The 72,089-nt window shown below is 41.7% G+C and overlaps 2 protein-coding genes across 8 annotated transcripts in view; both read left to right on the top strand.

The window, feature by feature from the left end:
- slc4a1a (solute carrier family 4 member 1a (Diego blood group)) overlaps positions 1-27,315 on the top strand; it is a 29,427-nt gene extending 2,112 nt beyond the window's left edge. The window contains exons 3-21 of the mRNA XM_062985097.1: positions 158-252; positions 1,602-1,648; positions 1,743-1,908; positions 3,908-4,043; positions 7,099-7,165; positions 8,379-8,421; positions 8,522-8,706; positions 8,805-9,012; positions 11,015-11,017; positions 16,435-16,629; positions 16,732-16,880; positions 18,893-19,087; positions 19,188-19,382; positions 19,533-19,622; positions 21,821-21,987; positions 22,082-22,323; positions 23,750-23,919; positions 25,396-25,569; positions 27,093-27,315. Coding sequence (XP_062841167.1) covers positions 158-252; positions 1,602-1,648; positions 1,743-1,908; positions 3,908-4,043; positions 7,099-7,165; positions 8,379-8,421; positions 8,522-8,706; positions 8,805-9,012; positions 11,015-11,017; positions 16,435-16,629; positions 16,732-16,880; positions 18,893-19,087; positions 19,188-19,382; positions 19,533-19,622; positions 21,821-21,987; positions 22,082-22,323; positions 23,750-23,919; positions 25,396-25,569; positions 27,093-27,170 — 2,605 coding nt within the window. The 3' untranslated portion in view covers positions 27,171-27,315. The remainder of the gene's footprint in view (positions 1-157; positions 253-1,601; positions 1,649-1,742; positions 1,909-3,907; positions 4,044-7,098; positions 7,166-8,378; positions 8,422-8,521; positions 8,707-8,804; positions 9,013-11,014; positions 11,018-16,434; positions 16,630-16,731; positions 16,881-18,892; positions 19,088-19,187; positions 19,383-19,532; positions 19,623-21,820; positions 21,988-22,081; positions 22,324-23,749; positions 23,920-25,395; positions 25,570-27,092) is intronic.
- Positions 27,316-33,872: 6,557 nt separating this feature from the next.
- ubtf (upstream binding transcription factor) lies at positions 33,873-71,082 on the top strand. 7 transcript variants are annotated; one of them, XM_062985046.1, is made up of 22 exons: positions 34,604-34,730; positions 35,026-35,128; positions 41,649-41,700; positions 41,809-41,981; positions 46,953-47,036; positions 48,124-48,279; positions 49,212-49,276; positions 50,338-50,464; positions 50,576-50,686; positions 51,657-51,790; positions 51,956-52,097; positions 53,022-53,063; positions 54,217-54,318; positions 57,105-57,260; positions 58,209-58,355; positions 60,032-60,142; positions 61,694-61,782; positions 63,595-63,784; positions 66,263-66,310; positions 66,411-66,476; positions 66,575-66,694; positions 68,363-71,082. In XM_062985046.1, exons 3-22 carry the CDS (start codon positions 41,664-41,666, stop codon positions 68,465-68,467), a joined length of 2,205 nt encoding a protein of 734 aa, XP_062841116.1. In that variant the 5' UTR covers positions 34,604-34,730; positions 35,026-35,128; positions 41,649-41,663; the 3' UTR covers positions 68,468-71,082. The 7 variants fall into 7 exon arrangements, with proteins under 7 accessions (XP_062841115.1, XP_062841112.1, XP_062841116.1 ...); XM_062985040.1 differs by having other exon boundaries at positions 41,806-41,981; XM_062985045.1 differs by lacking the exons at positions 34,604-34,730; positions 35,026-35,128 and adding an exon at positions 33,873-34,053 and having other exon boundaries at positions 41,806-41,981.
- Positions 71,083-72,089: the final 1,007 nt, after the last annotated feature.

The following is a 72,089-nucleotide window of genomic DNA, read 5'->3' as shown; positions in this document are numbered from 1 at the left end:
ATATTGTTCATGTTTTAGGGTGAAAATAATTGGACAGACCGCTGCCTGGCCTATCGTGCGTAAGCTCTGGTGAGATCCTGAGTGTGGTGAAGTGGGTCGCGAACATCTACAATCAAGAGTGTAATTTTCAGTCTTGACTTTCTGTCACCCCCTGTAGGACTCCGCCAGGACATTCGGGTAGCTATGACCTACAGCAGAGGAGACAAGAGGAGCAACCGGCGGAGAGCTACGTCAACCACGCACACATGGATGGTACACAAAATACACAGACACACACACAGAGTAATGATACATTATAGGAATAGTAGTCTGTCAAGGGGGCGGCACGGTGGCTTGGTGGGTAGCAGTGTTGCCTTACTTCTGACCTGGGTTTGATTCCCACATGAAGCTGTCCGGGTCCTTTATGTATTTCTTTTGGGTGCTCCGGTTTCCTCCCCCAGTCCAAAGACATGCAGTCAGGTTAATTTGATTGTGTTTGTGTGTGTGTGTGTGTGTGTGTGTGTTTGTGTGTTTGCCCTGTGATGGACTGGCAACCTGTCCAGGGTGTTTCCTACCTTTTGCATGGTGAATTGTACCCACCGTGACCCTGAATTAGATCAAATAGAGGCTAAACAGACAGTGAATGAAGGGATAGAACGTCAAGGTGACTGAACCTGCCACTTACCCAAAATAATTTACCATCAAACTGCCAATACAAGTGACTAGTTAAAGGAACAACAAAATAATAAATTTGCAGAAATATATACTGAGTGCAGATGCTTCCAGATGCAGGGGGTGGGTGTGGGGTCAAAAAAATGAGTATAATTGTCTTATGTGTGGAGGAAAAATCACACATTGTGTTTGCAAATCACAGAAACAAGTGGCTATATAGAGTATTTACATTATTAATGAACCTAGAACTGAACCTTGTGGGACACCGCATTGCATTTGTCTGTAAAAAAATGTCCAATTTTTAGGCCGCTCTGGTGGCGCACGCTAAAACACGCTAGTACACCAGAGCTGGGTTTTCGAATACATCATATTGAAACCTAGCTCTGGCATCCGGCTGGGCTGGGTGGCTACATGAACAACGATTGGCTGTTGTTCATAGTGTTAGGGGCAAGCCGGATCATGGGTCCTCATGACTGGTGCAATTCCGACAGCTGCTGGCTGATTGATGGCGCCTGCACAAAGCTGAGGAATAATGCTGATCAGGGTGTGGCTCTCCATGCACAGGGCTGATCAATATATATGAACTCAACTCGTGCAGGTGAAAAATGCAGTCTGTACTGAGCATGTGTCGGAGGGGCTGTGTGTCAGTTGAGAAGCGTCCAGTCAGCGGTGGAGGGTTGAGTCAGTGGAGGATGCAATCGGGGTAATTGGACACGACTAGATTAGGGGAGAAAATTGGGGGGAAAAGGTTTTATGCACTTTGCTATGCACATGTGTACATCATACTTACATACACTACATGACCATAGGTATACAAACTCCTGACTACAGTCTTGTTGGACGTTCAGTTCCAAATCCATCGTGTGAACTATATTAGTATCAATATTTAAGAGAGGTGTCTACATCTTTAAGCCAGCTGCCCCTCGCTCACTCTGTGCTTTGTGTTTCAGCCGCCTGGAACACCAACACCAATGCCACAACCAGAGGAGATGCACAGGTGAGCACACACACACATTTAAACCCTATCATAACACAACCACACATGGCTTATCTTAAACTGAACATTATGTGCATGTCTTTGTGTACGTCAGTCATATGTGGAGCTGAACGAGCTGGTTGACACAAAATGGCTGGAAACTGGTCGCTGGGTAGGCTACGAGGAGACTTTAATCCAAACCACTGGGAAATGGGGATCCTCACACGTATCCTGCCTCACTTTCAGAAGCCTTATTCAGCTCCGAAAGGTCATGAGCACAGGTAAGACATCAGAACAGTTACAGACATAGACAATAATACTAATTTACAAGAAGTGTCAACACATTTTGATTGGGCAAAACTTAAATAAAGATAATACAATAATAATAATAATAATAATAATACAATTATAAGAGCAAAATTGGAGCTTTTTAAGAGTATCTGAGTTTTACTTCTGTTACCGGATCACAAGTGGGCGGCACGGTGGCTAAGTGGGTAGCACTGTTGCCTCACAGCAAGAAGGTCCTGGGTTCGATCCCCAGGTGGGACGGTCCGGGTCCTTTCTGTGCGGAGTTTGCATGTTTTCCCCATGTCTGCGTGGGTTTCCTCCGGGTGCTCCGGTTTCCTCCCACAGTCCAAAAACCTGCAGCCAGGCTAATTGTGGACACACTGAATTGTCCTATAGGTACTTAGCTGCCAGGATGCATAAACCAGTGCATTGTAGTGCCAGTCCCAAGCCCGGATAAATAGGGAGGGTTGTGTCAGGAAGGGCATCCGGCATAAAAACTGTGCCAAGTCAATAATGCGGATCACGATCCGCCGGCGACCCCTAACAGGAGCAGCTGAGGAAATAGGGGAAATAGACTGGATCACAAGTGGTGCCTTAAAAACAAGACTTGTAATTAAACACACGATCAGTTTAGAGAGCAAAATTCCATATGATGATAAAAGTAAACAATAAAAAGGCGGCACTGTTGGTAGAACTGTTGCCTCACGATAAGAAGGTCCTGGGTCCAATTTCCAGGTGGAGCGGTCTGGGTCCTTTGTTATTCCCGTGTCTGGGTTTCCTTTGGGAGCTTCAGTTTCCTCCCACAGTCCAAAGACATTCAGGCAGGTTAATTGGAGATACTGAAGTTGCCTGTGTGTGTTTGCCCTGTGATGGACTGGTCAAGTGAAGTCAAATTTATTTGTATAGCGCCTTTTACAATGGACATTGTCTCAAAGCAACTTTACAGAATCCAGGACCGACAGACCAAAAACTCCTACAGTAACTCCTACTGGTAACCTGTCCAGGGTGTTTCCTGCATATCGCCCAGTGTCACTTTATTGTCATTTTATTGTGAATTGACAACTTTACCTACAAGCTTTAGTGAAAATCTGACATTGTGATCACAAGATAAGGACGTATCGATGCACCACAAGACAGTCAATAACCGATTAAAAAATTCCACGATTCAAATTGATTTGACATGTATAATGGATTGATATTCACTTTAAACAGCAGAGGGCACTGGCACCATACACCTCGCCTGGTTGACGTCACTGGCGCTATACGCCTGGTTGCCAAAATTGTTTTGCATAGTTTGTACCTACCTCAGAAATAAAATGGCATTTATTATTTAGATTAATAAAAGATAATACCAATTTTCAATATACTCCTCAATTTTCCTCCCAATCAAGCATTACACTTCCTCTCCTTACTGATGCTGATCTCCACCCTGACTGAGAAGAGCCGTGACTAACACACGCCCCCTCCGACACCTGCACGTGGCGGGTTTATATGTAAATCAAATTCGTGCACAGAGAGTTACGCGTTGATGCCATTATCCCTCGTCTCTGTGCATGCGCCATCGTGCAGCCAACAGAGGTCCTACTTGCCCCTACGAACAAACCAATCAAGCTCAGCTGTGAACTCTTTGAGAAGCCAGCTCTGGTGTCCTAGTGTGTTTTACTGCTGCGCCACATGAGCGCTTCGACATTGTAATTTCGAGATATGTATTAATTAGTCTGCATTTTATAAGCATGTAGCAAATAAATGGTGGATCTGGTACAAATACTATAAGCAGCATAGTTAGCTTGATGTACTGATGCTATGTACAACTCTTCGTAGAAGAGCAAAAAAGCTCTACATGGGCAAAAGTAGATAGTTTAAACTAGTTTAAACCTTATAAAAAGAGATAGCGACATACCTGTATTATCAAATGTTAGGTGTTCTGTATGTAATACAAACCAATGAACAACTTGGTTTGCTTATTGTGTGTCTCGTGTTGGATATGTGCAGCGGCTGTGCTGCTGGACGCAGAAGATAGTTCTCTGTCAGGAATCTTTGAGAAGATAGTGGATGAACTTCTGAGGAAGAATGAAATTCGGCCATCAGACCGTGAGACCTTGCTGAAGGCACTGTTGGAGAAGCGCAGGTAAGATAGCATACTCACATGCATGCATGCCTGGGCAGTATTTAAGTGTTAGACCAACAAATGGTATTGGGACACCAACTCAGCCACAACAATAGCAACCATTTAGGGACGGCTCAGTTCTGTTCCAGCTTGATTATGCTTTTTGGCACAAAGCAAGGTCAGAGACCAGACCTCAACCCTACTGAACAGCTTTAGAATGAACTGGAACATCATTTGGCTTTCTTGACCAACATCAGTGCTTAGCCATGCAAGTCAAGTCAAGTCAAGTCAACTTTATTTATATAGTGCTTTTTACAATAGACATTGTCTCAAAGCAACTTTACAAAATCCAGGACCAACAGATACAAAAACCCCTGTTGAGCAAGCCGAGGGCGACTGTGGCAAGGAAAAACTCCCTGAAAATTACAGGAAGAAACCTTGAGAGGAACCAGACTCAGCAGGGCCCATCCTTCTTGGGTGGCCTGGAGGATACTTTAAATAAATACACGATTTGTTTTTTTGTGCTTTGACAAGTGCTTTTTTGACTGATTTGGCACAAATTCCAACACACGTAAAATCTTGTGAGAAACCTCAGAAGAGTGGCTGGTGTTATAGCTGAGAAGATTATTATTATTATTACTCTCACTTTCTTGGGGTGCTGGAGCCTATCCCAGCTCTCAATGGGCGCAAGGTTTACAGAAACACCCTGGACAGGGTGCCAGTCCATCACACGGCAATTATTATTATTATTGTTAATGATATTGTGGCTTGGGTGCCAAGTAAAGTGGAATTATTTAGGTAATTATTCAGGTGTTCTGACCATAAACCCTTTGGCAACCACTAATCTACCTGCTTTTTAACAGTAGGGTAACTAGCTTATGGGACAGACATGAGAGTTTGTTTTACTAAAGCTATTCTTTTGTAGGGATGAAAAACCATCAAATGAACCATAATGTATCATAAAGCTGCTGGTAATATAGAATATACATGGTCAAGTTATATGGACATTTGACCATGAGCTTATTGGACAACCATTATCCAGAATTGCAGTTCCCTGTCCTTTCAGCAGCTATAACTTCATCTCTTTAAAAACTGTATAGTTAAAAGACGACTTTTGCCGCTCTGGTGGTGCAGCGTTAAAACACACGAGCACACCAGAGCTGGGATTCGGAATACATCGTATCAAATCTCAGCTCTGCCATCAGGCTGGGCTGGGCGGCTATATGAACAACCTTTGGCTGTTGTTCATACAGGGTTAGGGAGCCAAAAAGGGACCTCATAACTGATGCAATTACGACCTCTGCTGGCTGGTTGATGGCGTCTTCACAGAGTAGAGGAATAATGCTGATCAGGGTGTGGCTCTCCGTGCACAGGGCTGATTCGCATATGAACTTGGCTGATGCAGGTGAAAAAATGCTCGCGTATCGGAGGGGACGTGTGTCAGTTCGCTCTCCTCAATCAGGGGCGGGGGTCAGCACCAGTAGAGAGGAAGCATAATGCAATTGGGTAAAAACTGGACGCACTAAAAAAACATCGGGAGAAAAAGGGAGAAAATGAAAAAAAAAAAGCGAAATTATTTTGTATATCTTATGGTATAAGCCACATAGCACTATAATTTCTTTTTAAGAAGACTGATATCCCACCTAAATTAACAAAAGAGAATTAATTCATCTGCTGAATCTAGCTTATATAGCAAATACAGCAATATAATCTAGCAAATATACAAAACAATAGCTTTGTTAAAACAACTCTCATGTCTGTCCCATGTGCCAGTTTCTCCTATTGTTAAAAAGCAGCTACATTAGTGGTTACCAAAGTTTGTATGGTTACAAAACCCCATTAAATAATTTCACTTTCTTTGGCAACCCAAAATAGTTTCTCCTATTGTTAAAAAGCAGCTAGATTAGTGGTTAGCAAAGTGTTTATGGTCACAACACCCCTGTAAATAATTCCACTTATCTTGACAAGCCAAAATAGGGACAGTAGGAAAACAATAGCGAATTAAGAACAGGTAAAATTCCCAACCCAGAGCACATTTTCCGGTTAACAATGGATAAAAAGTCGTTTGATCCCCAGGTGGAGCGGTCTGGGTTCTTTCTGTGTGGAGTTTGCATGTTCTCCCCATGTCTGTGTGGGTTTACTCCGGGTGCTCCGGTTTTCTTCCCACAGTCCAAAGACATGCAAGTGAGGTAAACTGGAGATGCTAAATTGTCCATGACTGTGTTTGATATAACCTTGTGAAGTGATGAACCTTGTGTAATGGGTGGCTACCGTTTCTGTCATGAATGTAACCAAAATCCTAATAAACAAATAAACATTAAATCAGTGGGTTCAGTGGGTAGCACTGTCGCCTCACAACAAGAAGGTCCAGGTTTGCATGTTCTCCCCGTGTCTACATGGTTTCCTCCCACAATCCAAAGACATGCAAGTGAGCTGACTTGGAGATACAAAATTGTCCATGACTGTGTTAGACACTGATGACTTGAGCTGATGAATCTTGTGTAACCAGTAACTACCTGTCCTGTCATGAATGTAACCAAAGTGTGTTAAACATGATGTTAAAATCCTAATAAATAATTAAATAGTAGCACCTACAGGTGCTTGTTGTGAATTATAGGTTGCTAGATTTGATGATCCAAGGAGGTGATCCAAGCAGATTATTCACAGTTTAGGTTGCTTAAAGCTACTTATCACCATCTATAATATATTAAATATAATTATCCATGTTATTAAATGTCTTGGGAAATTGGGTTTCTCTGTCACCTCTAAGCCCTGCGATGGACTGGCGCCCCGTCCAGGGTGTTACTGTGTGCCTTGCGCCCATTGAAAAGCTGGGATAGGCTCCAGCACCCCCCCCCCCCTTCCCGCGACCCTAATTTGAGTGAGTCAGTGTCACCTCTAATGAAACCTATGGAAAATATGCATGCAAACATACTTCAGTTCTATTTCATTCATTATCATTTGTGATGGTGCCAAAAATCACTTGGTCGACACGGTTTTGTTAAACATACTTTTTTCTCAAGGGTGCTAATAAATCTGCAGCTAAATGTATTAGCTATGTTTTTTTTATTCACAGTCAAAGTGAGGAGACTTCGTCTGACCAGGCAGGAATCGCGATGCAGACCTTCTCTGTTACCAAACAGGTACCAGTTCTTCATTAACTAATCATTTAACAGTGGATGTTTTTGCATCTTGGGAGGTAGCCTAGTGGGTAGTGCTTCGGGCTATCATCCAAAGATTAAGAGTTTGAATCCCTGCTCGAGGGGGTGCCGTACAATGGCTAAATCCTGCTATTTAACCCCATTACACCTCAACTTCAGCTCATGACCAGATGTTCTTACATTTTCCTGAATAACAGCAAGTCGTCCAGTTCCTGAAGCAGCAAAGAGCTGATCTCAGTAAAACTGCTACCGTATGTTCAACTCTCGATATGACGTTCCAGCCATGAAAGGCTATATTTGCTTTATTACAAGACAGTGCTATCCTTGTCTAAAATGTTAATTTTTATATTCATCTCTCTATAAGAAACTATTCCAAAAAGTCCAAGAATCTTTCAGGTCCTTTCTTGCTTGCTGTAGAGTCACGAACACTGGTCTTAGCTGAGCGTAGAGGCGTCTGCCGTATTTAGACGCTGCTGGAGTTTTTAAATACCGTGTCCACTCACTGTCCACTCTATCAGACACACCTACCTAGTTGGTCCACCTTGTAGATGTAAAGTCAGAGACGATCGCTCATCTATTGCTGCTGTTTCAGTTGGTCATCTTCTAGACCTTCATCAGTGGTCACAGGATGCTGCCCTCGGGGCGATGTTGGCTGGATATTGTAGGTTGGTGGACTATTCTCAGTCCAGCAGTGACAGTGAGATGTTTAAAAACTCCATCAGCACTGCTGTGTCTGATCCACTCATACCAGCACAACACACACTAACACACCACCACAATGTCAGTGTCACTGCAGTGCTGAGAATGATCCACCACCCAAATAATACCTACTCTGTAGTGGTCCTGGGAGAGTCCTGACCATTAAAGAACAGCATGAAAGAAGGCTAACAAAGCATGTAGAGAAACAGATGGACTACAGTTAGTAATTGTAGAACTACAAAGTGCTTCTATATGGTAAGTGAAGCTGAAAAAATGGACAGTGAGTGTAGAAACAAGGAGGTGGAAAACTAAGAGGTAATAAGAAAACAACCAAGCAACCAAGGGTAAAATGTAATTATGTTGAGAATGAGCAATTACTATTACACTACTGTACATATCCATCTATCCGTTTATGATAACGTATTTTAATTCCCACCATTCCTTTCTACACATAATAAACTTTTGCTGATCTTAACCGCCCTCTTTTCTCAAACAGAGAGACTCAGATGATAGCGTGGAGGCATCCATTGTGCTGTCAGGTAAGATGGACTACAAGTATATTACCATTTTTTATCAGTAAAAGCACCTTACAAAAAGTCTTTGCACCTAAAACCCCCCTCTTTCTGTGACGGAGTTTAGGTGCTGTAGACTCCCTGCAGAAGCCAGTTGTGGCGTTTGTACGACTGCAGGATTCTGCAGTGATGGAGGGGATCCTGGAGGTTCCTCTGCCTGTGCGTTTCGTGTTCGTCCTCGTGGGTCCCACCGAAAGCGGCATAGACTTCCACGAGAGTGGCCGAGCCATGGGAACCCTGATGGCTGACTGGGTGAGCGAGAAAAAGCTTGTTTTATTTATATAACTATAAACATAGTACATTTTAAACAGCTGGCAAATTAAATTTTTCTGTCTGTGCATGGCTCATAGGTCTTCAGTTTGGAGGCTTACCTGGCTGAGAGTGAAACAGAGCTGACCAATGCAATTGCTGACTTCATGGACTGCAGCGTTGTAATTCCACCCACTGAGGTCCAAACTGAAGCCATGCTTCAACCTGTCATTCGCTTCCAGAAGAAGATGCTGCGCGAAAGACTCCGCCCTACTGACACCCGTATCATCTTAGGAGCAAAGCCTAAAGGTATTTAACGTATTTAACATATCAAAGCCCTTTGTTGGAGGGAGAGTGAGTGTCCTTGACCACTTCCCAACACCTCCACATCTCCTCGGTTTCCACTTACAAATATGTGATATTAGAACAGTATATTAGTTATCAGCTATTAATATGTACATAACAATACCAATATTACTCTACTGTACTATTAGTTGCCCCTTTCATAACCCTAAACTAGAATAAAGATGGGACACTATGGAAAATGCAAATAAATTGTGGTGTTTCTTACATTTAATTTGACTTTTATTTCATTGTAGACAGGATGAACCTGAGATAATTCATGTTTTATCTGCTCAACTTAATTTCATTTATTAATAAACATCCATTCCTGCATTTCAGGCCTGCAACACATTCTAAAAAAGTTGGGACAGTAACGCATTTACCACTTTGTAATGTTGCCATTCCTTTTTGCCACACTTAAAAGACGTTTTGGCACCGAGGATACCAAGTGATTTAATGTTTCAGCTTTTATTTTGTCCCATTCTTCCTGCAAACACGTCTTAAGATGTGCAACAGTATGGGGTCGTCGTTGTCAAATTTTTCCTTTCAAAATTGGTTTTGCATTGTCTTGTTGAAAAATGCTGGACGACCCTGGAAAAGATGACGTCTTGAAGGCAGCACATGTTGCTCTAAGATCTCAATGTACTTTTCTACATTAATGCTGCCATCACAGAAGTGTAAATGACCTTTGCCAAGGACACTGACACAGCCTCATACCATGACAGACCCTGGCTTTTGGGCATGCCTGGATGGTCCTTTTTGTCTTTGGTCTGACCACAATACACATTCCACTGTGTGATGGTCCATCCTAGACGCCCCCGAGCCCAGAGAACATAATGCTGTTTCTGGATCACTTAACATAAGGCTTCTATTTTGCACAGTAAAGTTTTAAGTGGCATTTGTGCATGTAACTTTGTATTGTAGCGCTTCACAAAGGTTTGCCAAAGTAATCCCTCACCCATGTGGTTATATCAGCTATTGTTGAGTGGCGGTTCTTGATGCAATGCTGTCTGAGGGATCAAAGATCACGGGCGTTCAGCTTAAGCTTGCGCTCTTGCCCTTTACGCACTGAAATTCTTCTAGATTCATTAAATGGTTTAATGATATTATGCACTGTAGAGAGAGAAATATGCAAATCCCTTCCAATTTTTCTTTGAGGTACATTAACTGAAGATCTTCTGTCCATCTTTGCTACTTAAGACCCAGCCAGACTCATTTGGATGCTATATATATATATATATATACGGGGTCAAAAAGTATTTAGTCAGCCACTGATTGTGCAAGTTCTCCTACTTAGAAAGATGAGAGAGGTCTGTAATTTTCATCATAGGTACACTTCAACTATGAGAGACAAAATGAGAAAAAAAAAATCCAGGAAATCACATTGTAGGATTTTTAAAGAATTTATTCGTAAATTATGGTGGAAAATAAGTATTTGGTCAATAACAAACAAGCAAGATTTCTGGCTCTCACAGACCTGTAACTTCTTCTTTAAGAAGCTCTTCTGTCCTCCACTCGTTACCTGTATTAATGGCACCTGTTTGACCTCGATATCTGTATAAAAGACACCTGTCCACAGCCTCAAACAGTCAGACTCCAAACTCAACCATGGCCAAGACCAAAGAGCTGTCGAAGGACACCAGGAAGAAAATTGTAGACCTGCACCAGGCTGGGAAGAGTGAATCTACAATAGGCAAGCAGGTTGGTGTGAATAAATCAACTGTGGGAGCAATTGTAAGAAAATGGAAGACATACAAGACCATTGATAATCTCCCTTGGGGTCAAGATCTCATCCCGTGGGGTCAAAATGATCATGAGAACGGTGAGCAAAAATCCCAGAACTACACAGAGGGACCTGATGAATGACCTGCAGAGAGCTGGGACCAAAGTAACAAAGGCTACCATCAGTAACACACTACGCCGAGAGGGACTCAAATCCTGCAGTGCCAGGCGTGTCCCCCTGCTTAAGCCAGTACATGTCCAGGCCCGTCTGAAGTTTGCCAGAGAGCATATGGATGATCCAGAAGAGGATTGGGAGAATATCATGTGGTCAGATGAAACCAAAATGGAACTTTTTGGTAAAAACTCAACTCGTCGTGTTTGGAGGTAGAAGAAAACCCCAAGAACACCATACCTACTGTGAAGCATGGGGGTGGAAACATCATGCTTTGGGGCTGTTTTTCTGCAAAGGGGACAGGACGACTGATCCGTGTTAAGAGAAGAATGAACGGGGCCATGTATCGTGAGATTTTCAGCCAAAACCTCCTTCCATCAGTGAGAGCATTGAAGATGGAACGTGGCTGGGTCTTCCAGCATGACAATGATCCCAAACACACCGCTCGGGCAACGAAGGAGTGGCTCCGTAAAAAGCATTTCAAGGTCCTGGAGTGGCCTAGCCAGTCTCCAGACCTCAACCCCATAGAAAATTTGTGGAGTCCGTGTTGCCCAGCGACAGCCCCAAAACATCACTGCTCTAGAGGAGATCTGCATGGAGGAATGGGCCAAAATACCAGCTACAGTGTGTGCAAACCTGGTGAAGACTTACAGGAAACGTTTGACCTCTGTCATTGTCAACAAAGGTTATGTTACAAAGTATTGAGTTGAACTTTTGTTATTGACCAAATACTTATTTTCCACCATAATTTACAAATAATTTCTTTAAAAATCCTACAATGTGATTTCCTGAATTTTTTTTTCTCATTTTGTCTCTCATAGTTGAAGTGTACCTATGATGAAAATTACAAACCTCTCTCATCTTTCTAAGTAGGAGAACCTGCACAATCAGTGGCTGACTAAATACTTTTTGGCCCCACTGTATATATATATATATATATACAGCGCCCTCCACAATTATTGGCACCCCTGGTTAAGATGTGTTGAAAGCCTTAAAATAAATTCAATATTTATTGCAGAAGCATAATCTCACACGGAAAATTGTAGAAAAATGTAACCCTTAACTCAAGTGAATTAAAAAAAAAAAAAAATCCCTGACTAAGAAATTATTATTTTTCATAAAATCACCTGTTCCACAATTATTGGCATCCCTAACAATTCCTAGAAAATAAATGTAATTAAAGCATTTCTGTCATTTCTACTGTAGTTCATAAAGTTGATAACAGTTTCTAGGAACCTTTAATTAGTAATTCATCACTTCCTGTTTCACTGGGGTATAAATATGACGTGACACAGAGGCCTATTTCTCTTATCCACTCTTCAACATGGGAAAGACAAGAGAACACACCATTCAAGTAAGGCAGATGTGTGTCGACCTTCATAAGTCAGGCAATGGCTACAAGAAAATAGCCACTCGCCTACACCTGCCCATATCTACAGTCAGAGGAATCATCAAGAAGTTTAAAACAACTGGAACAGTGGCAAACAAGCCTGGACAAGGACACAAGTTTATCTTGCCACCACGCACAGTGAGGAGGATGGTAAGAGAAGTAAAAAGTTCTCCAAAGCTCACTGTTAGAGAATTGCATCAAAGAGTAGCATCTTGGGGTCACAAAGTCTCTATAACAACAATCAGGCGCTATCTACATGCCAACAAGCTGTTCGGGAGGCATGCACGGAAAAAGCCTTTTCTCACTTACAAGCATCAACGTAAACATCTGGAGTTTGCTAAGCGGTACTGGGACTTTAACTGGGACCGTGTGCTTTGGTCAGATGAGACCAAGATAAAGCTTTTTGGCAACAAACACTCTAAGTGGGTCTGGCGTAACACAAAAGATGAGTATGCGGAAAAGCACCTCATGCCCACTGTGAAGTATGGGGGAGGATCGGTGATGCTGTGGGTCTGTTTCTCTTCCAAAGGCCCCGGGAACCTTGTTAGGGTGCATGGCAGCATGAACTCTTTGAAATACCAGGACATTTTAAATCAAAATCTGGTGGCCTCTGCCCGAAAGCTGAAGATGGGTCGTCACTGGGTCTTTCAGCAAGATAATGACCAGAAACATGTGGCCAAATCTACACAAAAATGGTTCACCAGGAGAGTGCATAGGAGAGGACCCAGGACTCTTGTGCAAAGAGCAAAGAGGAATGGTCGAAGATCCCTCTCTCTGTATTCTCCCATCTTGTGAAATGTTATAGGAGAAGATTAAGTGCTGTCTTGTTGGCAAAAGGGGGTTGTAAAAAGTATTAACATCAGGGGTGCCAATAATTGTGGAGGGTGCTGTATATGGGTGAAAGACGAATAGGGTGTTCCAAGTACCAAAAAAATTAAATGGTTAAATTGTATAATTTTTTCATTTAATATTGTGCACAAATGTGTCACCTATGTAAATATGTATTTTTTTCTCAGCATTTTGCTTATTTGATAATTTTAGTGTTGTTGACACACAACAAGGGCACAAAAATGTCATTCAGTGCAACAACTAATTTATGAAAAAATACACACACAAGGAACAATCTTAGCCATTTCAAATGTATAAGTTTAGTATATCTCTTACAAAAGATTTAAAACCTCAGAAGAAACTGTACTTACTCTGTTTTGAATTTTCTGTGCATTGTTTGTACTCTAATGCGTCTTGGGATTTTGTTTATTTGTATACAAGATGTTTTTGCTACACATTCTATTCTATTTGAAACCCAATCAAACTCCGTTTTCTATGAAGCAGGCCTGGATTCTCTTGCATTCACATGAAAAAAATATATAATAATTACTTATTACAGTTATTTTAAGCAAATGTTTTTGTTGCACTGTATGATGATTTTATGCTGCACTGAATGACATACTCCAAATTATCCTGTTACATCAGAATATTCATGACTTAATTTGTTTTTAAGTTCTTTATTGATTAAAGTAGCAGTAGTAGAATGAAATTATGCCACACCAGTGGCAAGTATGTGTTATAATATTACTACATCATGAGTTTGCATGTTCTCCCCGTGTCTGCATGGGTTTACTCCGGGAGCTCCGGTTTCCTCCCACAGTCCAAAAATATGCAAGTGAGGTGAATTGGACACACTAAATTGTCCATGACTGTGTTTGATAAAGCTAATGAACCTTGTGTGAAGATAAAGTACCGTTTCCTGTCATGAATGTAACCGAAAGTGTAAAACATGACGTTAAAATCCTAATAAACAAACAAACAAACTACATCATGAAAAAAGTAAGGCAATCAAAAACTTAAACTTTATTCTGAAATAAAACAAGAAACTTGCATAAAAGTGATGTAACATAAGATCATTTGAAGTCCTGTCATAGCATGAAAAAATGGTTGCTGTTAAAGCATTTCAATATACAGTCGAATCCGGTTAATTGGACCACCGGTTAATCGGACCAGCCGCTTATTCGGACCGAATCCTAAAGTACCGAAACAAATCCTATTATGTACGTGTAATGTTATTCGCTTATTTGGACCAAAATTCCGTTTAATCGGACCAAAGAACGTGAGAGCGAATAAGAAAAAGAAGCCACAAGTCGCCACTTAGAGCGGATGCAAAGCGGGTCAGCGAGATATGGGAGGATTCCTGGGCTCCCCGGGAGAATTTATGCTTTTATCAAAGGTCAGGAAATCCGAAAAGTTGTGTTGACAAGAGCAAAACCAGCGGGAGGTGAACACGCCCACCACTTTCTTTCCCACAACGAAGCACCCAGTAGCCAGCAGCGTGGTTATTGGATCCATCTGCATCTCCGCTTTTCGGCGAAATGAAGTCAAGCGTAAACAAGAGTGTCCGGCAACACGTGCAAGGAATTCCCTCCTGTCAATCACGATTAAAGTCTACACGAGAAAGCTATCATTCCACTATCATTCCTTGTAACATAGGGCATGTTCGTGTAATCGGACCAGCCGGTTATTAGGACCAAAACTATCGCGTCCCGATGTGGTCCGATTAACCGGATTCGACTGTATTCATAAAGCATTTTAATATTAAAACATAGCTAAATGAAGCCATCATAACAACTTGTAAGGCACCAGAACAGTGTGGAAGTGTGGAATTTGTGTCATAACACGTGAAAAAGTTGCTGCAGTAAATCTAAATTCATTCATTCAAATGAAAACCATTTGAAGTCACATTTTATCTTTTGTTGTTAACCTTGAGGTTCTTGCTGTACATGGCTTTAGTTCTGCGATTATGATTTTGACATCAGACTTAAGGTAGTAAATTTCATCAGGTGGATTTGGCCACACAAAGGAATTTCTGTTTCAATTTTGCTTTAAAAAATAAATTTAAAACATTAAAAAGTCAGTATAACAATGTCATTGTCAATTTAGTGCAACAGCGAAATTCTGTTGCGCTGAATGACTGTTGTTGTACTGAATGACAGAAATTTTACTTTAGCACATTTTACAGTTATCTCAGTGGTTAGCCAAAGCTAACATTGACCTTAACTCAAAGAAATTTCTACACATATTCACATTTAAATGTTAATAACCTTGTTTGTTTACAAGATTAACCGTAATATTAGGTTTTCTGTGTTGTACTGAATGACACTCAGTTTTGTTCTTTAATGTACTATGTCAGTAAAAAGACATTTTTATCAAATAATGTTAAAATGCATTGACCTTTGTGTGTGCTGAAGGGTCCCCAGGAGTCTTCTTTTGTTGTTATAATTGGTCACATGACTGCAGTAACTTTATCAAATATTAAAATAAGGCTTTTTATTAACGTTGTACTGAATGACAACTGAAGATTGGGAAAATGGGGACTGAAAGTGTCCTGAATATTATTAATATTAAAAAACACATCTGATTGAATATTATTGAATATGTCACACATGACATTTGTACAATTATGTCAAAGCAGTAAATTTTAAGTTTTACTTAAGATTAATTAGTTTTTTCTTAATGTTTTATTACTTAAAGAGGTAGGGGGACCGTTGCACTGAGTGACATTTTGGGGGTTTCAAGGGTAATTTTTTCAAAAATTACTTTAAGTTTCAGTAAACATGTACAAATGGAGTAGATTGAAGGTATATCCACTTATATTAATATAATTGTATATTATTTATCAAGTGGGGACACTAAAAAGTTATGTCTCGTCTTATCGGCATTGCCAATTTTACGCTGCTAATGTACAACATGTCAATACCTCATGAACCATTGTACCATCTATTCACCATCATGTACTAACACTTGTCTTTAGTCCTGTCTTCTAATTACTTGTTTAGATTAGGGATAATTAGGAATATCTTTTGTAGTTATTTATTATAGGATTTTTTGTATTTATTGTTGTATTTACAGTGTTGTCTTGCACTTTTTGTACCGTGTTACACCGTGATCCTAGAGGAACGCTGTTTCGTTTCAATATGTACTTGTATGTAGCTGAAATGACAATAAAACCTCTCTGACTCTGACTCTGACTGACTCTCTGACCCATATGTACCGTATATTAGCCCTTAATACCTACTCATATTGTTTCTTTGTGATTGTTTTGCACGACCAGGACCCGAGCCGCCACAGGATGACCCCTTAACCCGAACTGGATACCCATTCGGTGGAATGGTCAAGGACATCAAACGCCGTTATCGCCATTACCTCAGTGACTTCATCGATGGCTTCAACCTTCAGGTCTTTTCTGCTGTGATTTTCATCTATTTTGCCGCCCTCTCTCCTGCCATTACATTTGGAGGACTGCTGGGTAAGTACAGTTGCCCCTGGTAAGGAAAGAATAAAGAAAGCTTGCGTCATAACTCTTGGCCTTCGCTCACTGACTCTTAATTCCACCATATGTGTTCATTAGCTCACAAGACAGGAAACATGATGGGAGTGTCGGAGCTGCTGATCTCCACTTGCGTGCAGGGAGTCGTCTTCTGCCTGTTTGCTGCCCAGCCTGTGCTGGTCATCGGCTTCAGCGGGCCACTCCTGGTGTTTGAAGAGGCTTTCTATGGAGTAAGGCTACTCAGAATTGATCTGGTTACTGGTGCACTGTTTTCTTTCTCATAAATGGAAGCTCTAATACACAGCACAGCCCGGGCGCTCAGGTGGTGCAATGGTAAAACACGCTAGCACACCAGAGCTGACATTTCAAACTCAGCTCCGCCATCCCGCAGGCTGGGCGCCTACATGAACAACGATTGGCTGTTGTTGAAGGAGGGTGCCGGAGGGGACCTCATAACTGATGCAATTATGACCTCTGCTGGCTGATTGATGGCGCCTGCACAGAGATGAGGGATAATGTGATCAGGGTGTGTCTCTCCGTACACAAAGCTGATCCACATATGAACTCACTTCATGCAGGTGAAAAGATGCAGTCGGCAACTGCACACATGTAAGTCACGGCTCTCCTCAGTCAGAGTGGAGGTCAACATCAGTAGAGAGGAAGCATAATACACAAAACAATACACAGACAGCACAGACAAACCTAGAACATCCAGCGATGGTGTGAGGCTCTGTATCAAATACGAAAATTCTCGACCGTGTTTTGACACACGCCCCTCGCGTCCACAGAATTGGTTGGGAGTTGTCCAAACATAGCATAGTCTCATGATTTTTACCTGTTTACCTGACTACTGTTTTTAGCTGCTTTAGACTGATTGCTAACTGAATTGCCATAGGATTGCTAGTACCACCTCATAGTGCACAATCCAATCAGGTTCGGGGGGGGGTGTTGGAGCCTATCCCAGCTTTTTAATGGGCGAATGGCACACAGTAACACCCTGGACCGGGCGCCAGTCCATCGCAGGGCAGACACACACACACTCATTCAAACACCCATTCACAAATAGGGCAATTCAGTGTTTCCAATTAACCTGACTGCATGTTTTTGGACTGTGGGAGGAAACCCGGAGCTCCCGGAGGAAACCCACGCAGACATGGGAAGAACATGCAAACTCCACACAGAAAGGACCCGGAAAGAGCCCCACCTGGGGATCGAACCCAGGACCTTCTTGATTTAATATACAGGGTGAGTCAAAAGTCACAGGACACTCTTTTATTTCAGAAACGAAAGGGAAAATTACATATCTGAATACCCCAGCAAGTAATGGGTGAGGGGGTCTATCTTTTAGGCTATGTCCGGAATATGGCCGCCATCTTGAAAGCCGCCATATTGGATCAAGGGCAAGTTTTTCCAATGGGAAGATGGTCATGTAGCAAAGCATGAAGACCAGAATTCTCTCAGAAATCGATTGCCGCAATCAGATTTGCAATATCTCTTGTGGTTCAAAAGTTATCAACACAGAAATTTGCACCAACAACCGGGAACGTTCCCTGTGATGCACAGGATCCGCACAGGATCCGCACAGGAGCTGGATCCAATCGTTACGAACCCACCGGAGAATCTCTGGAGAAATTATGTCACAAGCCTCCACGATGCGGTGCTGAAGGTGGTGTTTGTTGCGGATTTTCTCAGCATACACAATTTGTTTGAGATAACCCCAGAAATAAAAGTCGAGTGGTGTGAGGTCGAGTGATCTGGGCGACAAATAACAGAAGAAACTGCCATCTTCAGTCAGAATGGATGGGAACACTGTTTCCTGTAGCGTTGTCAGGTAGCGCTGAGCATTTAGGGTTAGGTCGTGGCTTGTTGTCCACAGTCCCAGTTTCTTGGATTTTGGCTATAAGGGATGCAACAGTGCTGTGTGAAATTGGTGGTGGCAATCGATTTCTGAGAAAATTCTGGTCTTCTTTGATATGCTACTTGACCACCTTCCCATTGGAAAAACCTGCCCTTGATCCAATATGGTGGCTTTTAAGATGGTGGCCATGTTCTGGGCATAGCCTAAAAGATAGACCCCCTCACCCATTACTTGCTGGGGTATTCAGATATGTCATTTCCCCTTTCGTTTCTGAAATAAAATAGCGTCCTGTGACTTTTGACTCACCCTGTAGTACTGTGCTTGATAGTAACAATTAGAACTGCTGCTTTAACCTCATATGCTGTGCTTTTTGTGTCCTGCCAGTTCTGCCAGTCCAGTGGCTATGAATACATCGTGGGTCGAGTATGGGTTGGAATGTGGTTGATCCTCATAGTGCTGATCGTGGTGGCGGCTGAAGCTAGCTTCCTAGTGCGCTTCATCTCCCGTTTCACCCAGGAGATCTTTTCCATCCTCATCTCCCTCATTTTCATCTACGAGACCTTCTTCAAACTTTACAATGTATATTACAACCTATTTATTGTTTATGTTGTTTAATTTTCTTGCCGTTAGCAACTGTTTTTAATTCTCCTCTTCTGTCTACTTCCTTTTTCTCATATAGATTTTCAAAGATCACCCATTAATTCTGAACTACCAGCGTTTGCCTGAAGCTGTGGACAACACCACTGAAAGAATCTTAACACACCAAGGAGCCCATCCAAACACCGCCCTGCTCTCTATGTGCCTGATGTTGGGGTGCTTCTTCATCGCCTACTTTTTCCGTCAGTTCAAGAACAGCATCTTCCTCCCTGGTCCAGTATGTACTCCGAGTATCCCATCTATCATTCACACACAGGATTCTGGCCTCTATTCTTTCTGTTTCTCAGTGCATCCTACACAGTGTGGCACTGTACGATGTTATTTTTTTATCAGATCATTTCATTGTTGTTGTGTAATCTCTTTTCAGGTTCGTCGTATGATTGGAGATTTTGGTGTGCCCATCGCTCTGTTTCTCATGATTGCTGTTGATATTGGTGTTAAGGATGTTTACACACAGGTCAGGAAATCTATAGTGTTTAAAAACAACCTCAATTCCAAAGGGGTTCTAATGATGGGTCAAGGTTCCGCTTTTTGCAAAGCGAATGAATAGACCATTTCTTAATACACTGACCAGACATAACATTATGACCACCATCCTAATATTGTCTTGGTCCCCCTTTTGCTGCCAAAACAGCCCTGCAACTCTAATGCACTGTGTATTCTGACACCTTTCTATCAGAACCAGCATTACCTTCTTCAGCAATTTGAGCTACAGTAGCTTGTCTGTTGGATCGGACCACACGGGCCAGCCTTTGCTCCCCACGTGCATCAATGAGCCTTGGCAGCCCATGACCCTGTCGCCGGTTTAGCACTGTTCTTTCCTTGGACCACTTTTGATAGATACTGACCACTGCAGACCGGGAACACCCAACAAGAGGTGCAGTTTTGGAGATGCTCTGACCCAGTCATCTAGCCATCACGATTTGGCCCTTGTCCATTTTTCCTGCTTTTAACACATCATCACCCACTAACAGGTGCTGTGATGAAGAGATAATCAGTGTTATTCACTTCACCTGTCAGTGGTCATAATGTTATGCCTAGTCAGTGTACATGACTGTAATAAATATTGGAATTTTACCATCTACAATACATAACATTATTGAATGTTTCAGATAATCCAGAGAACTATAAGTACATAAGGGGCAAAGCAAGTTGAATGGCCATTAGATTTTATCAAGTCAAGTCCAATTTATTTGTATAGCACTTTTTATAATAGACATTGTCTCAAAGCAACCGACAGACCAAAAACCTCTGTTGAGCAAGCCAAGTGTGACAATGGCAAGGAAAAGCTTTCTCAAAACTACAGGAAGAAACCCTGAGAGGAACCAGACTCAGCAGGGACCCCCATCCTCCTTGAGTGGCCTAGAGAATAAGCATTAAAAATATACTTGTTTGCCGCTCAGGTGGCGCAGCGGTAAAATACGCTAGCACACCAGAGCTGGGTTTTCGAATACATCGTATCAAAACTCAGCTCATAGGGTTAAGGGCAAGCCGGATCATGGGTCCTCATAACTGGTGCCATTACGACCCCTGCTGGCTGATTGATGAGGAATAATGCTGATCAGGATGTGGCTCTCCGTGCACAGTGCTGATCGATATATATAAACTCGACTCGTGCAGGTGAAAAATGCAGTTTGTACTGAGCACGTCTTGGAGGGGGCGTGTGTCAGTTGAGAAGCATCCTCAGTCAGCGGTGCAGGGTTGAATCAGTGGAGGATGCAATCAGGGTAATTGGACATGACTATATTAGGGGAAAAAAGGTTGGAAGGAATTTCTTCAGAAAACCCTTGTTAGTAAACACAGTTTGTCGCTGCATCAAAAAATGCAATTTAAGACTCCAATATACAAAGCAGAAACCATATATCACCATTATTTAATTTTTTTTTAAATTATTTAAAATTATTAAATGCTGCCAACCTCTGTGGGCTCATCTGTGATGGACTGGTGCAAAGTGATTATATGTGGTCAGCTAAGTCCACCTTTTACATTGTGTTTGAGAATAATAGATAAAATAAAAATGATCATTTGGCATCATGGTATGGGGGTGTTAGTTCCATTAGCATGGGTGACCCACACATCTGTGAAGCCACCAATAATGCTAAGGGTTTAAGTGCATTTTGAAGCAAGATATGATATGTCCCAATAATGCTTGTTTTAGCGAGACGATGCCATGCCACATTCTGCATGCATTACAACAGCATGGTTCTGTAGCAAGAGAGTGCAGGTGCTAAACTGGCCTGCCAGTTAAAATGTTAAATGTAAAATCTATAAAGTTGTATAATGTATAAATAGTTAAAACACTAAATAATGGGGGGCTTAGGTGGCGCAGCGTGATAAGTCGCTAGCACACCCAGGTTCGAGTCTCGGCTCTGCTACTGGTCGGCTGGGCGCCCACTAGCAGGCATAATTGGCTAATGCCTGCAGCAGACAAATTGACCTCCAGTCTGCAAGGGTGGGAAATGACTGGATTTAACAGAGGTGTGGAGCTGTGAAAGGAACCTGGTTGTCCAGGGCGCCTGCACAGCAGTAAAGGAGCGCAGAGGTCGGGCGTGGCTCTCCGTGTGCATTTTCATCAATGTTAAAACATAAAAAATAGTCAATTATATAATATGGTCAGCTCTTATATTTACTTCTATTTCTTCCACATGCCATTAGAAACTGGACGTTCCAAAGGGTCTGAGTGTGTCTAACTCTACTGCCAGAGGCTGGTTTATCAACCCCATGGGAATGAACAGCGAATTCCCAATCTGGCTTATGTTTGGCTCTGCCATCCCAGCTTTACTGGTCTTTATTCTCATCTTCCTGGAGTCTCAGATCACCACGTGAGTAGCATCATGGAAAAAAAAACATGTATTATTGTGTGTAAAAAAGCCTGCAACATGATGCAACAAATGTATGTTTGTCTCTGCCATGCAGGCTGATTGTTAGTAAGCCAGAGAGGAAGATGATAAAAGGCTCTGGCTTCCATTTGGATCTGCTCCTCATTGTGGCCATGGGTGGAGTCGCTTCTATTTTTGGTGTCCCCTGGCTTAGTGCTGCAACGGTGCGATCTGTCACCCATGCCAACGCCCTCACTGTCATGTCCAAAGGCCCCAAACCAGAGATCAGCAAGGTGCTGGAGCAGAGGATTAGTGGAATTCTTGTGGCTGTTTTAGTTGGTAAGTATTATATCATAGTGCTACATAGTGAGTTTGGAGTTTCAGTTAAACAACCTTTAGAACCTTTAGAGTGATAGGATGTGGGGGGATTAAAAACCTGGCAACACTGGAGACTACAATACAAATGCTATGTTGCAATATGATTTCCTGACCTCCTTCCAAAGGTTTGAGTAACTGCTGTTATAGCAGCAAGGGGTGATGGGTTGGGGGCCACTCCATATCAATGCCTGTAGGTTTGGAATGGGATGTTTAAGAACCTCAGTCAGGTGTCCACATAATTCTTTCCACATAAAAAGTAGTTTGGGGCGAAACTGCAAACCTGGCAACCCTGGAGACTACAATACAGATGCTATGTTGCCATTTGATTTCCTTACCTCCTCCCAAATGTTTGAGTAAGTGGAAGCCTTTTTTAGAGGAGTGAAGACTGTTATAGCGAGTATAAGGAGTGATGGGTAGGGGGGGCACTCCATATTAATGCCTGTAGGTTTGGAATGGGATGTTTAAGAACCTCAGTCAGGTGTCCACATAATTCTTTACACATTATGTGACACAAAATGAAAAAAGTAGTTTGGATTAAAAACTGCAAACCTGGCAACATTGGAGACAATACAAATGATATGTTGCTATATGATTACCTGACCTCCTCCCAAATGTTTGAGTAACTGGAAGCCTTTTCAGAGGAGTAAAGACTGTTATAGCTGCAAGACGTGATAGGTTGGGGGCCACTCCATATAAATGCCTGTAGGTTTGGAATGGGATGTTTAAAAACCTCAGTCAGGTGTCCACATAATTCTTTCCACATAAAAAGTAGTTTGGGGCAAACCTGGCAACCCTGGAGACTACAATACAGATGCTATGTTGCCATTTGATTTCCTTACCCCCTCCCAAATGTTTGAGTAACTGGAAGCCTTTTTCAGAGGAGTGAAGACTGTTATAGCGAGTATAAGGAATGATGGGTAGGGGGGGCACTTAAATGCTATGATTTTCTGACCTCCTTTAAAAATGAGTAACTGGAAGCATTTTTTAGAGGAGTATGTGGAAACCACTATGTGGAAACCTCAGTCAGGTGTCCACATAGTTCTTTCCACATAATGTATGTGACATAAAATGCAAAAAAAAAAGTAGTTTGGCGGGAAACTGCAAACCTGGCAACACTGAAGACAATACAAATGCTATGTTGCTATATGATTACCTGTTCTCCTTCCAAATGTTTGAGTAACTGGAGGCCTTTTCAGAGGAGTAATGTCACTGAAATGTCACTGACCTAGTCATTGACCCTGTCATTGACCTCCTGTAGGTAGCACTGACTACTGGTGACCAGATCACTTGGGACCAATCTTTGAACCCAGCGTCTTAAACAGGGCTGTTTACATTTTACCCTTATACACTATAAGGTAATTAATCTATTTTTCTTTCTTTACCTCAGGTGTATCAATTCTGATGGAGCCCATCCTGAAGATGATTCCCATGCCAGCTCTGTTTGGCATCTTTCTCTACATGGGTATTACCTCTCTTAGTGGCATTCAGCTGTGGGATCGCATAAAGCTCTTGATCGTGCCCAAAAAGTACCACCCGTCTGACGCCTACGCCACTAGAGTATGATAATATTCTTATTTAATATGTTAAATCTTGTATTGCTCTAACCTATAGATTTCTAATGTTATTTTGTTGGCTGAACCCCTTTCGATCTAACATACCCCCACCCCCACCCTTTTTTTTATTATTGAAGTGTGGTACTGAATCAGTCTAAAGAACCCTCTGTAATGCCAAATTGAACCACTGGCTGGAAACCCTGCTTTGCTAAAGTTGCAGAAGTTACTGTGTAGCCTTTTATTCTCACAAGCTGTTAAGGTACTGGACTAGTAATCAAAAGGTCACTGGTTCAAGCCCCACCACTGCCAGGTTGACATTGGTTAGCCCTTGAGCAAGGCTATTAACCCTCAATTTCTTAGAGAGTACACTGTCACAGTAATGTATGTTGCTTTGGATAAAAGCGTCTGCTAAATGCAGAATATGTAAATGTAATGACTTCTTGATCTAGGAGTTTTTATCCACTGTAGAATCAGTAGTGACTGGTCCATAATGCACCAAGAATAGATGGATAGATGGATAGATAGATAGATAGATAGATAGATAGATAGATAGATAGATAGATAGATAGATAGATAGATAGATAGATAGATAGATAGATAGATAGATAGATAGATAGATAGATAGATAGATAGATAGATAGATAGATAGATAGATAGATAGATAGATAGATAGATAATGTATGTATGTATGTATGTATGGATGTATGTATGTATGGATGGATGGATGGATGGATGGATGGATGGATGGATGGATGGATGGATGGATGGATGGATGGATGGATGGATGGATGGATGGATAGATAATGGATGGATGGATGGATGGATGGATAGCCTGAGGTGGTACCTGCAGCCCATTCAGGTTGCACAGGTAGTCCAGCTCCTCCAGGATGGTTTGCTGTGTCTCAACAGCATGGAGAAGATACCAGGACTTGGGCCATTACTCAAGGAGAGCTGGACGAAGCTGTAAAAGTGCATAAACCCAGCAGCAGAACCAGTATCTTCTCTCACTGCCAGAGCCTTACAAATTACCTCCAGTGGGCTACTGATGTGCATGTTTATGTCCAAACTCCATGTCCAAAATATCAGAAACAGACTCCATGAGGGTGGCATTAGGGCCTATATCCTGTAATCAGACCTAGGCTTACAGATGAGCACCATTCACCTTAATCCAAGTTAGTATTGGCCAAATATCCAGTGTCCATTGGGAGAGACGTTACTGCTGGCTGGTCAAAGCTGCCTGCTCATAGGTGGTGAATAATGGAGAGCAGTGCGTGAGTCTGTAATGTACAGGGAAAGCCGTCCTAGAACAAGGTAGGGGTCTGCAGCAGTGGAAGAAAGATATAGCTGTGTAACTGGATATTGGGAGAAAAGGGGGGATTTAATAAATATTATATAAATACAATAGAATATTAAAAATTGTAATTGTTATATGAATGATGACATGAATGAATACATATATTTGTTATTTCTGTTTCCTTAGGTGAAGACTTGGAGAATGCACATCTTCACCTTGATCCAAATGGTGTGTCTGGGTATTCTGTGGGCAGTAAAATCTACCCAGGCCTCTTTGGCTCTGCCATTTGTCCTCATTCTCACTGTCCCTCTGCGTGTCCTCTTGACCGGACGTGTCTTCAGTGCCACGGAGATGAAATGCGTAAGTGGCCTGTTGATCTTTAGGCACAGTTTTATATCATTATAATTACATTGAATATTTAATTCACCAGAGATATACATCATATGGCCAATATAAGTGTCTCTTTGGAAATTTGGGACCATTCAGTCAAAAGAGCATTTGTAAGGTCAGGTGCTGGTATTAAAGGAGTAGACCTGGCTCACAATCAACATTCCAGTTCATTCCAGAGGCATGCACATGTGTTAAGGCCAGAGCTTTGGACTCAGGCCACAGAAGTCCCCCCATACCAACTATTCAAACCATGTCATTATTGACCTTACTTTGTGCACAGGAGCAGAGTTATGCTGGTAAAACAGGGTGATTTAGGGATTTTATCCACCTGTAAACAATGGGTATGGCTGAATAATTAGAAAAGGTGACCATAGACTTTTGGCCATATACTGTTTACCATTGACCCTTCTCACATCACTCTGCTTTAAACAACCACATACGAGTCAACAACATTTTCTTTCTTTGCTTGAAGTTTGTCAGTGTAAGTTTTAATAGTGTACTGTCTATTTACACTGACGAGGCATAACATTATGACCACTGACAGGTGAAGTGAATAACACAGATTATCTCTTCATCACGGCACCTGTTAGTGGGTGGGATATATTAGGCAGCAAGTGAACATTTTATCCTCAAAGTTAATGTGTTAGAAGCAGGAAAAATGGACAAGCATAAGGATTGAGCGAGTTTGACAAGGGCCAAATTGTTATGGCTGGACGACTGGGTCAGAGCATCTCCAAAACTGCAGTGGTCAGTATCTATCAAAAGAGGTCCAAGGAGGCCGTACAGGTGGCGCCGCGGTAAAAACACACGCTGGAACCAGAGCTGGGATCTGGAATACATCGTATCGAATCTCAGCTCTGCCTGCCGGCTAAGGCTGAGCGGCCACATGAACAGCGATTGGCCTGGGACTTGGGCGGGACTAAGCCGGATGGGGTCTCTCTCTCATGACTGGTGCAATTATGACCTCTGCTGGCTGATTGATGGCGCCTGCACAGAGATGAGAAAAGAGTGCTCTCAGGGTGTGTCTCTCCGTACACAGTGCTGAGCTGCACTGCACTCGTCAAAGTGCGGGTGATAAGATGCATACGACATGCTGGGCGAGAGTTAGCTTCGTTCTCCTCAATCAGAGCAGGGATCAGCATTGGTGGAGAGGAAGCATGACGCAATCGGACAATTGGACACGCTAAAAAGGAGAAAAAGGGGAGAAAATGCATAAATAATATATACCGGCGACAGGGTAAACCGGCGACAGGGTCATGGGCGGCCAAGGCTCAGTGATGCACATGGGACAAATGCAGGTCCGTGTGGTCCGATCCAACAGCCGATTGGATCCTGGATCGTGATGAAGAGATAATCAGTGTTATTCATTTCATCTGTCAGTGGTCATTATGTTATGCCTTGGTCAGTGTATGCTGACACCTGCACCAAGAAAAATTCCTCGTACACTGTACAAAAGCATGCTGATATTTGTGTTTTGGTGATATATCTTGCAGCTGGATTCAGATGATGCCAAGGTGACATTTGAGGAGGAGCAGGGGGTGGACGTGTACGACGAGTGCCCTTTCCCTTAACCGACCTCTTTACCTTTACTGAACCCGTGAACTTAGAGATCATGCCTTCATTCTGACCGGTGCCTTTTCCGAAAATATCAAAGCTATTAGAACATGCATCAAACTATCAGCTGATTTTAAAATAGCTGTATATTCTTATATATCTTTATTACTCACTTTTTTTATATTGAACCTATTGTGCCTAGATCAAAATTCACAATTTCTTTCATATTTTGTAACTTTTACATGTTATACACAAGATTGCTTATGTTTGCTTATGTTTGTATGTACTTGAAATGAATTAACGCTCTGGTGCTCAGTCTAATCCACACAGGGCTGCAGATTTTCATACTATCCAGATGCAAGCTATACGGATGGTCATGTGAAAAAGTTAGGACACCCCATGAGAACCTTTGTCTTTTTGAACATATTTAAACATATGCACATCTGAGCTTCATTTGAACAGTATTGAGAGATGGAGCTTATATACTGTAACTTAAGTTGTAAAATTTAATGAACAAAAATGGAAATACCCTATTTCTTCAGCTGTGTGAGGTTTGAGGGGTTTCTTGCATGCACGGCCTGTTTCAAATCACCCCACAGCATCTCAATAGGATTAAGACCCGTGCTTTCTTTTCAGCCATTCCTTGGTGGATTTACTGGAATGTTTTGGGTCGTTGTCATGTTATATGGCCCACCTTCGCTTCAGCTTCAATTTTTGGACAAATGGTCTTACATCTACCTCAAGCACCCTCTGATACAGTGAAGAATTCATCATGGATTCTATAATGGAGAGCTTGCCAGGCCCTGCTGCTGCAAAGCAGTTCCAAACCATGACATTTCCACCTCCATGCTTCACAGTTGGTATGAGGTTCTTGTGCTCAAATGCTGTGTTTGGTTTGCGCCAAACATGTCTTCTGTTACTGTTCCCATTCATCTGTCCAAAGCACATTGTTCCACAAGTCCTGGTCTTTGTCTAGGTGTTCTCTGGCAAACTTTAGTCTTGCCCTGATGTTTTTTTGACAGCAAGGGTTTCCTCCTTCCACACCTCCCATGAAAATGAAACGTGTGCAGTCTCTTTCTGATGGTAGATGCATGTACCTTGACATCAGCTGTGGCAAGAGCTACCTGTAGGTCCCTTGACGACATTGTAGGATTATTGGAGACTTCTTTACGCATCTTGCGGTCTGCTCTTGGGCTGAACTTGCTAGGACGGCCTGACCTGACCACGTTGGCAGTTGTTTTAAATGTTCTCCACTCGTACAGTGCGATGGCTGATTTCTAATTGTTTTGAGATCTTTTTAAACCCCTTCCCAGACTCATATGCATCTACAACCTTCTTTCTAAAGGCCTCAGAGAGCTCTTTAGATCTTACCATGGTAATAACACTCACTTCAGCAATCAAGAGGAAACCAAACTGATGTCTGAGGTTTCAATAAAACTCTATGTCCTCTAACGATGGTGTAATCATTGCAGCTGATGTGGTGCACCTGATTCTAATTTCAGACATTTTAAGTAGTAATAAATGTGGGGTGTCCTAACTTTTTCCTCACAATAAATTTCATTTATGTTCATTACATTTTACAATTTTTTTTGTTTAGTTATATAATTCAAGTGAAGCTCAAATGTTCATAAGTATAAATACGTTCAAAAAGACAAAGATTTTCATGGTGTGTCCTAACTTTTTCACATGACTGAACATGTCGACTTGTTTGATCAGTTAACTGATGGCCTGTTAATACCTAAGTAAAGTTACGGCTTGGTAAGAATGAAAACCTGCGGTCATACAAGCATTTTCTGGACATGACAAAGTACTAGAAATTAATAATGTTTATTTTTAACTATTATTTTGTGTGGCCCAATGCTACAGCTTCCTCCTATGCAACCAGTTAGTGTGTGTGTGTGTGTGTGTGTGTGTGTGTGTGTGTGTGTGTGTGTGTGTGTGTGTGTGTGGTTGAATATAGAACATAATATTAATCCCAATAATGTGATGCTTGTTATTTTTCTTATGTTTGATTGCAGCCTTATGGAAGTATTATGTTTTTATTATTATTATTTTTATCTCTGTATATTTTAAGCCAGGCCAGTTTCTAAATATATGTTACTACAGTATAGAAAGTTCATATATACTTGAGAATGAGTTTTAATAGTGATGTAAGTACTTCCTTCTTTTATTACAATGTAGATGTTAAAGTTAACTATTAAAATGATACCAAAATCATTTAAATGTCACTAAAGTTTTTTTTTTAATAAATATATAAATACAGTGTAATCATGGCTGGCAACACTGTGTAAACTCTTGGCAACATCCTAGTTTCTACACTCACTGTCCATTTTATCAGCTCCACTTACCATATACTGTAGAAGCACTTTGTTGTTCTACAATTACTGACTGTAGTCCATCTGTTTCTCTGCATGCTTTGTTAGCCTGCTTTCATGCTGTTCTTCAATGGTCAGGACCCCCACAGGACCATCATTACAAAGCAGGTATTGTTTAGGTGTTGGATGATTCTCAGCACTGCAGTGACACTGACATGGTGGTGGTGTGTTAGTGTGTGTTGTGCTGGTATGAGTGGATCAGACACAGCAGCACTGATGGAGCTTTTAAATACCGTGTCCACTCACTGTCCACTCTATTAGACACTCCTACCTAGCTGGTTCACCTTGTAGATGTAAAGTCAGAGAATATCGTTCATTTATTGCTGCTGTTTGAGTTGGTCATCTTTGAGATCTTCATCAGTGGTCACAGGATGCTGTTGTCTGGATATTTTTGGTTGTCCAGCAGTGACAGTGAGGTGTTTAAAAACTCCATCAGCGCTGCTGTGTCTTATCCACTCATACCAGCACAACACACACTAACACACCACCACCATGTCAGTGTCACTGCAGTGCTGAGAATGATCCACCACCTAAATAATACCTGCTCTGTAGTGATCCTGTAGGGGTCCTGACCATTGAAGAACAGCATGAAAGGGGGCTAACAAAGCATGCAGAGAAACAGATGGACTACAGTCAGTAATTGTAGAACTACAAAGTGGAGCTGATAAAATGGACAGTGAGTGTAGAAACAAGAAGGTGGTTTTACTGTTATGGCTGATCGGTGTATATTGTCAAGACTTTATCCTGGAAAAAAATACGTGCACACAGGACACCAGTCCATTAAGCACTTTGAGTAGCCAGTTGACCAACTGGTATATCTTTGGAAGGTAAGTGAATAACCTAAAGAAATTCCATGTAGACAAAGAAAAAAAAACATCCAAAGCTCCATATCAAACCTTGGCTACCAGCTAGACCACTGAGCAGATAAATCCTTGATTGTGGTTGCATGGAAACATCATTTGAAGGTAAAAATTTAATAATAATAATAATAATAGATGTTTTTACACTGCTTTATCCTGGTCAGGGTCACAGTGGGTCTAGCTTCCCCGGAATCATTGGGCGCATTGCGTAAAACAGAAATATTAATACACTATTATTGTTATTATTATTATTAAAACAATTACAAAAAAATTTATAATAGTGACTTTGTGGCATGGTTGTTGGTGCCAGTTGGGCTGGATTAAGTATACACAAAAAATGCTGATCGACTAGGATTAACATGTTAAACAGTCTTTAGAATTTACATAGAAAGGTGGGAAGGCAAAAACAAGGGCGAGGCCAGTTTGTTTATTAGGATTTTAACGTCATGTTTTACACTTTGGTTACATTCAAAGTGTCATCTTAATGCAATCTTAACCACATCTTAATGCAATAAACCAACTTTGGGATGTGGTGATTTTAAAACATTGTGTAATCCATGCCACAAAGAACTGAAGCTGTTCTACCCAGTGTAAGTAAGGTTGTTCTAATAAAGAAATATGTTTCATTTTTCTATGTAGCTTAAAATGCATAGTTTACAATACATAGTGTGTGGTGGGTAGAGTACATTCCGAGGTCCCATGTTGAATGGCTGAAGAATTAGGAATTACAATTCAATTAAATGACACAGAGGGGAGTCAAATTATTGTTATTTTTAGCCATTTAAACAGACGACCTCTGAATTGGCATATAATGGAACAATTTGTTCCTAAAGTACCAAAGAACCCTCTATTTCCTTGGCTGCTCCTGTTAGGGGTCGCCGGCGGATCGTGATCCGCATTATTGATTTGGCAGTTTTATTGCCAGATGCTCTTCCCGACACAACCCTCCATATTTATCCGGGCTTGGGACCGGCACTACAATGCAGTACAATTCAGTGTCTATAGTTAGCCTGGAGAACATGCAAACTCCGCACAGAAAGGTTCCGGACCGCCCCACCTGGGGATCAAACCCAGAACCTTCTTGCTGTGAGGCAACAGTGCTACCCACTTAGCCACCGTGCCGCCCAAAGTACCAAAAAACCCTCATCTTGCTTTAATCCCTATTCACAAGTTGTTGTTTTTTTCCTTTTAAACAAAGTTAAGGTCAAAAGTTAACATACACCAGTAAGTAACATACATGACATGAAGGTCTTGGGATTGTATTTTATTTCTGCAGCTTGTAATTAAATAATATAACACAATTACACAATACAAAGATTAATAAAAAGGAACGTAAAACCTAATGACATTATATAAAATAAAATTCAATATATAAATATAGCAGTCAAAGGTTTACATACACTTATAAAAATCCTGGGATTAACATTTACATTAGATCACAAACACAGCAGCCTAATTCCTAATTTGGTGGTGTTTAACTTGTAGCATGGTCTCCTAATTACTTATTTATGATTATGACTGGCTACTGATGTTCATTTCTAGATGCCAATATAAATAGGGTTGACTTCACGGACAGTAGTATCTTAGTGGGTAGAGCTTTGGGCCCTTTGAGTAGCCAGTTGACCAAATGGCTTATCTTTGGGAGGTAAGCAAATAACCTGAAGAAATTCCATTTAGACAATATTCATTTTAGGTTTGTTTTTCTGTGGGTGAGTGATTAAAGCACATACGTCTTCCAAATCTTTCACAAATATTTTAGGTCACAAACACACACGACAGCCTAATTACTAATTTGGTGGTGTTTAACTTGTAGCATGTTATCCTAATTCCTTATTTATGATTAGCTACAGATGTTTGTTCTAGATGTCAATATAAATAAGGCATGGATGACTTCACAGACAGTAGTATCCTAGTGGGTGCACTTCGCAGTTCTAAAATTACTGACTGTAGTCCATCTGTTTCTCTGCAAGCTTTGTTTGCCCTCTTTCATGCTGTTCTTCAATGGTCAGGACTCTCCCAAGACCACTACAGAGCAGGTATTATTTGGGTGGTGGATCATTCTCAGCACTGCAGTGACACTGACATGGTGGTAGTGTGTTAGTGTGTGTTGTGCTGGTATGAGTGGATAAGACACAGCAATGCTGATGGAGTTTTTAAACACCCCACTGTAGCACTGTCGCCTCACAGCAAGAAGGTCCTGGGTTCGATCCCCAGTCCTTTCTGTGTGGAGTTTGAACGTTCTCCCCGTGTCTGCGTGGGTTTCCTCCGGGTGCTCCGGTTTCCTCCCACAGTCCAAAGACACGCAAATAAGGTGAACTGGAGACACTAAATTGCCCATGACTGTGTTTGATATAACCTTGTGTAAACTGATGAATTTTGTGTAATGAGTGGCTACCGTTCCTGTCATGAATGTAGCCAAAGTGTAAAACATGACGTTAAAATCCTAATAAACAAACAAACACCCCACTGTCACTGCTGGACTGAGAATAGTCCAACCAAAAATATCCAGCCAACAGCTCCCCGTAGGCTCAAACAGCATCAATAGTTGAGCGGTCGTCTCTGACTTTACATCTACAAGGTGGACCAACTAGGTAAAAGTGTCTAATAGAGTGGACAGTGAGTGGACACGGTATTTAAAAACTCATACACACACACACTAACACACCACCACCATGTCAGTGTCACTGCAGTGCTGAGAATGATCCACCACCTAAATAATACCTGCTCTGTAGTGGTCCTGACCATTGAAGAACAGAGTAAAAGGAGGTTGAAAAAGTATGTAGAGAAACAGATGGACTACAGTCAGTAATTGTAGAACTACATAGTGGAGCTGATAAAATGGACAGTGAGTGTAGAAACAGACTGTTAAGTCGGGCTGAGTTAAAATGTGTCTGCATAGCAGCGCATGTGTCTTGCAGTGTTATTTCACCGATGCTCGAACGAGCCTGCGCGCTGATTCGTGAATCGTTTGTTTACACTGAATCTGAGCGATTTAATTGGACGGTGGTGGGTAACGCCCACAAACAGTCGAGGCGGAGTTGAGACCTTGAGAGATATTACAGGCCGGGAGAAAGATGTAGGTGTCAAGCTGTTCGATATGTAGAAAGATATACAGTATTAAAGAGCTTTATAAAAGTCAATTCCCTGTGTTTTGTCTGTACTTTCGGACTCGGTCACACTGCGGTCGGATTGCTTGAATGTTCTTTGCCTAAGGTTTATCCAAATATTCCAATCACGCATGATGCTTGTTTGTAAACGACATATTAATTCGGGTAGAAATCGACACATGAACCGCGGAGTGTAAATGGAACGGCGTGAGCGTTTCATAACGGAGGGGAGGGATGAGCCAGACAGATCTAAAAAATGCGAGACAGTCGCTTTCGGGAAAGAGAAATGGTCCCGAGCTGGAAGAAGAGAAAGAGGGGGGAGAGAGTGCGAGAGAAAGAGAGATGGAGGAGGCGGGGGGAGACGAGTCTTGCGGCTCTGCTGTGCGGGGACTGGACGGAGCCTCATGCGCTGGACCGGCAGCGCCAACAGGCAGCGCCGGCTGGCCAACGTTCAACCCTCCTCCCCTCGTTTCATACATACAAGCCAGTGTCCTACAACGCCAGGCTGCGACAGATCACTCACCGGATCGTCTCTGCGTCCATCAGCCACCAATATAGGTGCGATCGAGACAGGTAAACTATCTTAAAGCACGGTTTGTTTGGATACATTTGTCTATGTAGACTAGACAAGTGCGTGGTGGGTAGAGTACATTCCGAGGTCGCCTTGTTGAATGGCTTAAGATTAAGAAATTAGTGAGTCAAATTTCTTTTATATTTAACTATTTAAAAACACGACCTCGTGTGTTATCCAATATATAGCGCACTTCTTAATCCATATTCTATTCCCTTGCACAAAAGCGTATAAAATTCCAATTCTAATGCTTTGTTTCTAAAGTAGATCTGTCTCGCATGCTTGGGTGAATTCAGTCGCCTGCTTGGTCCTAGGGTTGGGTTAAGAACATATTTCCGTGGTCGGATCCCCCTCACCAAAACAGCCAATTCGCTTTAATTTAAAATCTAGTGTTATTTGTTTATAATACGAGTCCAATCCAAGCGCAAAAAGTCAATCTGATCGCGCAAAGTCGATCCGATCGCTTCACTTCCAGTCCTCATGCGGATGTGTCTGTGTTGGAGCAAAACCGGCCGCCTCCGGTTAGCCATCAGGGAGCTCCGGTTAAACACCTCCCAGCACGCGCTTCGTCCTTTCGCTTAACTCGACACATCCGAGCCGCCGATCGCAGCAGAATTTCGAATCCCACGTCCCACATCAGACCGATGTCCTTGGATTAAATCGGGTAAGTTTACAAAGCGATTTGAATACGAGTTTAAATAATTCTTTAGCTTGCTGAGGCGAGCACGGAGGAGTGAAAGCATGGCGGCTCTCTAACAGTCGTCACGCCTGCGAGCACCACCGACGGCATTTTCTCGCTTGTTCGTGTTTCCTTTCATTAAATCCCGCTTCTAAACTTGTTAACGTGTTAATATTTTTAACCCGTATACAATTTAAATAAACACGACATAGCGTTCAGATAGTTTACTTTCCCCCTTAATATGTGTTCATCTTCCTCCACCACATTGCATTGTATACAGCCAGCTTCCAGTCCTAGCAGCCGCCATACGGCAACCATTACCTCGCCTTCACCCCTGTATTACTGACGCCGGTTTACTCACGGATTAACACACGAAATTCACGGTAAGACCTGTTATGTAATAGGTTTAAAAACTTAAAACAGTACGTTGGCGCTATATTAACCGTATTTTGGGTTGTTTTGGGCGAATTTGTGCTTATTTTACCGTCAACGGTAGGCACCCAAGCTAGCTTTCTTTAAAAGCCTTGCTACTAGTGTAGGTCAGCCATAGGACGCTTAGCACTCTGTGAATGCTTGAAAGGTCAATTGTTATTTAAAAAAGACAAACACTACATTTACACAACTATGTTAGTTTAACACATTCTGTTTACGTGTTAAATCTATATTCATATTTATTCTAGTTAAAGGGCAAAACGAGTATTTTAGTTTAGTTACAATGAGCTGTATGATATTTAAGTTCATCCACCTTTGTCGGTTTACTTGAGGCTTTTTTATATTCAAATTCAAATTATTTCATACTTTTTCCCCTTTTTTGCACAAACTAGCCTCAATTGGTGATATAAAGTGCGTTTTAAGTCTTTTTTGTTGTATTAAAACTATTTTAGGATATTAAAAAGACAAATATATACACAAAACGACGGGCTGTATGGAACACTGGTAGTGAGTCAGTACCAATACAGTGCCACAACCTGTATTCTTCATACAAGTGTACATTTTATCCTCATACTTTATACTCTTTATTTCATGGGTAAATGTGTGGGTTTTTTTTTTTTGTTAAAAATGCAGAATTATATTTGTTTTGTTGACCCACATACTGTGTAAAGCTGAACTTTACTGGTCAGTGTTCTGGTCAGTAAAACCAAATTTAACGTGCACTTTTATCCTGTTCTGTATTAGTAAACTAAGAGTCCATGCATTTACTATATCTATATATACAGTACAAACAGCAGCAGAGGACCTGACAAAGGAATGATCATGCTGTAGACAGCCTACAGGCACTGTACGGATTGCTGTTAGGGCTACCATTGTTCAATACAATGCGTCAGCCAGTGGATGTTTGACTTAGTCGAAATATAAGAAATTAGAGCTAAAAATGCAATTAAGACCCAAATCAATGGATTTGGACTTAGCATCCAGATACTGTATCGATAAAAACGGCCTTGTTTTAGTTCTGGAGGTAAGGGGGACCTGAAGCTAGCCTGTTTTAACCGTGTGTTATGTGTAAGTCAGCCATAGCCGTAATATATGTATATATGATTATAAGTCAATTTTGTGTCCTTATAAGGTAAGATAACGCATGATGGTATTTTGCTCGACTAGTCCCAACCTAGCTTAACACGACGTTTAGTCACCGACGCCTGTTCTTTTACGAAATTGCACTATATTAGAATCTGGTTTCCCCCAATTTAGTTTAAATGTGGTATATATTATATGTTTAGCATTTTAGTAAGTATTAACACGATATTTAGGCATTTTTACTGTCAGATATATGTGTTCATCCGCCGCCATTATGAGCACAGCTTCAGTCAGGTAATGGCTGCGCCTCGAATGGGAAAACTGTCGAGTCATTTTGTGCCCAACTAAACCCGTTCCATACGCTACAATAACCAACAAACAAACATGTTATGTCTCAAAACACGACGTGCGTTCGAAAATGCCCGAATGTTTCGGGTGCTCGGTAGGTTTTTTTCCGCTCGGTCAGACCCAAAAGGGGCGAGCCGAGCAAGCCCCAGAATGGCGGAAGCGACGCCCGGCGCCCCGTTAGCATTGAGGCGGACTCGGGTTGGTGCAGGCTGTAGTTAGTCATGTCTCCCACTTGTCGCCTCGACCGAGAGAGAAAGCAAAGCGGATCCATTCCGTGATCAGCTGGTCGCCTGCAGCTGCCCCGTCCTCCCTCCTTTCCTTTCCTTTCCTTCCACACAGTCCATCCCAGCATCCGATCCGTCTTTCAGATCCGCCATTCCGCAGCCGCCGCGAGACGAGAAACAAAATGGGCGCATGCAAAAAAAAAAAAAAAAAAAAAAAAAATGCCTCCGCGCGCGCGTTGTCTTCTCAAAGTCTTGGAGCTGGAGAACAAAATGGAAGATGGACGCTTTTTGTAGCTCTGTTTCTTGTCGTGAGGGGAGTTATTTGAGATTTGAAGCAGTCACAGGAATGATGTGTGTGTCTCCCGATGCAGCGTAAACGGTTAGGGGCGGCGTAATGAACAACTATTATGTACAGGGCTGGGTTTTAATTCCACTATACAGTAAAGCACCCATTCCCTCAGGTTTTCATGAGCAGTTTCAAAAATCCGAATCTATTTTGATCTAAATTCCAGTTTACACTAACAAGAGTCGATTCATTTTAGTAATCATTAATGTATGTGTCAGTCATGACGTATTTTATGTCAAATTCTCTTATGTAAGTCAGTGGTTTCTCCTAAGACTCCCATTCCCTCAGGTTTTCACGACCAGTTTCAAAAATTCGAATTTATTTTGATCAAATTCCAGTTCACACTAACAAGAGTCGATTCATTTTAGTAATCATTAATGTATGTGTCAGTCATGGCGTATTTTATGTCAAATTCTCTTATGTAAGTCAGTGGTTTCTCCTAAGACTCCCATTCCCTCAGGTTTTCATGAGCAGTTTTAAAAATCCGAATCTATTTTGATCGAAATGCCAGTTCACACTATAACAGAAGTCCACTTATTTTAGTAATAATTAATGTATGTGTCAGTCATGACGTATTTTGTGTAAAATTCTTCTATGTAAGTCGGTGGTTTCTCTTGACACCCATTCTCTCAGGTTTTCATGGCCACTTTCAAAAATCGAATCTATTTTGATCGAAATTGCATTCATTTTAGTAATTGTTATGTATGTGTCAATTATGATGTGTTTTGTGTCGAATTCTTTTATATAAATCAGTGGTTCCTCTTAAGACAATGATTCTCAAAATTTTTGCAGCCAAGGACCCCTCAACCACCCAATATTTAGTTCATGAAAACAATTACTAATATATTAGACACATGAAGCAAGCCGTTCCCTCAGGTCCCTCAGGCCAGTTAAAAAAATTTGAATCTATTTTGATCAAAATTCCAGTTCACACTAACAAGAGTCGACTCATTTTTAGTAATCATTAATGTATGTGCCAGTCATGACGTATTTTGTGTCAAATTCTTTTATGTAAGTCAGTGGTTTCTCCTAAGACACCAATTCCCTCAGGTTTTCATGGTTAGTTTCAAAAATTTGAATCTATTTTGATCAAATTCCATTTCACACTTTCAGTAGTTCCTCTTTAGACGATGATTCTTAATGTTTTTGAAGCCAAGTACCCCTCAATAACCCAATATTTAATTTATGAAAACAATTACTTATATATTAGACACATGAAGCAACCCATTCCTCAGGTTTTCATGGCCAGTTTCAAACATTAGAATCTATTTTGATCGAAATTCCAGTTCACACTGTAACAAGAGTTGACTCATTTTAGTATTCATTAATGTATGGGTCAGTCATGACGTATTTTGTGTCAAATTCTTTTATTTAAGTCAGTAGTTCCTCTTAAGGCGATGGTTCTAAACCCCTCAACCACCCAATATTTCGTTTATGAAAACAATTACTTACATATTAGGCACACAAGACAAACATGCTTAATTATTTATGTATTTTATTTAAAATTTTCAAAATCAAGTGCATAAACAGTCGGGTCCAAAAGTCGGAGTCTTAAACAGAAGTGCTTCTATTTTCTGCATTTGTCTTTAATTTAGTGCAAATCTTAAACTTTGGCACTTTGCAACTATTATAAAAGCTCAAGAACTTAAACCTCTTGGCATTTCTGGAGCATTTGAAAATAAAGAAGCCCAAACATACTGGAAAATAACACAATGCTGTTTGGAATATTGTTGGACTCATGATAGAGGAATGTGATTATCAGATTATCAGATTTTGAGTCCATGCCAGTTTAAGTGCATGCAATAGAGGGATATACTAAACCTTAAAATGTTTTGTTGTGCACACTCATGTTATGAATCTTTTTTGTTTGTTTTAACCACATTGTAAAGAACGCTTTATTAGATTAAGATCTGGTTACTAAAAAGGCCAATAAAATAAACCAAACTTCATGTTCATGGAACGAGTTTGACATTTATTAGTGCTTTGTGATGTGGCATATTATAATGAACCCATCATTAAGGGTTGCAAATGGTTCATAAATTCAATGCTCAGTTAGTATAAGGGAGCCCAGTGTGTACCAAGAAAATTATCCACACACCATTACACCACCAACAACATGAATATTGGTGCAGGGTACGTTGGGTTGATGTATTTATGCTTTTTATATCAGATTAATCAAACCAGGCACAAGTGTAACCTAGTGAGGTCACTTCCATTGTGTAGCTCATCCACCTCTTACTCCTTTGAATTGCCCCTATTTTTACTTAACTTACCCTAGGGGATAAGTGTACTCCAGTTTGAAAAATGATACTGTCCACCACACCGAGCCTGTCCCCACTAACATAACCAAGCCCAAATACCATTTAAATATCGTGATGGTAGCAGTGATGTGATGTAGTTAAAAGGTGGTGTAATCCAAGAACCTACAAAAACATGTCTGCCAAAAACATGAGTGACTATGCTTACTGTCAAGCTAGCTTTACATGTCTATTTGCTTAGAGGCTACAGTGTCAGAAAACCCTGGTTTAAGGATCCAAAATTGGAGCAGGAGCTTCTTTCTGGCCGGCATCCTCTAAGACAATGCCAATTTAAAACTCGCGTGACTGAGACGAATTATTGCAAAAAATGTGACGCTGTCCAATAGGGATGTCCCGATCACGTTTTTTTTGTTCCCGATCTTTAATTTTGATCCCGATCCGATACCAATTCTCAAACCGATGCTTGTATTTTCTAGATATTGTCTAGATAAGAACTAGATGACACTGTTTACACAGTGCACACTTCAAGTACATTACAGTTATTCAAATTAATCCAATGTACATGTTTAACAACTGAATAGCTCTGCAGTGCTGTAGGAAAAAAATTGCCTGCATCCAAGCTATTGCTTAATGTTCTTTTACAAAATAAAAGTAAACAAACCTAGTGCAGCATTGTAGTAAAAATGAAGTGAGATAATTACAGTTTCACTTTGAACTTTATATTCAAAGAACATAATTCTGTGTAATGCAGTGATACACTAAAAATGAACAAAAATCTCCACTCACAAGTGGTGTAGCAGCTTAACTTGAATATAAAAAAACAAATAAGTTACTTAACAGCATTACAGTAAAACCTAAATACCAAAATAAAATGGAAAGTCACTCTTTTGTTATGAAGGAAAGCCAGTTCTTAAAGTGCTTGTATTGTGACAATGGTTTGATGGACGGGTCTACACAAAGTGAGTGTGTTTTGACACTTTGGGGCTTCCATAGTGCATGGGATAGCGTGCTCGGCTTTGACTGTCCGCTATTCGGAACAGAATAAGTTAATAAAGTGTTTTGCTCCCGACAATTTGTGAATATACCGTGTATTTTATTTCTTTATTAAGCGAGTGCATCACTACGACGCTCGGTTACATAACTAAGCCAATCAGAGAGCTTGATACTGAGATGTCGTTCAGTCTTGTAACACGTAAACTCGTAAAAGCTGTATGTTATGGTCCTGAAGTTTTCATACTCGGATTAAAAGTTATTGTTTTGTAAACCGGAGTGATCCTCGACTCACACACCATATAAACATTAAAATTCTACAGTAATGAACGCAGCTCTGCTCCTACCGCCTCGTGAAACGCTCGCATTACAGACATTACACCACTGTTGGACTCGTTTCACTTTCCAATTTAAAGTATTTCCACACAGCGGACATGCTGACGTAAAACAAAAGATCGGGTTATGATCGGCATTAGTAAAGCCGATTTCCGATCAGTTAAAAATGCCATGATCGGCCCCGATCCCGATCTGTGAGATCGGATCGGGACATCCCTACTGTCCAATCATCTAATTCCAATCACAGCAAGAAAGAACAGATGTTCGAAAACCTAGTGAGCTGCCTTGCTGTCTTACTGCCTACATAGGCAGGATTCTAATAAGTCATTGACTTAAGTCAGGTTATTCGGACGTGGTACTTAGACAGCAATTCCAAGCTTACTAAGCTAACACAGTTAGCATCATGCCATTCAAATCAATGCGATGAGGTCACACAACGTGCTAGCATGTCAAAAGTTTCGATACGATGTATCTAGAAACCCAACTCTGGTGCGCTAGCGTACTTTACCGCTGCGCCACCTGAGCGGCGCGAATTACAATTCTTAATAGAAAATATACTTAAGTAAAAGTAAAATTACTGGTTGTAAAATCTACTTTAAAAAGTACAAGTACACAAAAAGACTATTCAATTACAGTAACGCGAGTAAATGTAATTCATTACTTTTCACCTCTGGTTTTCGAACACACCCATTCTGATTATTAGGGAACAGAAAACTTCCAGTGTGTTAATTTTTTATTTTAATGATATCTATCCTTATATTTTCCAGTTCTATTGCTGATTAAGGTTACAAATTTGGCTTATCCTCTAGGTCATGCATAAAGAAAATGTATTTTATGGCTAAAAAAAATGCGCACTATCTCTTACTGTCTCTTTTTGTGTATCCAGAGGTAATATTCAAAAATGAATGGAGACATGGATTCTACAAGTAAAGAGCAAGGTAATACAGAACTGCCCGTTCCTTCAGAGTGTGCACTTATTTCAAATTGTCATCCATATTATAGAAACATAAATTATAAACATCTACTTGACCTTTTTATTACAGCAGTTTGGGCCCAGGATGATTTGCTAAAGCTTCTGGATGCCATGAAAGTAAACCTGCCAGAGAAGGACCTGACCAAGTACAAGACAACCGAAACCCATCTGAACTGGGAGAAGGTTGCCTTTAACACGTACTCTGGTGAGATGTGCAAACAAAAATGGCTTGAGGTCTCAAGAGAGGTGAGTGGATTGTTTAAAAAAAATACAATTACCATAGTAATGTTGGGAGGTACAGGGGTTGGACAATGAAACTGAAACACCTGGTTTTAGACCACAATAATTTATTAGTATGGTGTAGGGCCTCCTTTTGCGGCCAATACAGCATCAATTCGTCTTGGAAATGACATATACAAGTCCTGCACAGTGGTCAGAGGGATTTTAAGCCATTCTTCTTGCAGGATAGTGGCCAGATCACTACGTGATGCTGGTGGAGGAAAACGTTTCCTGACTCGCTTCTCCAAAACACCCCAAAGTGGCTCAATAATATTTAGATCTGGTGACTGTGCAGGCCATGGGAGATGTTCAACTTCACTTTCATGTTCATCAAACCAATCTTTCACCAGTCTTGCTGTGTGTATTGGTGCATTGTCATCCTGATACACGGCACCGCCATTGGATGCACATGGTCCTCCAGAATGGTTCGGTAGTCCTTGGCAGTGACGCGCCCATCTAGCACAAGTATTGGGCCAAGGGAATGCCATGATATGGCAGCCCAAACCATCACTGATCCACCCCCATGCTTCACTCTGGGCATGCAACAGTCTGGGTGGTACGCTTCTTTGGGGCTTCTCCACACCGTAACTCTCCCGGATGTGGGGAAAACAGTAAAGTTGGACTCATCAGAGAACAATACATGTTTCACATTGTCCACAGCCCAAGATTTGCGCTCCTTGCACCATTGAAACCGACGTTTGGCATTGGCACGAGTGACCAAAGGTTTGGCTATAGCAGCCCGGCCGTGTATATCGACCCTGTGGAGCTCCCAATGGACAGTTCTGGTGGAAACAGGAGAGTTGAGGTGCACATTTAATTCTGCCGTGATTTGGGCAGCCGTGGTTTTATGTTTTTTGGATACAATCCGGGTTAGCACCCGAACATCCCTTTCAGACAGCTTCCTCTTGCGTCCACAGTTAATCCTGTTGGATGTGGTTTGTCCTTCTTGGTGGTATGCTGACATTACCCTGGATACCGTGGCTCTTGATACATCACAAAGACTTGCTGTCTTGGTCACAGATGCGCCAGCAAGACGTGCACCAACAATTTGTCCTCTTTTGAACTCTGGTATGTCACCCATAATGTTGTGTGCATTGCAATATTTTGAGCAAAACTGTGCTCTTACCCTGCTAATTGAACCTTCACACTCTGCTCTTACTGGTGCAATGTGCAATTAATGAAGATTGGCCACCAGACTGGTCCAATTTAGCCATGAAACCTCCCACACTAAAATGACAGGTGTTTCAGTTTCATTGTCCAACCCCTGTATACGAGTGGGTTCTAAGTTTGCCCCAGTACTATTTTTTGATAGGACTTTGAATATAAGGATAATCTAGGGCAGTTGTTCTTAACTAGAGGCCTCAGTAAGCCTGGGCGTGGGTCCTGTTGCATTAAAGTAAGAGTAAAAAAAAATTAGGGATGTCCCGATCCGATCTCAAAGATCAGAATTGGGGCCGATAAAGGCATTTTTTAACTGATCGGTATCGGCTTTACTAAGGCCGATCCTAAGCCCGATCCTTTGTTTTACGTCAGCATGTCCGCTGTGTGGAAATACCTTAAATTGGAAAGTGAAACAAGTCCAACAGCAAAGTGTAATGTCTGCAATGCGAGCGTTTCAAGAGGCGGTAGGAGCAGAGCTGCGTTTATTACTGTAGAATTTTATTATTTATATGGTGTGAGTCAAGGATCACTCCGGTTTACAAAACAACGTAGTGATGCACTTGCTTAATAAAGAAATAAATACACGGTATATTCACAAATTGTCGGGAGCATAACACTTTATTAACTTCTTCTGTTACGGTACCGAATAGTGGACAGCTAGAGTCATTGCGTCAGCCAAGCACGCTTATTCCATGCAATATGGAAGCCCCAAAGGGTCAAAACACACTCGCATAGAAACGTCCGTCAAACCATTGTCACAACACAACCCCAGAAAAGTTTGTTGGTTACAACACGCATACAAGTACGCGAACTATCATTTAACCAAACGATCTACAATTACTACCAATCTGATACGGCACCTAAAAAATAAACACTCAGTTGAATACAGCGAGTTTATTATTATATAATGAGAAGAGGAACCGGCTGTCCGCTAACACGCCAGAGATGCTGATTTTCCCCAAAAAGAACCTTCACTTCATTTTGAGTGTTCTAGTTTTACTACTACAATGCTGCACTAAGTTTGTTTACTTTTATTTTGTAAAAATGAAAGAACATTAAGCAATAGCTTGGATGCAGGTATTTTTTTCCCTACAGCACTGCAGAGCTATTCAGTTGTTAAACATATACATTGGATTAATTTGAATAACTGTAATGTACTTGAAGTGTGCACTGTGTGAACAGTGTTATCTAGTTCTTATCTAGACCAGTGTTTCTCAACCTTTTTTCAGTCACGGCACCCTTTAAAAGTATGCAAAATCTCAAGTCACCCCAGTCTAAAATGTATTAAAAAACTTACACTCTGCATCCCTCGGACTGCTAACACACACGCACGCACACCATAAGGTGTCATTTAGGGAGGGAGGGGTAAACGTGACTTACTTTTAATGGGAAACCTGAGCCTGGGATGATGCACACTATCGCCCTGTTCTGGCAGGGATGGATGAGAGGCAGAAACGGAGCTCCTGGTCCAGAGCCCTCAGTCGCTCCCTGTACTTGTTCTTGATGTAAGTTAGACTCGAAAAGCTCAGTTCGCGCCATGAACGAATCAGATTTAACATAATTAAACAAGTTTATAGTTTATTTCTCAATTATTTGTCATTATACTAAGAGCACTGCTTCTTTTCTGCATGTTCTCTCTGTAGCTCGGTTACGGCTCTCTCAACTCAAACTCAAAAGAAGCTTTATCGGCATGACAAATAAAGACATTCGTATTGCCAAAGCGACCGACTCGGTTCCTTTTGTTAATTTTTATATACAGTGCCTTGCAAAAGTATTCAGCCCCCTTGAACTTTTCAACCATTTGCCACATTTCAGGCTTCAAACATAATGATATGAAATTTTAATTTTTTGTGAAGAATCAACAACAAGTGGGACACAATCGTGAAGTAGAGCGAAATTTATTGGATATTTTAAACTTTTTTTAGAAATAAAAAACTAAAAAGTGGGGCGTGCAATATTATTCAGCCCCTTTACTTTCAGTGCAGCAAACTCACTCCAGAAGTTCAGTGAGGATCTCTGAATGATCCAATGTTGACCTAAATGACTGATGGTGATAAATAGAATCCACCTGTGTGTAATCAAGTCTCCGTATAAATGCACCTGCTCTGTGATAGTCTCAGAGTTCTGTTTAAAGCGCAGAGAGCATCATGAAGACCAAGGAACACACCAGGCAGGTCCGAGATACTGTTGTGGAGAAGTTTAAAGCCGGATTTGGATACAAAAAGATTTCCCAAGCTTTAAACATCTCAAGGAGCACTGTGCAAGCGATCATATTGAAATGGAAGGAGTATCAGACCACTGCAAATCTACCAAGACCCGGCCGTCCCTCTAAACTTTCAGCTCAAACAAGGAGAAGACTGATCAGAGATGCAGCCAAGAGGCCCATGATCACTCTGAATGAACTGCAGAGATCTACAGCTGAGGTGGGAGACTCTGTCCATAGGACACAATCAGTCGTACACTGCACAAATCTGGCCTTTATGGAAGAGTGGCAAGAAGAAAGCCATTTCTCAAAGATATCTATAAAAAGTCACCTGGGAGACACATCAAACATGTGGAAGAAGGTGCTCTGGTCAGATGAAACCAAAATCGAACTTTTTGGCCACAATGCAAAACATTATGTTTGGCGTAAAAGCAACACAGCTCATCACCCTGAACACACCATCCCCACTGTCAAACATGGTGGTGGCAGCATCATGGTTTGGGCCTGTTTTTCTTCAGCAGGGACAGGGAAGATGGTTAAAATTGATGGGAAGATGGATGGAGCCAAATACAGGACCATTCTGGAAGAAAACCTGTTGCAGTCTGCAAAAGACCTGAGACTGGGACGGAGATTTATCTTCCAACAAGACAATGATCCAAAACATAAAGCAAAATCTACAATGGAATGGTTCACAAATAAACGTATCCAGGTGTTAGAATGGCCAAGTCAAAGTCCAGACCTGAATCCCATCGAGAATCTGTGGAAAGAGCTGAAAACTGCTGTTCACAAACGCTCTCCATCCAACCTCACTGAGCTCGAGCTGTTTTGCAAGGAAGAATGGGCAAAAATTTCTGTCTCTCGATGTGCAAAACTGATAGAGACATACCCCAAGCGACTTGCAGCTGTAATCGCAGCAAAAGGTGGCGCTACAAAGTATTAACGCAAGGGGGCTGAATAATATTGCACGCCCCACTTTTCAGTTTTTTATTTCTAAAAAAAGTTTAAAATATCCAATAAATTTAGTTCCACTTCACGATTGTGTCCCACTTGTTGTTGATTCTTCACAAAAAATTACAATTTCATATCGTTATGTTTGAAGCCTGAAATGTGGCAAAAGGTTGAAAAGTTCAAGGGGGCTGAATACTTTTGCAAGGCACTGTATAATCAGATCGTTCACGAATGACCCATCACTATCAGAATATTTTTGACGGCACCCCTGACGAAGCCAGACGGCACCCCAGGGTGCCGGTTGAGAAAGGCTGATCTAGACACTATCTAGAAAATACAAGTATTGGTTTGAGACTTGGTATCGGATCGGGATCAAAATTAATGATCGGGATCGGGAACAAAAAAACGTGATCGGGACATCCCTAAAAAAATATGATAGGATGTTGCCCTTGTGTTTTGTCTGCAGTCGTTGTGCTACTGTGTTTTTTTATATCCATGTCCTGGAAAAGTCACCTGACAGTTTTGTTTTACGGTACAAACCCTGTACTGGAATAACGACAATAAAACTGAATTGAATTTTGAGGTGTCAAATTTTGTACCTGACATGATTTTTGTTTCGCGCACAGATCCGTAAGTTCCGCACGCTGTCCGAGCTCATAGTGGATGCACAAGACTACATCAAGAATCCTTACAAAGGCAAAAAACTGAAGGTAAGCTGATTTTTCTCTGCCTCATTGTTTCTGCAGCACTGAAGTAAGCAAGTTGTTTTATATCCATACATTAGTACTTTGAATATATATTATACACAGGTCTGCACAATGTTATTATATACATCGATCAGGCATAACATCATGACCACCTTCTTAATGTTGTGTTGGTCCCCCTTTTGCTGCCAAAACAGCCCTGACCCGTCGAGGCACGGACTCCATTAGACCCCTTAAGGTGTGCTCTGGTATCTGGCACCAAGATGTTAGCAGCAGATCCTTTAACTCCTGTAAGCTGCGAGGTGGGGCCTCCATGGATCGGACTTGTTTGTCCAGCACATCCCACACATGCTTGATTGGATTGAGATCTGGGGAATTTAGAGGCCAAGTCAACAAATCAAACTCTTTGTTTGTTGTGCTCCTCAAACCATTCCTGGTCCAGTTCCGATGCACGTGCCCATTGTTGGCGCTTTCGGCAGTGGACGGGGGTCAGCATTGGCACCCTGACTGGTCTGCGACTATGCAGCCCCGTATGCATCAAACTGCACTGCTGTGTATTCTGACACCTTTCTATCAGAACCAGCATGAACTTCTTCAGCAATTTGAGCTACAGTAGCTCGTCTGTTGGATCCGACCACACGGGCTAGCCTTCGCTCCCCACGTGCATCAATGAGCCTTGACCGCCCATGACCCTGTCAGCGGTTTACCACCGTTCCTTCTTTGGACCACTTTTGATAGATACTGACCACTGCAGACCGGGAACACCCCAACAAGAGCTGCAGTTTTGGAGATGCTCTGACCCAGTCGTCTAGCCATCACAATTTGGCCCTTGTCAAAGTCGCTCAAATCCTTAATCCATTTTTCCTGCTTCTAACACATCAACTTAGAGGATAACATGTTCACTTGCTTCCTAATATATCCCACCCACTAACAGGTGCTGTGATGAAGAGATAATCAGTGTTATTCACAATAATGTTATGCCTGGTCGGTGTATATAGTGCCATATCGTGTACACATACCACTCACAAAATAACTAGCTTTTTTACATTCAGTATTTAATTTTTCTTTTAAGTGCCACTTTGCTTTTCTACAGAAACATCCGGACTTTCCCAAGAAGCCTCTGACACCATACTTCCGTTTCTTCATGGAAAAGAGAGCAAAGTATGCAAAGCTTCACCCAGAGATGAGCAACCTGGACCTTACAAAGATCCTCTCAAAGAAATACAGAGAACTGCCCGAACGTAAAAAGGTATGTTGAAACGCACTAAGAAAGTCTAGTTTGTCTAAACTACACAACATTATTTAAAGAGGATATACTGTAGGTTTGTAAATCTACAGTTAAAAAATTTTGAGAACACCTTGTTTTTAAAAATAATTAATAATAAAATACAAGGGTCGCTCAGGTGGCACAGCGGTAAAGTACGCTATGCACCAGTTGAGGTTGGGGTTTCGAATATATCGTATCGAATCTCAGCTCTGCCTTCCGACTGGGTTGGGTGGCTGCATGAACAACGATTGGCTGTTGTTCAGGGTCAGAGGGTAAGAAAGTCGGATCATAGGTCCTCATAACTATGGCGACTGATGGTGCCTGCACAGGGCTGAGGAATGATGCTGATGGGGGTGTGGCCCTCCGTGCACAGTGCCCGTCAAGTGTATGAACTCGACTTGTGCAGGTGAAAAATGCACTATCTGTGCTGACTGTGCGTACCGGAGGGGGCACAAGTCAGTTCAGAGGCGTCCTCAGTCAGCGGTGAAGGGTCGAATCAGTATAGAGGACGCATTCAGGGTAATTGGACACGACTAGACTGGGGGATAAAAATTGAGGGGGAAAAAAATACAAACAGCAGCGGGTCTCAGCAGTGCTGGCCGAGTGTCTACACAGACATGATCGGATATGTCTGCGGTGGATTGGTGCCCTGTCCAATTTGTTACTGCCTTGTGCCCACTGTTTCCTGGTGAAATCAGTTAATGGAAATGAAATGAAAATTGAACAAATACAAATTGAAATGTAATATTATTGTGAGCAATAATGGGGACCTCTTTTCTCACAATACACTTTGCTGTCTGTTGGTGCATCTGCACATTGACTAAGTTTTAGTTTATATGCCAAATGTAGCTTTAAAATGCCAATCTTTGCTTTAAAATGTGTTGGGTAAAGTTGTTTATGCTTTTTATTTGCAGGAAAAATATGTGAATGATTTTCTCAGAGAAAAAGAATCTTTTGAGGTTAACATGATGAAGTTCAAGTAAGTTTGATCTGTAAATTAGTAAGCTTTTATTTTTTTTATGTAGCCATCATTGATCATGTAACTAGATTGGGTTCCTAAGCTTTTATGTGTAATGTGTAGGGATGTAACGATACACTCTACCCACGATGCGATTCACGATACTGGGTTTACGATACGATCTTTTCCCCCAAATTTTTTGGCCAAGTATGTGGATACACACAAGGCATTTGTTTCCGGCTGATTGTATCTCTCTAGTAATAATACAGTGTACAGGCAATGTATACATTAAACACAAAAACACAAAAATTATACAAACTATAAGATTATATACAGGCAATATACAGATATGTAATTTAGCATCATGTGAAATATTTACAAAACAGTTAAGTGCACAGCATGTAGGATGAGTACTACAGTGTAGTCAATTGGCAGCAGATGAATATTGTTACGCTTAGGTCTGTATTATCAGTCATTTATTTATTTAGGAGGGAGACGGCCTGTGGGAAGAAACTGCTCTTGAATCTGGTGGTTTTAATGTGGATGGATCTATAGCGCCTGCCAGAGGGGAGGGGTTGAATGAAGTAATGGCCAGGGTGTGAGGAGTCAGTGATAATTTTCTCTGCCCGTTTAAATTTCAAATTATAAGTTTCCTTTTATTATTTCTCTTTAAAAAAATCAAATAAAATACTGTATTTTTGCTTTTATTTTTATCTTTTATTTATCTAAATAATGAATGCCCTTTTATTTTTGAGGTAGGTACAAACTACGCAAAACAATGCTGCACATTTCCCATTTTGTGTAAAAAAAACTGAAATGAAATAAATCCCACATTAAATAAATAAATGAATAATACAAATAAAGAAAAGATCCTCACATAAATAAATTTGGCTGGAAAATTCCGAACCTGGCAACCCTGAAGTGACGTCAACCAGGCGAGGTGAATAGCGCCAGTGCCCTCCGCTGTTTAAAGTGAATATCGATTCATTATACACTTAACCGATTCGAATCGTTACACATGTGAATCGATTTTTAACTGTCTTGTGGTTACATCCCTAGTAATGTGTAATGTGTTTGTTTAGGGAGAACCATCCAGACCTGTTAGAGAATACTGGTAAGAAAGGCTCCATCGTGCCACAGAAACCACTGACCCCACAGCAGCTGTGGTACAACCACGAGAAGAAGGCCTTCCTTAAAATTCACCCCAGCGTAAGTTTCATTGACTAGATGATATTCACAGTTTGTGTCATTTCTCCAACCAGCCAACATGCAGCATTTAAGCAAGAGTGTAAACAGAATGGGTGTGTCTTTTGTGTCCAGGGGACCAGTAAAGACATCAAGGAAAGTCTGGGGAGGAAGTGGACACAGCTGCCAGACAAAAAGAGACTAAAGTGGATCAGCAAATCTCTGGAGCAACATAAACAGTACGAGGTTAGTCTACTGTCCTGTTCCTTTACTCACTCACTTTCTTAACCGCTTATCCAATCAGGGTCACGGGGTGGGGCGGGAGCCTATCCCAGCTTTTCAGTGGGCGCAAGGCACACAGTAACACCTTGGACAAGGCAGACACACACACCCATTCACCAATAGGGCATTTCAGTGTCTCCAATTAACCTGAGTTTTGAAATGTGGTAGGAAACCGGAGCTCTCTGAAGAAACCCACACAGACACAGGGAGAACATGCAAACTCTGCAAGGAGTAGAGTTTCCGCCTGGGGATTGAACCAACAGTCCAAAGACATGCAGTCAGATGAATTGGAGATACAAAATCGTCTGTGACAGTGTTTGACATTTAAATTGTGAACAAATACACCTTGAGTAATGAGAAATCACCCGTCCTGTCATTGTGTAATAAGTCAAAATGTGTAATACATGACATCCTAATAAAAAAAAAATAAAAAAAAGTAACGTGACTTATTGTATTAAAACAGTGACTGAGGAATTCAATTAGTGGAGAGAACTTATGAGCAGTAATACTTAAGAGAGGTTTAGTGTTTCTATGTCGTTCTTTTAGTACATTAAACCACATTAAGCTTTTTTTATGATAAGCGTTTCAGCACCCCGAGCTATAACACAAGTTTAAAAGTGAAACAGTGAGGAAAAACACAGCTAAACACAGATACATGTAGATTCTTTCAGAGTGGATTTGACGGTTATTCCACACAAATGTATATTCGTCTCATATTCGCACTTGATGACGTTTACTGCACCTCTTAAGCCAAGTGCTGTACAAAGTGGCAGTTTGCGCCGAGGCTCGAGGTGAGCGAAAAGGTCAATATATGGGAAGTATATGGGATCAAGTCAACAGAAAGAACAGTGTTATTGTTTTATTACTAAACATGAACAGATTTTAAAACTACCAAGAGTTTTTAAATTTAATCGTGAAATTCTGATGTTTCCAGGAGACGATGCGGGAGTTTATCCAGCAGCACCCGCAGCTAAACCTGACCGAAGACAACATCGTCAAGAACACTTTGACCAAGGCCGAAAGACAGCTCAAAGACAAGTTCGATGGTCGGCCAGGCAAACCACCATCGTAAGTGTTTCATTGGGGAAAATGGAATTTAGCAAGGAGCAACTGATCGTTGGGTGTCTAGACCTATTACCAGTCATTGCCTTGTATTACCAGTCATTGCCCTGTACCCATATACTTTGTGTGCTGCTAATGCCATGTCTTCTACTTTATCTATGCTTTCTTCAGGAACGGTTACTCAATGTTCTGCGCCGAGCTGATGTCTGGTATGAAAGACGTTCCCAGCACTGAGCGCATGGTCATGTGCAGCCAGCGTTGGAAACTCCTCAAACAGAATGAAAAAGATGCTTATCAGAAACGCTGTGAACAGGTTGGACCATCACACTGCGGAAAATCTAGCAACCAACATAAGTTTTCAGTATATATACATTATATCAGCTCCACTTACCCTGTAGGAGCACTTTGTAATTCTACAATTACTGACTGTAGTCCATCTGTTTCTATGCATGCTTTGTTAGCCCCCTTTCATGCTGTTCTTCAATGGTCAGGACTCTCCAGGACCACTACAGAGCAGGTATTATTTGGGTGGTGGATCATTCTCAGCACTGCAGTGACACTGACATGGTGGTGGTGTGTTAGTGTGTGTTGTGCTGGTATGAGTGGATCAGACACAGCAGCGCTGCTGGAGTTTTTAAACATCTCACTGTCACTGCTGGACTGAGAATAGTCCACCAATCTAAAATATATCCAGTCTACAGCACCCCCATGGGCAGCGTCCTGTGATCACTGATGAAGGTCTAGAAGATGACCAACTCAAACAACGCATCAATAGATGAGCGATCGTCTCTGACTTTACATCTACAAGGTGGACCAACTAGGTAGGAGTGGACAGTGAGTGGACACTCTGTTTAAAAACTTCAGCAGCGCTGCTGTGTCTGATCCACTCATACCAGCACAACACACACTAACACACCACCACCATGTCAGTGTCACTTCAGTGCTGAGTGATCCACCACCTAAATAATACTTCCTCTGTGGGGGTCCTGACCATTGAAGAACAGGGTGAAAGCAGGTTTAAAAAAAAGTATGGACTACAGTCAGTAATTGTAGAACTACAAAGTGCTTCTATATGGTAAGTGGAGCTGATAAAATGGACAGTGAGTGTAGAAACAAGGTTTTAATGTTTGTGAAAAAAAACTGGGCTAAATTTGATATACAGAGTAGTATGATCTATTGTGGTGACATCAAATAATATCAAAACTTATGATATATATTTTTCTTTTTCTTTTTTCAGAAAAAGAAAGAATTTGAAGTGGAGATGACCCGTTATCTGTGTGTAAGTTTGTATAATATTGTGCTTTCTTGCTTGTTTTCACACCTCACAAATCACTGAATTTTAAAAACTATAGGATAGTGTGTAAAAAGCTTAAATTTAGTTATGCCAAGTTCACACTACATGACTTTCCAAGTCGTCAGGTCGCTGTACAGTTCACACTACACCACTGGATCTCTTGTAAGCGGGAGTCTTTGAAGTCGGCGTGTATTTCACACAAAACTACATTTTGTCACGAAAACAAACGCGAGATGTGACGAGAGGTTTAATGATACCACGTCCGAAAATGCACGTCAACAAGTAGCGAGCGATCAAACTTTGTGTGCGTAAAACAAAGAGAAAAAATAAATGAATCTGAGTGGATTTGGCTTGGATTGTTGTGTAGTGAGTTGGAGGTTAATACATATTTCTTGCAATGCAACGTTGGTGTTTTGTAGAGAACGATGAGGTCAGAAATACTGTAAAACTTGTGTGTGCACCGGTGTATTCTGATATAAACTATATTAAGCCCATGTACCACCTTTAACACTCCTCCCCTGCGTTTCCCCTCACACCGTATCTTGTGTTCTCATTGGCTGTTCGACATAGCACTCATTGCCAGTCGGGCAACTCAGATCAGATATCTCACATGCTAGAAATCTCGATTCAGACGCTCGGATCGAGTTGTTGAGTAGTTCACACATAGCGATTGAGAGCAGAGTTTCGATCGCCGAGCAAACGCCGAGTTGCTCCCGAGCCGGCAAATCTAGCGCCGACCAGTCGGCGAGCGAAAATCAGGGCAAAAGTCGTGTAGTGTGAACTAGGCATTACGCTTACATTTACATTTTCAGCATTAAGCAGACGCCTTTATCCAAAGCGACTTACAGTACAGTATACAATCTGAGCAATTGAGGGTTAAGGGCCTTGCTCAGGGGCCCAACAGTGGCAGCCTGGCAGTGGTGGGGCTTGAACCAGCGACCTTTCAATTACTAGTCTAGTACCTTAACCACTAGGCTACAACTGCCCCTGGTGCCTCAGGCCATTCAAACCAGTGGGCAGAGGCGGCACAACCCGCTAACATGCCAGCTGACATCTCCCTCTGTGTACCAAAAGCGGTAATCACATACTGCCCTAGCTGTTCTTGAACTGAGGTTTAATTTATTTTTAACAATTTTAGAGCATCTCAGAGGAGGAGCAGCAGAGAATCTTGGCAGAGCAGAAGATGGCTGGTTTTAAAAGGGGCAGCGGAAACGCTGTTAAAAAGAACGTAAAAGCAAAGGTAAGTTTGATTGCTTTTTCTGAATCTAATAGATAGATAAAAGGATTTTAAGGAAACTTGCTGTCCAGTTACATTAGTTAGGGGTGAATTGTTTGATGAGTAATAATTAGGTTATTTGTGAATTAGGTTATAAAGGCATGGTAAAAAAATGCATAGTTAAGGCACAATTGGCAGATACGGGCTTTTAGTTTAGTACATCCCAACTGTGCATGCAGAATAGCTAAATAAAAAATATATTTATGTATTCAGTACTAATATAGACATTCTCATGTGGCTCATGTTTTTTTTTTTTTTTTATTCTACTTAAGCTTTTTATGCATGTATTGGTGCAGGGCTTCTTTCCTGCACTGCAGCATTTTTTAGTATTACGTCCGGAAGTAGGGCTGGGCGATTTTCACGATTAATCCGGTTAATTCGAATGAACATTTTCACACGATGTTAGAAATGTGACAATCGGGCCGCTCAGGTGGCGCAGCGGTTGAAAGACACGCTGCAACCAGAGCTGGATTCTGAGTACCTCGTATCGAATCCAGCTCTGCCTCACAGGTTCGAGGCCGAGTGGCTGTATGGGCAACGATTGGTCGGTTGCTCAGTTGGGGGGTGGGACGGAGAACCGGATGTGGGTCTCTGTCTGTCAGAATGCGATTGCGACCTCTGCCGGCTGATTAGAGGCGCCTGCACAGAGATGGGGAAGGAGTGCTCTTAGGGTGTGTCTCTCGCATGCAACGCTAGGTGGCGCCAAACTCATCAATGTGCGGGTGGCAAAAATTCATCCGGCTGCTGCCCATGTTTCGGAGGGGATATGGGTTAGCTTCGATCTCCTCGGTCAGGGCAGGGTTCGGCATAGACAGAGAGGAAGCACGATGCAAACTGAACAACTGGATGTGCTAAAAGGGCAGAAAAAGGGGAAAAATGAAAAAATGTGACAATCGCGATTGTTTATATTGTTTATATACTTTATATATACAATATATATATATATATATATATATATATACACGATGACGGCTAGATTCAGAAATAAGGCACGCAAACAAGATCGGCAATACTTCACAACGAGACAAACAAACAGAAGTGTTTAAATAAGATTCATGGAATTGAACACAGCTGAACCGAATCAAAATTGGATTGGCTGACCGGGGACATTTGATAGTCCTGTGAGAGTCCGTGGGCGCATGGGAATTGTAGTCCATATTGTTAGAAGCAGAACGTGCCACCTCCATCTACCCCTCAGTCACAAGAGGACAGAATCAAAGCTGAGCTGACTGCTTACTTGATGTCCGCTAGCGTAGATACTGATACAGACTCACTTCATTGGTGGTAACGGTACATACATAACAAAGAACTATTGTGTGCTTAATGTAAGGAGGTTTTGCGTGAGTTGTTTGTGAGCTATTCTCAAAAAGGATATAGCTAATTAAGATCTGTTTTGTTTTATTTATTGTTAATTACTGTTATATTGTTATTGTTATAAAGTTTGAGTCCCTTGAAAGGATAATTATAGATGGTGCTGTTACTATTTTTGCACCTCTGCATTCTTTTAAATTAAAAATACAAAAAAGAAAAGAAATGTGAGTCTTTTTTTCATTTGCATTATACAAGAACAAACAAAAAAAAATCGGAATCGAGAATCGGTAATAAATTTGAAAATAATCGAGATTTTTTTTTGTTGCAATATCTCCCAGCCCTATCCGGAAGCATAAAGTGCAGTAAAGTAGTATTTGTCCCCCTCCTTATTTCCAATTTAGCATAGCCAGTCTACATTTTGGGACCCCACTGGCGCCCAAGGAGGGTGTATATTTGCCTCACACACACTCCCTCCGATCTGTGCGGAGTCCACCAATCCTTTCTTATTCTCCCATACTTCAGCGGATTTGCGCATGCGGTTGGCTTCGCGCACGGAGAGCCACGCCCCGATCTCTGTGCTCCTCCATATCTGTACAGGCACCCTGGGCAACCAAGGTCTTCCAACAGCTTTGATAACCCCAACAACCCTCCACCAAATTTTGTCTTCTACAGGCACTTGCCAATAGAGGGCGCCTAGCCGACCAGTAGCAAAGCCGAGATTCGAATTTGGAAGCTCAGGATCTCAGCGCTGGTGTGCTAGCAGATTATCACGCTGCTCCACCTGGGCTTTGGTTTAAATTTTTTGTTTGTTTTTTTGTTTTTGTTACACTATATGGTTTTACATCGTCACATGGGCGGCACGGTGGCTAAGTGGGTAGCACAGTCGCCTCACAGCAAGAAGGTCCTGGGTTTGATCCCCAGGTGGGGTGGTCCGGGTCCTTTCTGTGTGGAGTTTGCATGTTCTCCCCGTGTCCATGTGGGTTTCCTCCGGGTGCTCCAGTTTCCTTCCACAGTCCAAAAACATGCAAGTGAGGTGAATTGGAGATTACAAAATTGTCCATGACTGTGTTTGATATAACCTTGTGAACTAATGAACCTTGTGTAATGAGTAACTACCGTTCCTGTCATAAATATAACCAAAGTGTTTAAAACATAATGTTAAAATCCTAACTAACAAACAAACATTGTCACATAGAATGTAATATAAGACATGGGTAACAACACAAAGAAAACCAAACGCAGCTAATAAATCATTGTTTTATTTAGTGAAGAAATGTAAAATCATATATCACATGTAAAAAAGACACCCCCTCAAGAGTAAAGCTATCTGCTTAAGTCTGTAGGTTCCAGACCATATGTGTACATAAAGATAAAGTTCATCGTTTTCTTTAGTTAAACGCTTTGTAGCATTTATGGCTTCTACCTTTTTACGTTTGCAGACTAGTCCATTGAAGCCCAAGAGGCCAATCTCAGCCATGTTCATCTTTTCTGAGGAGAAGAGGCCGAAGCTTCAGCAAGAGAGGCCTGACTTGTCTGACAACGAGCTCACTAGACTCCTGGCCCGCATGTGGAATGACCTTACTGATAAGAAGAAGGTAGCATCATTTTAGAACGTGCATCTGCATTTATCCAGTGTGTTAAGGTCTAGTAGGGTCTGTTAAGGTCTAGTAGGGTCTGTTCAGGTCTAGTAGGGTCTGTTCAGGTCTAGTAAGGTCTAGTAGGTTCTGTTAAGGTCTAGTAGGGTATGTTCAGGTCTAGTAAGGTCTAGTAGGGTCTGTTAAGGTCTAGTAGTAAGACCCTTAACCCTCCCTGCTGACCCTGCGCTCTGACTACAGCTTTTAAACTATGATGCACAAAAAGAGAATTTCGTTGTACTGTACACCTGTATATGTAATTATGACAAATAAAGGCATTCTGTTTTGTTTTCATGCTTCTGAAAAAGCTTTTGGTCTGGAAAAGACATTCTGGCCAGTGTCTGTAGGAATTGTTACTTATTCAGTCAGAAGAGCATTTGTGAAGGTAGATGCTGATGTTGGACGTGAAGGCATGGTTCGAAATCAAAATTCCATTATTACCTGTAGGTGATAAATGGGGTGACGGTCTGGTCCTTGTGCAGGCCACAAAACCTGAGAGCTGAACCTGGATCTCAGCAGTCGTGAGCTAGCCTATAAGACCGCTGATCCACTCGAGCGCCATCACTAACATAAGGATAATGTAGGACTGATAGAATGCCTACATTTGTCAAGTATTAACGTGTACAGTACAATAAAATTCTTTATTTGCATATGGACAGAGCACAGGGGCAGCCGTTGTATGGCGCCTCTGGAGCCAATAGGGTTAACGCCCTTGCTCAAGGGCCCAACAGTGGCTGCATGACAGAGCCAGGATCCAAACCCACAATAGTTCTTCTAGTTGGTTACCCACAGCTCTACCCACTAGGCTGCCACTGTCCCTTGTCCTGTGATATTTAGTTAAATATTCCTAAAAGTATACAAAGCATATATGATATTTTGCTCAAAGCCAAAATCTTTACTATATTTCAGGAAAAATACAAGAATCTGGAGGCTGTGCTGAAAGCAGAGTCAGAGAAACGAAGCAAAGAAGAGCAAACCAAGCTGCCAGACCCACCCAAGACTGCACAGGAAATTTGGCAACACAGTGTTATTGGGGATTACTTGGCCAGATTTAAGGTAGGGCGAATGGATACTAAGAGTTACACAATGATATGACTTCAATCCACTGGAATGTTAATATTAGTTAATATGCAATAGTAATAATATATTTAAATATATTAATGCTATATTATATATTATTTATTAGTTTATTAATATACGTTAATATGTAATAATAGTATATTAACAAAACTAGTTTCTGTTGTTTAGGTTTTTTCTTATTTATGCATTTTTCACTTTAAATCTTAATCTAGTCATTTCTAATTACCCAGCTGTATCTCCTTCACTGCTGCAGACCCCTACCCTGTCACTCACACTCTCCCTTTGTATGTAGTAGCCAACCTTTACTTTTCACCAACCAAAGACCAAACATACCCCTTTTCCACCGACGCGGTTCCGGTTCGGTTCCGGTTCCCGAACTTGTGTTTGAACCGGTTCCACGTGTTTCCACCGAAAAAAAGAGGTTCCAGACAGCGAACTTGCATTCTAATTTGGGACCACAGAACACATAGTTTTTCAGCAAGAACCGTGACATCATCTGTGGGCGTGTCAGTGTAGAGGTTCGGAGTGGACGTTTTCACATGAGACATTATAACATGATATAAAATTTAAACCACTTTCATCTTTTAAAGTCACCCGATTAAAATTTGAGCCAGTGTGCCGCTGATATTTTCAAAGCTATGAACTGTGTGATACAACGTGGTAAAAGTGACCCGGACAGTATAAACGCTTAACGTGGCTTGTTTTACTAAAACAATGACCGATGAATTTGGGCAGCACAGAGCACTTATAACCAGTAATAACGAAGATAAATTGAGTGTTTCTGTGTCATACTTTTAGTACATTCAGTCACGTTATGCTTTATTAGGTGAAGCTTTTTGCAGATTTAGAACCCCGAGCTGCATAAACACCACACATGAAGTAAATCCAGCTAAACACAGATACATGTGGAGCTTTTAGAGTGGATTTGATGGTTGTTCCACACATGGATGTTCGTGTCGTGGAACTTTAGTGGTGTTTTATCGCTCAAGCCGAGCGCTCAGCAAATCGGCTATTTACGCTGAGGGTCGCGGTGAAAGCGAAGCGCAAAACGCTACTCACGTCAATGAACTAAAGAAAACAACAACTGCAACAAACACGTCTACGTCTTCTGATCACAAACAGATAAGCGATGCTTTTTACATAAAATGAACATATGTTCAGCCGCACATAATCTAAACGCTCCGCCATCATGTTACAACTTTTTGCTTTCGCTGTGTAACGCCCACTGTTGATGACGCAGGCTTGGTTCCCAAAAACTGGTGGAAACTGGGTCGGTTCTCCACAAAACACCAAGGTTCGAAGAAACCTGAACAGAACCGGTTCAAGAACCAGGGTTCTTTCGGTGGAAGCAGTGTCGTATATGGTAGTCACACACTGATCTCCATTATTCCCCGTCTCTGTGCAGGCACCTTTGGCCTGCCAGCCGAGGCTGCAGTTGCAGCAGTAAAGAGAAACCCTTTCAGCCCTCCTACTTTCGGATAAAGCCAATCATGTCTGTGTGGGCACCCGGCCAGCCGATATTACTCACTGCTCGCTATGACCGATAACAAACAAAGATTATTGGATTAACCAAAAAAGTAATTTGATTAGTTTGGAGTTTAGGGTATTCAATCATCCTTGCCTTATTGTAAAATTTCATTGTAATTTCGCAGAATGACCGACCAAAGGCACAGAAAGCCATGGAAGCCACCTGGAACACAATGGAGAAGAAGGAGAAGATTGTGTGGATCAAAAAGGCTGCAGAGGACCAGAAAAGATACGAGGTAGGTTAAGCGTAGATGGAGTTTGCCGGGGCTTGGCACTTATTTAAATGATTGGGTAATGTTAAAACGCTATAAAAATAAAAATGGGTTTTAGACTAGGACATTTTTTTCATTTGATTAACTTTCATAAAACCTGAATATCACATCAGAATAAAGATGGTGTAAGATAAATGTGTACATTTCACTCCTTACCCTTACTAAAGTAGTTTAAAGCTATAATGTCTTTACAGGTTGTGTTTTGCATTTAGCCTTACTTTTCTGGACTAAGGTTTATTTCTGAGGGTCATTCTACTGACTGTATTGTACAGTACAACACATGGACTGTAAAACTGATAAACTCCAAATAGGGCACATGTGGTGAATATAAAGCTGGTTGTGATTAGACATAACTGTTATAGCTAGTGTGTGTGTAAATGCTGTATTTTTAAATTGTTAAATAACTCAAAAACATAAAGTGTGAATTTAAGTTTCCTATATTTTTACAGAATGTCAGTAAATGTTTCAGATACAAAATTTAACAGATTTTAATTATTTAAATTAAATTACATTTAAATTAAAATGTAATGTTTACAGTGTTTTGTAAATTCAAGAAAAAATGTACTAGCATATTGCTGCTGAAATGGGTTTGAATCCTAGCAGTGCTATTGGCCGGTTGGGTGTTAATTAATTTTATTTATTAGGATTTAAATGTCATGTTTTACACACTTTGGTTGGGCGGCACGGTGGCTAAGTGGGTAGCACTGTCGCCTCACAGCAAGAAGGTCCTGGGTTCAATCACCAGGTGGGGCGGTCCGAGTCTGTTCTGTGTGGAGTTTGCATGTTCTCCACCTGTCCGTGTTTCCTACAGGAGCTCCGGTTTCCTCCCACAGTCCAAACCTTGTGAACTGAAGAATCTTGTGTAATGAGTAACTACCATTTCTGTCATGAATGTGGCCAAGGTGTAAAACATGACGTTAAAATCCTAATAAAAAAAACAAACACGCTTTGGTTACATTCATGACAGGACAGGTAACACAAGATTTATCAGTTCAAGTTTAATGTCAAACACAGTCACAGACAATTTTGTATCTCCAGTTCATCTCACTTGCATGTCTTTGGACTGTGGGAGGAAACCGGAGCTCCCGGAGGAAACCCGCACAGACACAGGGAGAGCATGCAAACTCCACACAGGATGGACCCGGACCGCTCCACCTGGGAATCGAACCCAGGGCGGTCTTGTGAAGCAACAGTGCTATCCATCGAGTCACCATGCCGCCAGTTGGGTGTCTACACAGACGTGATTTGCTGTGTCACAAGGAAAGGGCGTGGCCAAATAGTTTCGTTATTGATAGGTGCACTTGTAAGTGTAAATAAATAGAAGTTGGGTTGTGTGGTGTAAGAACTGTGCTGCTGGAAATGAATATAAATGACAGTTTTGAAGGTATATTTAGTCAAATGAATACAGGTTAGCATATTGATTTGCAACCAATAAAATATTTAACACAAGTTAACTACTCATATTTCCAGTTTGAAAGTGATGTGCCTTTTATCTTACCTTCTTTTACTTTTCAGAGAGATCTGAGTGAGATGCGATCCCCTGCTACATTGCTTGCCTCAGGGAAGAAGATGAAGTTTGAAGGGGAGCCCAAAAAACCACCCTCGTAAGTTTGACTTGTTGTGTGCATGCTTCTTATCTGTTCCACCAACTGTGTTTGAATTAAGGATGCACCGATCCAACTTTTTCAGTTCCGATACCGATACGATACATATACTTTGCATATCGGTCGGTACCCGATACCGATCCGATACCATTGTTAAATTAATAAACCGTATACTTTATCATGTGGGAAAGACTTAAGTACGGAGCCCCTAAGGTGACATCCCCTAAAAAAAAAAAAAACGCGTGGCCACGACTTAGTAAGGAGTGGGAATGAGATCGTGACCACAACTTAAAAAGGTTGAAACAGTTGAATATTGTTTACTCTGTTTACTTTATTGACTATCGTGTCAATAAACAGAATGGACGATTAAAGCATTGTACTTGCTTACTTTTATATTTATTACATCTACAACAGTAGCGAACATTAACGTGTGTATTAATTACTATGACAACTTGCATACATCTGTGTGTGCGTCGCTCTTACAGTTCCGTACTGAAACATAAAACATCACACGTTCCATACATTAACACATGTTAGGGTTGAATATGGTGAAACAGTTGAATATGGTGTGTTCATTTGTTACACACAGGAGGGAGACTGCATATTACATCAAGGCTCCAAAACAAACAATCTACGGCTAACAACATGTGTTAATGTATGGAACGTGTGATGGTTTTATGTTTCAGTACGGAACTGTTAGAGCGACGCACACACAGATGTATGCGAGTTGTCATAGTAATGTTTATACACACGTTAATGTTCGCTGCTGTTGTAGATGTAATAAATATGAAGTAAGCAAGTACAATGCTTTAATCGTCCATTCTGTTTATTGACACGATAGTCAAGAAAGTAAACAGAGTAAACAATATTCAACTGTTTCAACCTTTTTAAGTCGTGGCCACGATCTCATTCCCACTCCTTACTAAGTCGTGGTCACGCGTTAATAAGGCGTGGGAACGCGTTAATTAAGTCGTGGCCACGCGTTATTTTTTTTTAGGGGATGTCACCTTAGGGGCTCCGTACTTAAGGCATCAGGATTGACTTAAACATTACTAAGTTTGCAAAACAAAATATAATTAACACAGATATAAATGTACTGAACTGCTATTTATTTGTCAATAAAATAATAAACAATTGTGCAGGACCTTGGCACAGCATTCAGATTCAAAATAAAAAAGGCAATAAATAATTTAATAAATTAAATGTATCAGTTGAAACTGAAGTAGTTACACAAACAGTAATTAGTCTTATTTTTTAAATATGTAGTGTAAACAGTAATTCAAAATAAAATGTTGCCATCGACTTTGTTGGCATAGCAAGCGTGAAATACCTCCATGCAGCTGACTCTTTGGCTCGCTCCATGTTGTTGTTCCTGTTTGTGTTCTACGCCATACATCAGCAGCACGTCCTGTATGGGCTTAGCACGCGATGCAAACGAATTAAAGTGAACGTATCGGCCCCATGGATCGGGACTAATTATCCGATACCCGATCTATCTCATTTTGGTAATATCGGGACCGATATCCGATCTTAATATCGGATCGGTGCATCCCTAGTTTGAATGGCACATCAGTAAATCGTCCCCTTGTCAGGAGACTAATAGAGAACTCATTAGGTTTCTGTCACAATAGTCACAGACTGCTTTAAGCTCCTTGCTGTACAACATGTCTGCAATTCTGCTGGCTAATATTTCTCTTATGAGATTGCATTAAAACATTGATTGATAATTGTCAAGATCAGATTGGTTTGCAGCTGTTTTCTATATGCAGACACTCTCAACTTCACCTCTTTGATCTTTGCCACCCCTCCCAGGAACGGCTATCAGAAATTCTCCCAGGAAATGCTATCGGGTGGGGAGCTAAACCATCTACCCATGAAGGAGCGCATGACCGAGATTGGTGGCCGCTGGCAGAGGCTCCCGCAGAAAGAAAAAGATCGCTACAAGAAGATCGCAGAGGAGAAACAAAAGCAGTACAAAGTGCTGCACGAACAGTGGCTAGCGGTACTTACTCACTCACTATTGGTTCTGTTTTTATTCTGCATGTTTCCTCCCAAAACTAAAAACATACGTATATATATATATACAGTGTATCACAAAAGTGAGTACACCCCTCACATTTCTGCAGATATTTAAGTATATCTTTTCATGGGACAACACTGACAAAATGACACTTTGACACAATGAAAAGTAGTCTGTGTGCAGCTTATATAACAGTGTAAATTTATTCTTCCCTCAAAATAACTCAATATACAGCCATTAATGTCTAAACCACCCGCAACAAAAGTGAGTACACCCCTAAGAGACTACACCCCTAAATGTCCAAATTGAGCACTGCTTGTCATTTTCCCTCCAAAATGTCATGTGACTCGTTAGTGTTACTAGGTCTCGGGTGTGCATAGGGAGCAGGGTGTTCAATTTAGTAGTACAGCTCTCACACTCTCTCATACTGGTCACTGAAAGTTCCAACATGGCACCTCATGGCAAAGAACTCTCTGAGGATCTTAAAAGACGAATTGTTGCGCTACATGAAGATGGCCAAGGCTACAAGACGATTGCCAACACCCTGAAACTGAGCTGCAGCACAGTGGCCAAGATCATCCAGCGTTTTAAAAGAGCAGGGTCCACTCAGAACAGACCTCGCGTTGGTCGTCCAAAGAAGCTGAGTGCACGTGCTCAGCGTCACATCCAACTGCTGTCTTTGAAAGATAGGCGCAGGAGTGCTGTCAGCATTGCTGCAGAGATTGAAAAGGTGGGGGGTCAGCCTGTCAGTGCTCAGACCATACGCCGCACACTACATCAAATTGGTCTGCATGGCTGTCACCCCAGAAGGAAGCCTCTTCTGAAGTCTCTACACAAGAAAGCCCGCAAACAGTTTGCTGAAGACATGTCAACAAAGGACATGGATTACTGGAACCATGTCCTATGGTCTGATGAGACCAAGATTAATTTGTTTGGTTCAGATGGTCTCAAGCATGTGTGGCGGCAATCAGGTGAGGAGTACAAAGATAAGTGTGTCATGCCTACAGTCAAGCATGGTGGTGGGAATGCCATGGTCTGGGGCTGCATGAGTGCAGCAGGTGTTGGGGAGTTATATTTCATTGAGGGACACATGAACTCCAATATGTACTGTGAAATACTGAAGCAGAGCACGATCCCCTCCCTCCGGAAACTGGGTCGCAGGGCAGTGTTCCAGCATGATAATGACCCCAAACACACCTCTAAGACGACCACTGCTTTATTGAAGAGGCTGAGGGTAAAGGTGATGGACTGGCCAAGCATGTCTCCAGACCTAAACCCAATAGAACATCTTTGGGGCATCCTCAAGCGGAAGGTGGAGGAGCGCAAAGTCTCGAATATCCGCCAGCTCCGTGATGTCGTCATGGAGGAGTGGAAAAGCATTCCAGTGGCAACCTGTGAAGCTCTGGTAAACTCCATGCCCAGGAGAGTTAAGGCAGTTCTGGGAAATAATGGTGGCCACACAAAATATTGACACTTCAGGAACTTTCACTAAGGGGTGTACTCACTTTTGTTGCCGGTGGTTTAGACATTAATGGCTGTATATTGTAATTTTGAGGGAAGAATAAATTTACACTGTTATATAAGCTGCACACAGACTACTTTTCATTGTGTCAAAGTGTCATTTTGTCAGTGTTGTCCCATGAAAAGATATACTTAAATATCTGCAGAAATGTGAGGGGTGTACTCACTTTTGTGATACTGTATATATATATATATATATATATATATATATATATATATATATATATAAAAGTGAGTACACCCCTCACATATATATATATACATACATACATACACCAATCAGCCATACCATTAAAACCACCTCCTTGTTTCTACACTCACTGTCCATTTTATCAGCTCCTTTTACCATACACTGACATGGTGGTGGTGTGTTAGTGTGTGTTGTGCTGGTATGAGTGGATCAGACACAGCAGCGCTGCCGGAGTTTTTAAATACTGTGTCCACTCACTGTCCACTCTATTAGACACTCCTACCTAGTCTGTCCACCTTGTAGATGTAAAGTCAGAGACGATCGCTCATCTATTGCTGCTGTTTGAGTTGGTCATCTTCTAGACCTTCATCAGTGGTCACAGGACGCTGCCCACGGTGCACAGTTGGCGTGATATTTTTGGTTGGTGGACTATTTTCAGTCCAGCAGTGACAGTGAGGTGTTTAAAAACTCCATCAGCATTGCTGTCTTATCTACTTATATCAGCACATCACACACTAACACACCACCACCATTCTGTAGTGGGAGAGTCCTGACCATTGAAGAACAGCATGAAAGGGGGCTAACAAAGCATGCAGAGAAACAGAATTGTAGAACTACAAAGTGCTTCTATATGGTAAGTAAAGCTGATAAAATGGACAGTGAGTGTAGAAACAAAGAGGTGGTTTTAATGTTATGTCTGATCGGTGTAAATATAAAGGGTAATTTCATTAATATTTAACTCTTTACAGAGCTTATCATCTCAAGACAGAGCAACATATAAGGAATACAATTCTTTGGTAAGTCGAAAATATCATTAAATTGTTTAGTTGTGTTTGTTGTAAAACTAAAACTGGTCCAAAGTTACCATTCGTACCTTTTTGTCTCCTGGCTGTGTAGAAAAGGAAGAACCCCGGTAGAGCAGGCGGTAGCAGCGCGAAACAAAAAGCCAAGGCCAAGACCTCAGTGAGTGTTCAAACTTAACAGGCTCTTTCAGCACAATGCTTCAGGGTGGTGCAGGACTCCTAATGCATTCTCTTTTCCTACACTGATCATGTGCACAGGACGAGGAAGAAGATGACGAAGAAGAAGATGACGACGACGATGACGAGGCTGAGAAGGAGTCTGAGGAGGAATCATCCAGCGGGGAGGAAAGTGAAGAAGCAGATGAGGACGACGATGATGTGAGATATCTAGTGTTGCGTTTGCTTTTTATGTTACAGCTCATTACCAGTAAATACTAAATATTACTTTTACGGTACACATTGTGTGGCCAAAAGTATGTGGACACTTGATCGTGAGCTTATTGGCCTGCCAAATTTGCCACAATAATGTTGTATTATGTTTAGAACCTTTCTAAATTTTTACAGAAAGGTGCCACATTTCACGGCTGTCATTAAATAACACTCATAAATGATATGATGGAATAAATGGAAGCTACAATACACAGCACAGTCTACCTTAAAGGTTAAATGTAAACCTAGAACATCCAGCGGGGTTTTCAAAGACAAAAATTCTCGTCCGTGTTTTGAAACCCCTCCCTCTGCGTTCACAGAATTGGTTGGGGCTTTTCCAAACTCAGTTACCCGAGTAGTGTTTTTAGTAGAGATGCATGAGTACCGATACTGGTATCAGGTATTTGCCCGATACCGCGCTCATTAACTTGTACTCGTACTCGCAAACGAGGCTCCGATACTAAACATCCGATACCGTGTACCTAGTGCACGTTGCTGCGTTATGCCTCGTTCACACTACACGATTTTTGCCCTGATTTTCGCTCGGCGACCGGTCGGCGCTAGATTTGCCGGCTCGGGAGCAACTCGGCGTTCGCTCGGCGATCAAAACTCGGCTCTCGATCGCCAAGTGTGAACTATCCAACAGCTCGATCCGACCGGCTCGCCGACCGCTCGGCGAACAGATCGAGTTTTCTAGCACGTCAGATATCTGATCTGAGATGTGGGACTGGCAGTGAGTGACATGTCGAACAGCCAATGAGAACGCAGGATACGGTGTGACAGGAAACGCAGGAGAGGAGTGTAAACAGGTGGGACAGGGGGATAATATAGTTTATATCAGAATACATCAGCACACACACGTTTTACAGTATTTCTGACCTGATCGTTCTCTACAAAACATAACAACAAAACACCAACATTGCAAACATATTTATTAACCTCCAACTCACTACAGAACAATCCATGCTATTCGTGTTGCCAAATCCACTCAGATTCATTTATTTTTCCTCCTTGATTTCATCACATCAGCGCACAAACACTTTGATCACTCGCTACTTGTTGACGTGCATTTTTGGACGCGGTGTCATTAAACTTCTCGTCACTTCTCACGTGTGTTTTTGTTTAAAAAAAAAACGGTATTCTAAATAGGTATTGGTATCGGTATCGACAAGTACAAAAATACATGTACTTGTACTCGTACTCGGTTGGGAAAAAATGGTATTGATGCATCCCTAGTTTTTAGCTATTTTAGACTTCAACATCTTGGCCATTTTGATCAATCGATTGCTAACTGAATTGCCGTAGGATTGCTAAGGCCGCCATATAGTGCGAATTAACCAGTAAACATGAGCCACTTGAATGCCACATGAATGGAAAGATGTTAAACTGCTAAACACACATTTTACATTTTGAATTTCATAGCAAATTGCATATTACACGGGCCCTTGAGCAAGGCCCTTAACCCTCAGTTGCACAGACTATACACTGATCAGCCATACCATTGAAACCACCTCTTTGTTTCGACACTTCTACACTTTATCAGCTCCACTTACCATATAGAAACACTTTTTAGTTCTACAACAGCGATACTAAAATCCATCCTGTCCCCTTTCTCAGAACGAAGACGAGGACGACGAAGAAGCGGAGGATAAGGAGAACAAATCCGAGAGCAGCAGCAGCGCGTCCAGCTCAGAGGATTCATCGGACTCCGAATCCGAGTGAGAGGCAGTCGGAGCAGAGCGAGCCCACAGACTGCCACAGTCCCTGTGAACTGAGCCATAAGGCCAAGCCTTGGGCCTGCACTGCACTCCTCCAGCCACCAGGGGACGCTCTCTGTCCTTATGGTGCCACCACATTCACTCACCTCTGCACGCATTCTCCTCCGCATTACGTCACACCCCCTCTGCCTTAATAAACTTGCTCGTCAAGTTTGTTGAGGACTAAGGATCCTTTATTTTCCCCCAAATCTGTAACCCAATCAGACCGATTAAGGCTTCTTTCCGCAGTCCGTACTCTTTGGGTATCGGGGGTAATGCTCGACCATCGCTTTCACTGTCTACAGGTGTCGTTGGAAGGACATAGATGGGATGGGCCCATTTTCAGGCTTTTTCTTAGATTAGCGATGGACCCGTAAGACAAAGAAATTAACGACTAGATGAGTTTCTTGAGGAGGTAAAGGGGACCAAATAATCGTAATCCATCCTCTATCCTCCTCTTCATTCTGATTATCGGCTTCATCACCTTTCCGTGCTGATTTCTCTGTGCAACCTTTAACACCTTAATGATGTTTCTTTTTCTTTTTTTTTGCTTTCCGGTTCATGATGTGGTATCTTCAGGAACATTGCGGCAGTTTTGAATGTCATCGCATGTTAATAAGCAACCGTGACTTGTGTTTGTTCTGGGTTTATTTTTTTTTAATATTTTAATTTTTAATTTTTTTTTTTCTTTTGTGTGCGACAGCCTGAAATTCCTCATTTTAATTTGGGCTTGATTTACAAAGTATTTGGCTTTAAAAAAGATGACCTGGTCTAGATGCAAACTAGTGGAATCTCCACATTATTAGTTATGATTTATTGTTCTTATCTGTTATGTGTTCAACTTTTTTATGTATTTCATATTTAAAACCATTTGCTTTGTTTTAATTGTCTCTGTAAAGGTAGGCTTATTTTAGATGTTATATCTGGTATACAAATAATCCTAATATCGGCCGCTCAGGTGGCGCAGCGGTAAAAACACACCCTGGAACCAGAGCTGGGATCTCGAATACATCGTTATCGTATCGAGTCTCGGCTCTGCCTGCCGTCCAAGGCTGAGCGGCCACACGAACGACGATTGGCCTGTTGTTCAGATGGGCGGGACTAAGCCGGATGGGGTTTCTCTCTGCTGGGCTGATTGATGACGCTTGCACAGAGATGAGAAAGAGTGCTCTCGGGGTGTGTCTCTCCGTACACGACGCTGAGCTGCACTGCACTCGTCAAAAGTGTAGATGATAAGATGCATACGGCATGCTGCCCACGTGTCGGAAGGGGCGTGAGTGGGACTAAGCCTCTCTCTGCTGGCTGATTGATGGCGCCTGCACGGAGATGAGAAAAGAGTGCTCTCGGGGTGTGTCTCTCCGTACACGACGCTGAGCTGCACTGCACTCGTCAAAGTGTAGGTGATAAGATGCATACGGCATGCTGCCCACGTGTCGGAGGGGGCGTGGGTGGGATTAAGCCTCTCCCTGCTGGCTGATTGATGGCGCCTGCACAGAGATGAGAAAAGAGTGCTCTCAGGGTGTGTCTCTCCGTACACAACGCGGAGCTGCACCGCACTCGTCAAAGTGTAGGTGATTAGATGCATACGGCATGCTGCCCACGCTTCGTTCTCCTCAATCAGAGCAGGGATCGGCATTGGTGGAGAGGAAGCATGACGCCATCGGGCAATTGGACGCGATAAAAAGAGGGAGAAAGGGGAGAAAATGTTTTTAAAAAAATATTAGTAATCCTTATATGCACTTACTAAACGGCCGAGCAGCTGGCTGTCCTGTCTGTGTTCCAATCGCTCCATTCCTCAAAATCCCCCCGTGTTTGGGTCACTGACACATTCTGATATACACCAGCTCATGAATGTAAAGGAATGTTTTATTTAATATCCTTTGTTGTGTATGTATATATATATGAACAGTTTTGGATCTCTTTCTCCCTTAGTTTCCTGTGCTTAAAAAAAAAAAAGAAAAAGACGAAAAAAAAGAGAGATTTTAAAACGCCAGTTTGTTGGATCGTCTCAGTCTCCGCCACCACACTGGTCGCTGGTGTCCCGCCGTGTTTTGCCCCATAGCACGTTTTAGGTTTGGCAGAGATATTGCATCAGTGCCCTTTAAAGTGAACGAAATGCAACGTCGAGTCCGTCCTGTGCATTTGCGTGAGTGGTTATTAATGATTGAGCTCGACACAGCACCTCTGCAATCCTGTGTAGATCCGGCAATAGGCATAAAAAGATCAGTGCAGAGGGATCCGGTTCACTGCTGTTGTAAGGTAAATGTAAATAGGACATTTTCGTTTTCTAGCAAGTACACTTGGTTTCATTTGGATTTTTCATTTGATTCAACTTCCCAAGTGGTTCGTGCTGTAACCAGGGGTTTAAATTCATCTGCGAATTGCTCTGAGGAGGGATCATTTTAAATATGAATATGTTAAATATGTTTTAGTTTTATATCCCTCTGCTGTTTGTTTATTTGTAGAAATGGCAAAAAAAAAATTTGTACTGCTAATTTGGAAAATTTGGATGTTTTCTATAGTTAAAGGTGTTCTATTCCTGGAATATACCATTTGATCAAATAAACTTGTCTTTAGCAACTGTTTGGTGTGGTTTTTTTTGGGGGGGGGGGTGGGTTGTAAAGTTTCCTTGAACTATGATATTTAAGTATTTAATTAACTAACTAATTAACTAATTATTTTATTAACTGTTGAGGTTAGGCCAGTCAAGTTTTTCCACACCAAACTCGCTTTCTTTATGGAGCTTGCTTTGTGCACTGGTGTGCAGTCATGTTGGAACAGGAAGGGGCCATCCCCAAACTGTTCCCACAACGTTTGGGAGCATGAAATTGTCCAAAATCTCCTGGTATGCTGAAGCATTAAGAGTTCATTTCACTGGAAACAACCCCACACCATAATCCCCCCCTTCACCAAACTTACACTTGGCACAATGCAGTCAGACAAGTACCGTTCTCCTGGCAACCACCAAACCCAGACTCATCCATCAGAAAAGCGTGATTCGTCACTCCAGAGAACACGTCTCCACTGCTCTAGAGTCCAGTAGTGGCATGCTTTACACCACTGCATCAGACGCTTTGCATTGCGCTTGGTGATGTAAGGCTTGGATGCAGCTGCTCGGCCATGGAAACCCATTCCATGAAGCTCTCTACACTCTGTTCTTGAGCTAATCTGAAGTTTGGAGGTCTGTGGTGATTGACTCTGCAGAAAGTTGGCGACCTCTGCGCACTATGCGCCTCAGCATCCGCTGACCCCGCTCTGTCATTTTACGTGGCTTATCACTTCGTGGCTGTGTTGCTGTCGTTCCCAATCGCTTCCACTTGTTATAATACCATGACAGTCGACTGTGGAATATTTAGTAGTGAGGAAATTTCACGACTGGACTTGTTGCACAGGTGGCATCCTATCACGCTGGTACCACGCTGGAATTCACTGAGCTCCTGAGAGCGACCCATTCTTTCACCAATGCGTGTAGAAGCAGTCTGCATGCCTAGGTGCTTGGTTTTATACACCTGTGGCCATGGAAGTGATTGGAACACCCGAATTCAATGATTTGGATGGCTGAGTGAATACTTTTGGCAATATAGTGT

This window comes from Trichomycterus rosablanca, chromosome 22 (assembly GCF_030014385.1).
Source record: "Trichomycterus rosablanca isolate fTriRos1 chromosome 22, fTriRos1.hap1, whole genome shotgun sequence".
In the NCBI taxonomy this organism is placed as follows: Eukaryota; Metazoa; Chordata; class Actinopteri; order Siluriformes; family Trichomycteridae; genus Trichomycterus; species Trichomycterus rosablanca.
This window is presented reverse-complemented; position numbering and strand designations above follow the sequence as displayed.

What these genes read in the sequence shown, in the direction of transcription:
- ubtf (XM_062985045.1), top strand. Translation starts at nt 41,664, where the DNA reads ATGAATGGAGACATGGATTCTACAAGTAAAGAGCAAG. An exon ending in AGCAACATAAACAGTACGAG is followed by an intron (nt 50,687 to 51,656) that starts GTTAGTCTACTG and finishes TGATGTTTCCAG; the next exon opens with GAGACGATGCGGGAGTTTAT. An exon ending in AAAAGAACGTAAAAGCAAAG is followed by an intron (nt 54,319 to 57,104) that starts GTAAGTTTGATT and finishes TTACGTTTGCAG; the next exon opens with ACTAGTCCATTGAAGCCCAA.